We start from the raw sequence: 72,089 nt of genomic DNA on the forward strand, positions 1-72,089 counted from the left end.
GTACCGAATAGGGTGTCCCGTGAGCTTGTACCATCAATTGCTTTCTGACTTCCTCGTTGGATGGTACACAAACTCTTCCATTGCACCTTAGAACCTCGTTCTCATCCAACTTGAAGTCACCTTCTTTACCATTTTGAGCCTCAAACATCTTCCCAAGAAGATATTCGTCTGCGTACTGACCATCTTTGATCTGTTCCAGCAACATCGGACGTACGCTGAGAGCAGCTAATCTCCCAGTGATCAACTGAAGTTCTAGCTGCTGAACATCATCCTTTAGTTGAAGAGATGTTTCAACCAAACTTGCTAAGGACGCTACAGATTTCCGGCTAAGCGCATCTGCGACTTTATTTGCCTTACCAGGATGATAATGTAAATCAAAGTCATAATCATTCAGGAGTTCCATCCAACGTCCTTGGCGCATATTCAACTCCTTCTGAGTGAAGAGATACTTTAACGTTTTGTGGTCTGTATAGATGTCACAATGGACTCCGTACAGGTAGTGTCGCCATATCTTGAGTGCAAACACTACAGCAGCAAGCTCTAGATCATGGGTAGGATACCTGGTCTCGTAATCCTTCAGCTGTCGCGAGGCATAAGCGATGACCTTTCCATGTTGCATCAAAACAGCGCCCAAAGCTTGCTTAGACGCGTCGCAGTAAATAGCGAATCCATCGACTCCTTGTGGAATGGTGAGCACTGGAGCGGTTGTCAGCCTGTTCTTGAGCTCTTGGAAGCTCTTCTCACAGGTCTCGGTCCAAAGGAACTTCTGTCCTTTACGGGTTAGTTAGGTTAGGGGCATGGCCAACTTAGAGAATCCTTCCACAAACTTCCTATAGTAGCCAGCAAGACCCAAGAAACTTCTTATTTCAGTGACTGTCTTTGGCTGACTCCACTGCCTCACGGCTTCCACTTTAGCAGGATCTACCATGATACCAGCGCTACTGACAACATGACCAAGGAATACTACACGCTCCAGCCAAAATTCACACTTCGAGAACTTGGCGTATAGTTGCTTTTCCCTCAGCCTTCTTAGCGCTAGCTCCAGATGCTACTCATGCTCTTCGTTAGTTTTCGAGTAGATTAGAATGTCGTCGATGAACACGATCACGAACTTATCCAGAAAGTCCTCAAATACTCGGTTCATCAGGTTCATGAATGCTGCCGGCGCGTTAGTCAATCCAAACGACATAACTAAGAACTCGTAATGACCATATCGAGTACGGAAAGCAGTTTTCGGGATGTCTTCATCTCGAACCTTCAGCTGATGGTATCCCGAACGCAAGTCAATCTTCGAGAACACTGTCGCCCCTGACGGTTGATCAAAAAGATCGTCGATCCGCGGCAACGGATACTTGTTCTTGATCGTTACTTGGTTCAATCCACGGTAGTCAATACAGAGCCGTAGAGAACCATCTGCTTTCTTAACAAACAAGACTGGTGCTCCCCAAGGCGAATGGCTTGGTCGTATGAACCCTTTGTCAAGCAACTCTTGTAGCTGCGTCTTCAGTTCTTTCAATTCCGCTGGAGCCATACGATATGGAGCTTTCGATATCGGAGCTGTGCCTGGAATGAGTTCTATGTTGAACTCAACTTCTCGATCAGGAGGTGGCCCTGGAAGATCTTCGGGAAAAATATCAGGGAAATCTCTAGCAACTGGAATCTCCTGTAGCTGCGGCTTGACCGTCTTCGTGACGTCTACCACGCTTGCAAGGTAACCAGCGCATCCCTGATGCATCATCTTCATGGCCTTCAGCGCCGATACGATCGGAAAACTCGGTTTCCGAGAGGAACCTTGGAAGTGCAGCGGTCCAAGTCCTGGGTTCTGGAATAGAACCGACTTCTTTTCGCAATCTATGATTGCATGGTGGGTACTTAACCAATCCATTCCAAGGATTACGTCATAGTCCACCATTTCCAATTCTATCAAGTCTGCTTTCATTATCCGATCATGAACTTGGATTGACACATCTCTATACCAGTATAATGACTGGTACTTTTCCCCAGAAGGCGTAGCCGTGACGAACGGGTACGAGAATTCCTTCTGATACTCAGCTAACTGACCAGACTTCCTAGATGCGATGAATGAATGCGTGGCTCCTGAATCTATCAATGTATATGCAGAGAAGGAATCCACGAAAATCTGACCTGTGACAACGGTGGACGACCCTGCTCGCACATCATCTTCACGGATGGAGAAGACCCTGGCATTGGCTCTCGGCTGCTCTTTGGGTGCATGGGTCTTTACTTTTGGATTCTCACATACCCGAGACAGATGACCCTCTTTCCCGCATTTGAAACATACCAGCGCACGAGCATAACACTCTCCCTCGTGCGATCTGCCACACCTTCGGCACACGGGCGGCTGATTGCTTCCAGAGGTCCTAGGCTTTTAACTAGGCGGCCCTGACCGTCCGCTATCTTCACGGCCTCTGTACCGGTTCACCGACTGTGATCGGTTTCCAGAACTTCCCTGAGGTCGATAACTCGAGCCTTGCTAGGACCTCATTCCGTCTCCTCACTGCGGCCGACTCTCCCATCCTGACTGGGATCTGAATCTTTTCCTTGATTCACTCTGCTTTGGGCCAGCAGCTTCAGAAGGTGTTGCAACAATTGGTTTCGGTGCAGGAGTTCGATCACGCTCGCGCCAACCAGCAATCCGCAAAGCTCTTTGCACGGCGTTGGCATAAGAGCGAGGTCCATCATCGCCGCTATCCACTTGGCTCACGATATCCACGTTGAGCCCATGCATGTACTTCATCTTCCTAGCCTGATCAGTAGCTACTAGGGAAGGAGCGAACCTTGCTAACGTGTCGAACTTTGTCGTATATTCTGATACTGACATTGAACCTTGTTGTAGGCTCATAAACTCGCGCACCTTGTTCGACAGGTTAGCTTCACTCAGGTATTTCCCATGGAACAGATTGAGGAAATGGACCCACGTCATTGAGTGGACATCCTCAGACGACGCCACCACTTCCCACCAGCCCCTAGCCTCATCCTCCAGTTCATTCACAGTGCAAGCTACTCTCTCGTTATCAGACAGCTGCATGTAATTGAAGATCTGCTGCATCTTCTTTACCCAGTTCTCAGCTGCAGCTGGATCAACATGGCCATCAAACGTCGGAGGCTTCTGCTTACGAAACCTCTCGTATACCGGCTCGCTCACAGGAGGAACGACGTCAGGAATATGGAAGTTGAGCTCCTCAAGAGGATCCATAGGCACTGGCAGTGGATTATCTAGTCGTTCTCCTGGAACTGGAGGCACTGGGTGCTGTTGAGGCGGCGCATTCAGCCTCGTTAAGATTCCAGCGATCGTGCAGTTCTGTTCCTCTAGCTGCTGGGCGAACCTCTGATTCATCTCATCTCTCTGGGTCGCGTCGGCAGCTTGTCTCTCCAGCGCGCGTCTAATCTCCGTGAGATCCGCCGCTGTAACATTCTCGGCATTAGACGGGTTTCGTCTAGGGCCCATGCCTGCTCAATTCTATACATGGAAGAGGGCACGGTTTAAATCCAAGTCACAACATCGAGAATGCGAGAAAAGAAACCAGTTCAACACACGATCCAAACTCAAAACGACATTTCACAAACATTTCTCATATCTACATCAAGTCAAAAGATATATGCAACATGCATTCATGCATTTACTCTTTACACGTCACATGGCAACTAACGCTATCTATACAAATCTAGACTCCCAAAAAGAGACTAGCCTTCTCCGAGGCTTAGTCAAGACGGGTTTAAAAAAAAAAGTAATCTTGACGCTGCTACTAACTACATGCGTCCTATCAACAAACAAGGCAACATTAAGCTCACCATGATCCCACAATTCGTACCGGAAACGTGTATCTCAAGTCTACAGAAAAGGCTAAACCTGGGCTCTGATACCACAAAACCTGTCACGACCCGCGACCTCTCGTCGGCGGCTCACGGGCCGAGACGGTGGGGTTACGTCTCAGATTTTAACATCAATATATAACAATATATCTCATATCAGCGGAAACAGAATCAAATCAACATAATAACCATAATACTTATATTAAACATAACACGATCATATATAAGTACTATAAGTGGTTATACGAAAACCTGGGTAAATTTTTCGTTGTTTAACTTTAGGAATTAGAGCCTTATAGCGACTCTTATTTATACACAAGCTCCCTAATTTTAAGTATATATACAAGGGATAGTTTGGGGATCATAGTTTACGAAAGGGGTTTAGCAAAATATAGATATTATTATAGAAGGATTTGAACCCGGATGAGTTCCCATTAGCCCAAAGGTCAAGAGATACACGTCTGGTCTTCATCTACGACTTCCTTATTCACATCGGCGCCTTGCCCTTCTCTACATTACAAAGGGTCATAAAACTATGAGTCGATTGACTCAGTAAGTGGGAGTCTATCCTAGAAAAATAAAAGCGACTAATGCCATGTGATAACATATGACGTGCAAACAGGCACATAAGAATGCAATGATGCAAATCTAACAAGTTCTAGAGCATGACTGATGCGCGCATACTCTAACTAATACTTGTCGTCTTTAGGGTTACACACATCCCCCGCTATAACCTTCAGAACGACAAGAGACCAGCCTTAGACTTCGAGCAGTAGTAGTCCGGCGGCCTAAGAGTTTTAACATCTATCTGGGATCCACTAATGGTACCACTTCATTCGACGTCGACGCCACCCCCAGGCCCTCATAGCCCGTCAAGGTCTTCAGGCCTTCATAGCCTGGCAACAAAGTCGGGTACGACTCTTGGTCGACTCCCCGCTCTTCAGGCCTTCATAGCCTGGCAACAAAGTCGGGTACGACTCTTGGTCGACTCCCCGAGATATGAGTACTCAGCGTCATCCCCCAGGCCCTCATAGCCCGTCAGGGTTCATTTCCTTTTGGTACCATCGACACATCAATTCTTTAGGGTTCGGGTACTCTGTAGTACTCAGAGTACACACCTATGCTACTTACAGGAGAGCGACTCGGGTTAAATCCCGAAAGAATTATCATTTTACTTTTATGCTCGTTAGTGTTTTAAGTTGAAGACTCGGAATATGACTCCCGGTACTTCTACCCTCGGCTCGAATCCGAGAGTCCAACATGCTATCCTGTCACCTCAGATCTAGCTAAACTCTATGGTTAGCAGAGGGATCTAACTACATCAAAGTAGCAACGTGGCTGGTTCAAGTTAGCATTTGAACCTATGGGTATAAACCCAACTAAATTTTCCAAAAAGAGTGGCCGAAGCCTTAATCTTTGGTGTTTGTGTCTTTTAAGGCTTTTCCTACTCTTTTATTATTAACACGTAAATGCACGTAAACAGGATTATTCCCTTGGTAAGTAGTTGACTTATGTCTCCACACTTACCTGGAATACTGTGATAGAAGCTCGACGACCTCTGGCGATGTCTTGCTTTTCACGTTCTCTGAGATACTTGACGCTTGTCGAAACGTCTAAAGAACTAGCATCCGAGGTTGAAAGTCCGTTAGTTATTGGATTCAAAATTACTTGAAAAATATAGGGTCCAGTGTCGGGATTAGATTTGAGTCGGTTCGGAATTCGATAACGAGTTACTTCCTTAAATCTAAACTCTTATCAATTTCCAAAATTCCAAATCCGACATCTCGACTCAAAAACCCGAACCCAAACAAGTCACACGACCAAACACGAATCCAACTAACTAGTCACAAAATTCTTAGACTTGTCATTAAATCCACATTTCAAATTCAATTCTCACGTCTCAAAATCCCTAACAAACTAGAATATCTCAACATCACAAAACAACCAAAGCAAATTACATAGCCAAACAAGTCTCACGGCCAAACAAAAGAATGCTCACAGCCAAAGGCAACACATGGCCAAAAATATTTCAAACTCACGTTCATAATTCCAGCTTCAATACCCTGTTTTCAAAAATTCATAACTCACTCAATTCTCAACGGATTTACATGTTCTTGGTCATTTTAGAAACCTCATGACGTCTATTATCCAAGAAAAATATCAACAAATCCAAGTTAAATCGGTACCAAACTGCCCACGTCAATTTACAGAGGCTGTTCACAGCGAGCTCAAAATCCTCAAATCATTCAAAATCGACTCAATTACACAAATCCGAGCTAGGAACATCATTAACCAAGTCCAAAAACCAAATAAAACCCATCAATTCCACTGATTTTAGCTCGGATCAAAAAGCCCCAAATCAAACTTCTCAAAACCCTAATCTCCAAAATCTTCAAATCAGCCATGGAAGAATCCTTACCTCGCTGGAAGAAATGAGCTACCCAACCCGTCAACTTCCTCTTTTCCTCGTCGGAGACACTCACCGGAGCTCCCGGGACTCACGGCGCTTCTTCTTTCCTCAGCGAGGCGCGCGCGCACGGAGCTCGAGGCTCGAGTTGATGGCGCACGAGGATGGTGAGCGGGGAAGAAGAAGAACGAGGATGAAGGGGTGGTGATGTGGTTGGTCGGCAGGAGAGAGAGAGACTCGGTGGTTGTTGTTGTCAATTTTTTTTTCTTCTTTATTACTCTTGCAGGTACAACGCGTGAAGAAGGAGAAGAAGAGAAGATATAGCACGTGAAGAAGAAAGAAAGAGAAGAGAGAGAAGGTGAGGTGGCCGAATGTGAGTGGAGAAAAAGAAGGGGATAAGAACGCCACGTGGCATCTTCTCATTGAGCCACACGTCTCTTGAAACCACCCCTCAAAAATCTTTTTCTTTCACTCTCGTCCCTCAATTTGTTGCACTTTAATCCTTTCCAAATAAATCCTCTCAAACTCGTCCTTAATTTAAAAAAAATAATCATGAAAAATAACCGAGAATTTCTTATTAATTCCCGTTATTTTAAATATATTTAAGGGATTTCGGAATTTATTTTCACTCTTGAGATTTTAAGTCTCCGAGTACGTTCCGAATAAATTTATTCGGAAGTTAATATCGAGGTTACTCGAATATCCTTATTCCGAAATTCCATCGACCTTAAATACATTTATGATTATTATTGTTTTTTTTCTCCAAGATATTTAAAATTTAAGGACGTCTCATGTGCAACAAGAATTTGATTCAAAATAAAACTCGTTTATTTTATTCAAATTCACAAGTCGAGCGAAGCAAAAGTTTGTGTATTACAAAACTCTACAGAGTTCATCAGTTGTTGACATTAGATGTCAACAATGGACGTCAATTGTTGACATCAAATGTCAACAACTGATGAACTCTGTAGAGTTTTGAAGTCAATTTCTCTCATCAGTTGTTGACATCTAATGTCAACAACTGATGAACTCTGTAGATTCTTAACATACCCAAACAATATCCTAAAGTCTTAACCACAAAGTTCATCCAAACAATATCCCAAACAATATCCTAAACAACTGATGAACTCTGTATATTCTTAACATACCCAAACAATATCCTAAAATCTTAACCATAAAGTTCATCCAAACAATATCCCAAACAATATCCTAAACAACTGATGAACTCTGAAGATTCTTAACATACCCAAACAACTGATGAACTCTGAAGATTCTTAACATACCCACACAATATCCTAAAAAGCAAAACAAACCTTGTGCGCTACCTGATCTTGGACTAAATATGGAGTTTCGAGTTTGGCATTTGGATCTCGTCGGCGTTTGGGTCTCGTCGGCGTTTGGGTCTCGTCGGCGTTTGGGTCCTCGGGTTTTAGAGAGTTGGTCCTCGGGCTCCTGGGTTTCTTGGGTCTGGTGGCTTTGGGGTAAAGAAAGAGAAAGAGAAAGAGAAAGATAGAGAGATCGGGAAGAGAGAAGAGAGAGTGAGAGGAAGAGATAGATTGACGGGAACGAGAGAATAAGAAGGAGGAGAGATAAGACTGATGCGAGAGAGAGAGAGAGAGAGAGAGAGAGAGAGAGAGAGAGAGAGAGAGAGAGAGAAGAGAGAGAGAGAAAGAGAGAGAGAGAGAGAGAGAGATAGAGAGAGAGAGAGGGAGAGAAATAGTCATGGATTAATGTGAGATATGAGCGGGATATGGAGAGTTGGTGTGGGTTGTAAGAAAAAATTTAAGTGGAGAGTAAAATGGTAGTTGTACATTTGAGTTAGTGGCATTTTTGGCCAAATTATGGTTTTGGTGGGAAATTGAAAAAAATTATTGTTTTGGTAGTAGTTGTGGCAATTTCTCAATAAAAATTAAACAAATTGAATTCACTGTTTTTCTCTTACGCTAGAATTCTCAACAAAATTCTCAGTCCCGCCATGGACAGAGACTTCCCAATCCAGCCAGTAATCTTCCTCTACGGCGGAAACCCTACCAGACCCGCCGTCCCCCACCGCTGCGTCGCGACCACGCCCTTCTAGCCCCCACGCTTCTCCTCCTCCTCGATCCCCTTCATGTCCTTCGACATCGGCTCCGCCGCTGCCTCCTCCTCCGTCTCCACCGTCTCTGCCACACTGACGTGGCGCTCCTCTGACGGTAGCCTCGCCATCGCCGCCTCCACCCGTGCCTCCTCCTCCGCCGCCGCCACCCTCCCCCGCTCACGGATTATCCAATTGAGCACCTCCAGCACCTGTTGTTTCCTCTGGGCGGATTCAGACGGAGGTGGGGGGAAGGGGGGCTTTGTTGTCTTTTCCGGTGTTATGGTGGTGGTGATTCTTGTTGTCCACCAAACAAACAATCCTCTTCTTCTTCTTCTTCTTCTTCTTCACATTTTCAACTCTCTCTCTCTCTCTTGATGTCTTTTGTGCTTTCTCGCGAATCCAATTCCGCTAGACCCAGCGCTTATCGACACAACGAAAAATCGCTCAGAGTTCTGTGTACAAAGTGAGTTTCGATTTTTTGATTTCCTTGTTTTGATTCTGAATCGATATTCACTTTTTTGTTGTTCATGTTTCGCAAGTTTCTTGAAGCTGTACGACCGAGGAGATGCGAAGACGATCGGTCCGCGACTCAGCTAGGTCATTTTCCGATCTCTCTTTACCTTGATTTTCGCTTAATTTAGGTCACGAAATGAAATTTGTGGTTAGAAATGATATGATTTTGGTTTTCAGGGGTCGAGCGACGTCGAATGTATGAGGTTGTCAATATTCTAGAAATTGTTGGAGTAAATTCTCATAATATTGTAAATCACTTATTACCGTAATATTTTTTTTCACCAGCATAAAAACCGTGTTACCTTTGGAAACTCTCTGAATTAAAAAAAAAACCTTACTCTCTTATTTACACCTCATAAACCAAAATCAATATAACTCTAATCTCCGCATAAACCAAAAAACAAAAGGAAAATTGCCACAATCTAATAACTTTTTTCCTATTTTCCACCAAAAGCCTAAATTGGACACCAATACCGCTAACACCTATGCAAAACTACCCATTTACCCTTCACTTCTTACATTTTTACAATCGCACCAACACTATATATTATTGGCTCTCTCTCTCCCTTTGCGTCAGTCTGGTTGCTTACTCTCTCTTCCCGTCAATCTATCTCTCTCTCTTCTCTTTCACGTTCTCTCTTCCCGTCGATCTATCTCTTTTTCTCACTCTCTCTTCTCTCTTCCCGTTCTCTCTGTCCCCTCGTCGGACTGTTTTTTTCCCGATCTCTCTCTCTCTTTCTCTTTCTCTTTCTTTACCCCAAATCCACCAAAACCAAGAAACCCAAGAGCCCGAGGACCAGCTCTCTTTCTCGCACCAGCTCTCTAAAACCCGAGGACCTAAACGCCCACGAGACCCAAAAGCCGACGAGATCCAAACGCAAAACTCAAAACTCCAGATTTAGTCCAAGACCAAGTCGCGCACAAGGTTCGTTTCGCTTTTTCCTTAAATTTTGTGGTTAAAATTTTAGGATATTGTGTGGGTATGTTAAGAATCTTCAGAGTTCATTAGTTGTTGACATTAGATGTCAACAATGGACGTCAACTGTTGACATCTAATGTCAACAACTGATGAAAATCAGGAAATTTTACGAAGTAGAAATACGCCGAAAATCCCGAAATACGCTGATACTTGGCCAATGATGTCGGGTACCAAAGGTGGACAAGGTGTATGTTCAGGATAAAAAGGTACAATATCATGACAAACAACAACGCGAAGGCATTGAATGCATTAAATGTTAAATTCAGACAGTTTCCATTTTCAAAGTTGATGGATTGGATGAGTGAGAGAAGTATGAAATGGTTTTATGAACTTCGAGACGCGGCGGCAAAAACATAAATGCTTCTGACGAAAGAATACCAGGCTAGAGTTGAGAAGTACATTTCATACGCTGTTCGAATGGAGGTAAGTGTTTTCAATCTCTACTTTATTTAGAATTGTGATTTCAGACATGTATGTATGCATATCAGATGTCAACAGTTGACATTAGAAGTCAACAATAGATGTCGATTGTTGACTTCTAATGTCAACTGTTGACGTCAACAGTTGACATCAGAAGTCAACAATTGACGTCAACTGTTGATATTAGATGTCAACAATTGACGTCCATTGTTGACATCTAATGTCAACTGTTGACGTCAACAGTTGACTTCTAATGTCAACAATTTGTTATCGACTAGGTGAGGTCATCTTCAGTCGACGAGTTTGAAGTTGTAGATAGAGAAGGGATCATATATGCTGTAAATTTAGAAGAAAGGACATGCTCTTGTCGGCGATGGCAGGCTCATAATTTCATTTGTCCACATGCAATCGCAGCTTGTCGAGTTCGCAACCGTCAAGTTAAGAACTATATTTCCGAGTTCTATTCTATGAAGTATTTGCGGGCAACCTATGCAGCTGTACACCATCCTCATGGCGGCATTTCGAGTTGGAATATTCCCCTCGAGGTGGAGAATATCATAGTTCTTCCGTCTCAACACAAAGCACGTGCCGCCGGTAGGCCGAAAAAGAGAAGAAAACCCTCTCAAGGAGAGGATGTTATTAGGCACAAGTGTACACGTTGCGGGCCAATAGGCCACAATCGTCAAACATGCAATAGTGCTACTCCTTTGTCGACTCAATAATAGACTTCTTGATTTGATTTTAAACTTAATTTGTGATTTCACACTGTTTGTAATAACGACTGTTGATTTTTTACTTTATTGAACAATTGATGTCTATAATTGTTTGTAATTTCTTATTGTTCTCCATTAGTTGTGAGGGAACTAAACAATTGATGTCAATTGTTGACATTAGATGTCAACAATTGATGTCAATTGTTGACATTAGATGTCAACAATTGATGTCAACTGTTGACATCAATTGTCACTACTACAAATTAACATATTGGGTGCGGAAGGGTATTAGGTGCGACATGTCGCACCTAAGCACAAATTAGGTGCGACATGTCGCACCAGATAACGTTTTTTGTCCTAGTGTGTTGACATCTAATGGATGAATTTAAATGTAGTTCTTCACTTAGGCATTCAATTCACAACATTACATACAAAAATACATACACAAATATAAATATTACGAAGTTTAAACTCATGGCGTGAGGAATTCATCATCAGAGTCATTTTTTGTTAATCATCATCCTCCTATAGTAGAGGAGTTCATCTCTCTAGATTTTCAACATAAACAGTCGTGTCCCCTTGGGCATGACTTATATAAAATCTCCATTTCTCTTCAACTAAGTCTCCTAGTCGTCTCCGAGGATTTCTTTCATAACCCTTTCGAGACACATGATCGGACTTGATTCAGTCTCACTACAAAAAGTATCCAAGTACCATATGTACTCAGCCCGACTCATTTGGAACTCCATGAGTTGTGCATCACCGAGTTCCGATCCGCTTGGCTTATTAACATCTATTGACTACAATTTTATTAGTTGTCTACATTTATAGGTATGAATGTCTACAATAAAAAAAATAATAACCAAAAATCAACTTTGCTTAACATCAAAATGTACCTCATTTTTTAGAATATTTTCTCTTTCGGGGCTCGAAGTCGTCAGAGCTTGACGCCGAAGATTCAATGGAGTGTTTTTTTTTTACATTTCTGTATTTTTTTGACAATATTAGAGTCAACAATGTTCGTTATTTGTTGATTTCAGATGTCAACAGTTGACGTCCATTGTTGACATCTAATGTCAACAACTGATGAATTCTGTAGAGTTTAGACGTCAATTTCTCTCATCAATTGTTGACATTACATGTCAACAATTGACGTCCATTGTTGACATCTAATGTCAACAACTGTTGAACTCTGTAGAGTTTAGACGTCAATTTCTGTCATAAGCTGTTGACATTAAATGTCAACAGTTGACGTCCATTGTTGACATCTAATGTCAACAACTATAGAGTTTAGACGTCAATTTCTCTCATCAGTTGTTGACATTAGATGTCAACAGTTGACGTCCATTGTTGACATCTAATTTCAACAACTGATGATCTTTGAAGATTCTTAACCCAAACAATATCCTAAAATTTTAACCACAAAATTTAGGGAAAAAACGAAACAAACCTTGTGCGCGACTAGGTCTTGGACTAAATCTGGAGTTTTGAGTTTGGCGTTTGGATCTCGTCGGCGTTTGGGTCTTGTGGGTGTTTGGGTCCTCGGGTTTTAGAGAGCTGGTACGAGAAAGAGAAAGAGAGAGACGGAAGGAGAGAGTGAGTCATGGATTAAAAGGATATGGAGAGAGTTGGTGTGAGTTGTAAGAAAAATTGAAGTTGATGGTTAAATGGTAGTTGTACATTTGAGTTAGTGGCATTTGTGGTCAAATTATGATTTTAGTGGGAAATTGGAAAAATTAAGTGATTTGATAGTAGATGTGGCAATTTCCCAAAACAAAATGTTCATGCCCTACATATATATTTTACTTAAGGGAAATTGTCACAACTACTACCTATTTAATATTTTTTTCCTATTTTCCACCAAAATCCTGATTTAGACACCTATATCACTAACCCCTGCGTAAAACTACCAATTTACCCTTCACTTTAAATTTTCTTATTTGGCAATCTCTCTCTCTCTCTCTCTCTCTCTCTCTCTCTCTCTCTTCGCGTCAGTCCCCATTATGTCAGTCTGGTTTCTCTCTCTCTCTCTCTCTCTCTCTCTTCTATTTCTCGTTCTCTCTTCCCATCTCTCTCTCTCTCTCTCCTCTCTTTCTCTCACTCTCTCGTTCTCTCTATCCCCTCGTCGGACCGTTTTTTCCCGATCTCTCTCTCGGTCTTTCTCTTTCTCTTTATTTATCCCAAAGCCAACAGACCCAAGAAACCCAGGAGCCCAAGAATCAACTCTCTTTCTCGTACCAGCTCTCTAAAACCCGAGGACCCAAACGCCCACCAGACCCAAGGTTGCGCACAAGGTTCGTTTCGCTTTTTTCCTAAATTTTGTGGTTAAAATTTTAGAATATTGTTTGAGTTGTTAAGAATCTTTAGAGTTCATAAGTTGTTGACATTAGATGTCAACAATGGACGTCAACTTTTGACATCTAATATCAAGAACTGATGAGAGAAATTGACGTCTAAACTCTACAGAGTTTATCAGTTGTTGACATTAGATATCAACAATTGACGTCAACTGTTGACATCTGAAATCAACAAATAATAAACGTTGTTGACTCTAATATTGTAAAAAAAAACGCAGAAATGTAAAAAAAAAACACTCCCTTGAATCTCCAGCAATAAGCTCTGACGACTTCGAGCCCCGAAAGAGAAAATGTTTTAAAAATGAGGTACATTTTTTATGCCAATCAAAGTTGATTTTTTGTTAATTTTTTTGTGATATTAGTTGTGATTTTTAAGTTTTGGTTAGTAAAATTGTAGTCAATGGATGCACAACTCACGGAGTTCTAAATGAACCAGGCTGAGTACAAATGGTATTTGGATACTTTTTCTAGTGAGCCTGGATTGCATTTGATCATCAGTGTCGAAAGTGTTATGAAAGAAGTCTTCGGAGACGACTGGGAAACTAAATTGAACAAAATGGGAGATTTTATGGAAGTCGTGCCCATGGGGACACGACTGTTTATGCTGAAAAGCTAAAGAGAGAAACTTCTCTTCTATAGGAGGATGAGGATTAACAAGAAATGACCATTAACTTGAATGCCTGAAACTTCTTAATATTTATATTTGTGTATGGGGTTTTGTATGACTTGAATGCCTGAAACTTCTTAATATTTATATGTGTGTATGGGTTTTTGTATGACTTGAAAGCCTGGAACTGCTTAATATGTCTATTTACACTATGTTTTATATATCTGTAATGTTGTGAATTGAATGCCTAAGTGAAGAACTAAATTTAAATTCATCCATTCGATGTCAATAATTGATGTCAACTGTTGACATTTGATGTCAATTGTTGACATTAGATGTCAACTGTTGACATCTAATGTCAGCAGTTGACGATAATTGTTGACATCTAATGTCAAAAGTTGATGCAACTGTTGACATCGACAGTTGTTGACATATAATGTCAACAGTTGACGTCAATTGTTGACATCTAATATCACATCTCGTGGGCGTTTGAGTATTCGAGTTTTAAAGAGACCGACGACGAGAAAGAGATAGTAGGGTTCTCAGGAGGTCGTTTGGGTCCTCTGGTTTTAGACCCCGACGGTGAGAAAGAGAGCTGGTGCGAGAAAGAGAGCTGGGGTCCAGAAGGAGAAAGAGAAAGAGAGAGGAATATTGGCGGGAACGAGAGAACGAGAGAGAGAAACCACTGACGCGATTAGAGAGAGAGAGAGAGATGAGAGAGTCATACTTTATGGGGATTGATGCGAAGAGAGAGAGAGCCAAATAAGAAAATTTAAAGTGAAGGGTAAATAAGAAAATTTCATGAATATCATCAGCTAGTCGGGATTTACAATATTACCATTTTACCCTTCTAGCTGTTATTTCCTCAACTCCTTTGTCGCTTGTGAATAAGTCAGAAACAATGTATTGACGAGGAGCTAACAAGTCACATTGTTTCATCCAAAAGAGTCAGGACTCAATTTGGACACTGGCCAGTTCATTTATTCACATTCCAAGGAACAAAGCATGAGGTGATATACATTGCATTTCAGCAATCTTGTACATGAATTCCATATCTATGAGAACTTCACAAAGTTACTCATGACATTCTCAAAACTTAGTACTTCACCAATAGGCCTTGTTCGGAATCACATAGTGAGTCCGAACTCTGACTTTCTCAAATGAGAATACGTAAGGTGTGAAATGGCATGTCTCATTTCAAGATTAAGGTAAGCACGATGCAATTCATATGTAGTGACTTCGAGACATAAAAGGTTAAATGGTTTGTTCTTCTTTTGTCTCTAGAAGTGCACTGGTCAATTCAGTACCTTCGGAAGATACCTAGAAGAACTATAGAGTCTCCAACTCTCAATGCCCCATAACCAGACATCATAGATTCTCCTAACAATCATATTGAGGTCAATAGTCCTTTGATCCTTAGATTGCGAATATATTGTTTTAAGCAAACTAAGAAGAGTTTGTTCATGCAAATCTACATTTGTCTCTTCGTAAGTTGTTTAGTTTGTTTATGGACTAAAGACTAATGTTTTATCATAAAGCTTCAAACAGACACGGAAGAATGAATGAACGTTTCAACTTTTATTATTGAATAAGCAATTACAAGCAAGAGTCTTCATGAGACTTTATTACATCAAATGTACAATATAAGGATTACAACTCTTCTTGTGGGCACCATTGACAACAAAGACTACGACTCTTCTTGTAGGCACCATTGACAACACACTCCCTCTTTCCTTTTGGGGATATGCCCTCGAAACAGCAGCTTACATTCTTAACCAAGTCTTGTCTAAAATGGTTCTTGGTACTCCTTATGAATGATGGACTGCTCGTAAAGTAAATCTAGGGCACATCAGAATTTTGGGGTCCCCATGCACATCTGCTAAGGCAAAAGACTAGCAAGTTAGCTATCAGGTAAGAATTATGTCTGTTTGTTGGATATCCGAAGGAAATCAAAGGTTTTACGTTCTAGTCTCGAAGACAACAAAATGTTTGTTAGCACAAATGCTCGTTTCCTTGAGGAGGACTTTATGAAAGATGTAAAACCTAGAAGCAAAATTGTGCTTGAAGAAAAGTTAGGTGAGGAAACTTCTACCACATCTATAAGAACTGTTCTTACCTTAACTTAAACATAACCAAACTCATCAGAATCTCATCAGGTAGTACTTCGACGTAGTGGGAGGGCTTCTCAAAAGCCTGACAGGTACATGTCTTACGGAGATACTCTCGTAGCAATCTCTGACATGGATGATCCTGTTTCCTACAGCCAAACAATGGCTGGTTCTAAATCAAACCTTTGGCTCGACGCCATGAAAGTTGAAATATACTCGATGAACATCAACTAAGTTTGGAAACTTGTAGACCTTCCGGAAGGGATTAAACCTGTAGGGTGTAAGTTGATATACAAGAAGAAAAGGGGTTCGGATGGGAGCGTTGAGACGTTCAAAGCACGACTAGTGGCTAAGTGTTATACCCAAAAGGAAGGTATTGACTATGAAGATACCTTCTCGCCAGCCGCGATGATTAAATCCATCTGTATACTTCTATCCATAGCTGCAGCTCTCGATTATGAGATCTAGCAAATGGATGTTAAGACTGCCTTTATGAATGACAATCTTGACTCAACCAAACGGTTTCTTGAAAGAATGTCAAGAGATCAAGGTTTGTGAGTTACTTAAGTCCATTTATGGATTAAAGCAAGTATCTAGATCATGGAATATTAGATTCGATGAAACTGTGAAGAGCTTCGGTTTTGAGTAGTCGATAGATGAGCCTTGTGTTTACAAGTTAATACACGAGGGCAAACTTGTGTTTCTGGTATTGTATGTCGATGATATATTACTCATAGGTAATGACGTGGGTATGTTATCTGAGGTTACAATCTGGCTATCAAAACAATCCGATATGAAGGATCTAGGAGAAGCCGCGTACATCCCGGGGATTCAGATCTTTCGAGATCGGAAGAACCGGACTCTATCGCTCTCTCAAGCATCTTATATTGCTAAGGTGATGGATCGCTTCTCGATGAAAGACTCCAAGAAGGGTCAAACACCCTTTAGGCATGGAGTCTTACTCTCTAAGGACCAGTCTCCCAAGATGCACAAGAGATAGAAGACATTAGAAAGATTCCTTACGCCTCAGCCGTAGGAAGTCTCATGTATGCTATGTTGGAATCGATCTAGGGTTTAAGAAAAAGTTTAACGCTTCGTTAAGCGGCGGAATTTTAAAAATTTTCTTTTTAAGTAAAACTAGTTTTTACTAACCTAGACAAGTGCAAGTACATGTAATTAAAAACCAATATGAGTTATGAAGTTCACTAACCTTTCTTGAAGCTTGAACCTTGTAGAAGCTTTTGGAAAGTTGCAACGCTCGTCTCCCCTCGCAGCACGTCTCTCTTTCTTTCCTCTGCACCTCGAGCAACCACGAAAGTTTCTATCACTAAATCACTCGAAAAGAAGGAATCAGTGAGTGGGCACTTTTAAACACTACGACTTAAGAACGAGTCTCGAAGTCGCAGAGCTAAACACTAGGTCGAGTGAGGACCTAGGTGCCAAGACAAGAAAAAATCGAAAATAAACTAGAGAGAGAGAGAGAGGATTTTCGGCCAACAATGTCTAGAGAGATAGTCTCTCAATCTCTAACTTATGTTGAATGAATAGAATGAGAGGAATGAGGGTCCTATTTATAGGAGAAGGGTTGGCCTTGGAAAGAAGTAGTTTCCTCTTATTTTCCAAGCCTTTATGAGGAAATCTTATTTCCTCTTTTTCCCTTGCTTTGCACGTCCAACATGTGCTTCAATAAGCCTTGGATTTGTTTCCTCATTTAGTTTGTCTCTCTCTTTCCCTTGTGTTGGCCGAACTTATGCTTTCCTCATAGAGGAAATTTGTTTCCTCTTTTTCTTTTGGCAAGTATCTTGATACATTTATGCACAAAATAATTTCTCTTTCCCTTGGGTATTTGGGCGCCCATTTCACATCTAGAAAGAGCTTCTAGAAGCTTCTTCATTTGTTCATGACAACATGTGAAAGGCCCATTAAGAATTTTCAATAAAATTCTTATGAAATGAAATTAATTCACAAGGCCCAATGATCAAGTCATGGCCGAGTATTATTAAGTCATCAAATGAACTTGTCAAAATTTATTGACATCCATTTCATCTTTATGTCTCAAAAGACAAAAATACCCTTTCGACAATTTTCGTTCTTGTTTTGACTTAGCTTCCAGTTTAACTATTCCTATCGATGTGATTCGTGACAGTGACCTCATGGACCCAAATGAACAAAGCTTGAGCTAAACACTTGGACGCAAAAGTTCACAAACCTTTTCCAAGTTTAGCTTAATGTCAACTGACTCCACTAAAGAGCTGACACTGAAAATCTCTCGGTTCAAATGAATTTATTTTCTACTCAAGAATTCGACCTAATTATGATGAGCGGATCCACTGAATATTATCTATGTTTACCCTTCATGAATGTCATCAGCTAGTCGGGATTTACTAAATTACCATTTTACCCTTCTAGCTGTTATTTCCTCAACTCCTTTGTCGCTTGTGAATAAGTTAGAAACAATGTATTGACGAGGAGCTAACAAGTCACATTGTTTCATCCAAAAGAGTCAGGACTCAATTTGGACACTGGCCAGTTCATTTATTCACACTCCAAGGAACAAAGCATGAGGTGACATACATTGCATTTCAGCAATCTTGTACATGAATTCCATATCTATGAGAACTTCACAAAGTTACTCATGACATACTCACAACTTAGTATTTCACCAATAGGCCCTGTTCGGAATGACATAGTGAGTCCGAACTCTGACTTTCTCAAATGAGAATACCAAGGTGTGAAATGGCATGTCTCATTTCAGGATTAAGGTAAGCATGATGCAATTCATACATAGTGACTTCGAGACATAAAAGGTTAAATGGTTTGTTCTTATATTGTCTCTAGAAGTGCACTGGTCAATTCAGTACCTTCGGAAGATACCTAGAAGAACTATAGAGTCTCCAACTCTCAATGCCTCATAACCAGACATCATAGATTCTTCTAACAATCATACTGAGGTCAATAGTCCTTTGACCCTAAGATTGCGAATATATCGTTTTAAGCAAACTACGAAGAGTTTGTTCATGCAAATCTACATTTGTCTCTTCGTAAGTTGTTAGGTTTGTTTATGGACTAAAAGACCAGGGTTTTATCATAAAGCTTCAAACAAGGAAGATTGAATGAACGTTTCAACTTTTTATTAATGAATAAGCAATTACAAGCAAGAGTCTTCGTAAGACTATATGACATCAAATGTACATAAATAGACACTACTACTCTTCTTGTGGGCACCATTGACAACATGCTATGCTTTGTACTAGACCAGATATTTGTTTCGCAGTTGACGTAGTAAGCCGCTTTCAGTCCAATCCTAGACCCGAGCACTGGATTGCTATTAAGCATGTTCTTAAGTATCTTAGGAGAACTAGGAACTTGATGTTTTCATATTCAGGTACTGATCTGACAATGACGGGATATACCGACTCCGATTTTCAGGCGGATAAGGATTCCAAGAAATCCACTTCAGGATCTGTGTTCATCCTAAATGGCGGATCTGTTGTTTGGAGGAGTATCAACCAATCTTGCATTGCTAACTCTACCATGGAAGCAAAATATGTGTTTGCTTGTGAAGCGTAAAAAGAGGCTGTGTGGCTTAAAAAATTCCTTACGTATTTGGAAGTCGTTACAAAAGTCGACGAGCCCATGACACTTATTGTGATAATTGTGGGGCTGTCGCTAACTCAAAGGAACCTCGAAGCCGTAAGCGCTCTAAGCACATTGAGAGGAAATACCATTTGATTTGAGAGACCGTGCAGCGCGGAGATGTGGAAGTGAAGAAGATCTCGATGGTGGATAACCTAGCAGATCTATTCACCAAGGTTTAGCCAGCAAGGTCTTCGACCAACATCGGGAGGGACTGGGCATGAAGGACTACTCACATCTTCTTTGAGTCAAGTGGGAGTTTTTTGCCGTGATGTCCACAACAAGAGTAGATTACTTATATGCATTTGATATAATAAGTCTCACGAAGACTATTGCTTGTAACTGCTGAATAATGAATAAAGAGTTGAAACTTTCATTCATTCTTCCTTGTCTGTTTGAAGCTTTATGATAAACTTTAGTCTTTAAACAAACCTAACAAAAAATGAAGAGTCAAATATAGATTTGCATGAAAGAACTCTTCATTGTTTGCTTACAACAATATATTCACAATCTAAGGATAAAATGACTATTGATCTCAGTATGTTTGTTAGGAGAACCTATGATGTCTGATTATGGGACATAGAGAGTTGAAGACTATATAGTTCTTCTTAGGTATCTTCTAAAGATACTGAAATGACCAGTGCACTTCTAGAGATAGTAGAAGAACAAACCATTTAACATCTTATGTCTCGAAGTCACTATGTATGAATTGCATCATGCTTACCTTAATCATGAAATGAGAAATGTCATTTCATAGCTTACATATTCTCATTTGAGAAAGTTAGAGTTCTAGATGTTGGAATTGATCTAGGGTTTAAGAAAAAGTTTAACGCTTTGTTAAGCGGCGGAATTTTAAAAATTTTCTTTTCAAGTAAAAATTGTTTTTACTAACCTAGACAAAGAGCAAGTACATATAAATAAAAACTATAATGAGCATAGAAGTTTACTAACCTTTCTTGAAGCTTGAACTTTGAGAAGCTTTTGGAAAGTTTGCAACGCTCGTCTCCCTCGCAGCACGTCTCTCTTTCTTTCCTCGGCGACTCGAGCAACCACGAAAGTTTCTATCACTAAATCACTCGAAATAAAAGGAATCAGTGAGTAGGCACTTTTAAACACTACGACTTAAGAACGAGTCTTGAAGTCGCAGAGCTAAACTCTAGGTCAAATGAGGACCTAGGTGCGAAAACAATAAAACAAAATTGACTAGAGAGAGAGAGAGGAGAGGGGCGGCCACAAGTTCTAGAGAGAGAGGCTCTCAATCTCTAACTTATGTGGAATAAGAAAAATGAGAAGAATGAGGCTCCTATTTATAGGAGAGGTCTCACCTTCAATAAGGTAGTTTCCTCTTCTATAGAATATCACATATTCATGAGCCAATTTCCTTTTCTTCTCCTTCATTTGGGTGGCAAAGACTTGCCAAGAAAGTCCTAGGATTTGTTTCCTCTTTTATTTGGCTTCCCTTTTTCTCTACTTGGCCGAAATTTCCCATGCCTTGTATAGGAAATTTGTTTCCTCTTTTTCTTTTGGCAAGTATCTTCATACATTAATGCACAAAATAATCTCTCTTTCACACTAAGGGCTGCACGAAATTTGGTCTCCCATTCACTTTGGTTGGACGGCCAAAAGCCTTCTAAAAAGGCTTTCTAGGTTTTTCTTTAATTGTTCATGACAACATAAGAAAAGCCCATTAAGAATTTTCAAGTAAAATTCTATGAAATGAAATTAATTCACAAGGCCCAATAAACATGTTATGGCCGTGTGATATAATATGTCATCATATGACAATGTCAAAAAATTTATTGACATTCATTTCATGCCATGTCAAAAAAGACAAAATTACCCTTTCGACAATTTTCGTTCTTGTTTTGACTTAGCTTCCAGTTTAACTATTCCTATTCGATGTGATTCGTGACAGTGACCTCATGGGTCCAAATGAACAAAGCTTGAGCTAAATACTTGGACTCAAAAGTTCACAAACCTTTTCCAAGTTTAGCTTAATGTCAACTGACTCCACTAAAGAGTTGACACTGAAAATCTCTCGGTTCAAATGAATTTATTTTCTTCTCAAGAATTCAACCTAATTGTAATGAGTGGATCCACAGAATATTATCAGTGTTTACCCTTCATGAATATCATCAGCTAGTCGGGATTTACAAAATTACCAGTTTACCCTTCTAGCTGTTATTTCCTCAACTTCTTTGTCGCTTGTGAATAAGTTAGAAACAATGTATTGACGAGGAGCTAACAAGTCACATTGTTTCATACAAAAGAGTCAAGACTCAATTTGGACACTGGCCAGTTCATTCATTCACACTCTAAGGAACAAAGCATGAGGTGATATACATTGCATTTCAGCAATCTTGTACATGAATTCCATATCTATGAGAACTTCACAAAGTTACTCATGACATTCTCACAACTTAGTACTTCACCAATAGGCCTTGTTCGGAATCACATAGTGAGTCCGAACTCTAACTTTCTCAAATGAGAATACTAAGGTGTGAAATGACATGTCTCATTTCAGGATTAAGGTAAGCACGATGCAATTCATACGTAGTGACTTCGAGACATAAGAGGTTAAATGGTTTGTTCTTATCTTGTCGCTAGAAGTGCACTGGTCAATTCAGTACCTTCGGAAGATACCTAGAAAAACTATAGAGTCTCCAACTCTCAATGCCTCATAACCAGACATCATAGATTCTCCTAACAATCATACTGAGGTCAATAGTCCATTGACCCTTAGATTGCGAATGTATCGTTTAAAGCAAACTACGAAGAGTTTGTTCATGCAAATCTACATTTGTCTCTTCGTAAGTTGTTAAGTTTGTTTATGGACTAAAAGACTAAGGTTTTATCATAAAGCTTCAGACAAGGAAGATTGAATGAACGTTTCAACTTTTATTAAAAAATAAGCAGTTACAGGCAAGAGTCTTCGTAAGACTATATGACATCAAATGCACATAAATACACACTACAACTCTTCTTGTGGGCACCATTGACAACAAACTCCCACTTGACTCAAATAAGATGTGTGTAGTCGTTCATGCCTAATCCCTCTCGATGTTGGTCGAAGACCTTGTTCGCTAGGGCCTTGGTGAATGGATCTGCCAGAGATCTACTTCACCTCCACGTCTCCGCGCTGCGCGATCTCTCGAATCAAATGGTATTTCCTCTTAATATGCTTAGAGCGCTTATGGCTTCGAGGTTCCTTTGAGTTAGCAACAGCCCCACTATTATCACAAGAAAGGGTGATGGGCTCGTCGACTTTTGGAACAACTTCCAAATACTTAAGGAATTTTCTAAGCCATATAGCCTCTTTGGATGCTTCACAAGCAGCCACATATTCTGCTTCCATTGTGGAGTCAGTAATGCAAGATTGCTTAATACTCCTCCACACAACAGCTCCACCATTAAGGATGAACACAGATCCCGAAGTAGATTTCATGGAATCCTTATCCGCTTTAAAATCGGAGTCGGTATATCCCGTCATAGTCAGGTCAGTACCTGAGTATGTAAGCATCAAGTTCCTAGTTCTTCGAAGATACTTAAGAACATGCTTAACAGCAATCCAGTGCTCGGGTCCATTGTTGGATTGGAAACGGCTAACTACGCCAACGGCGAAACAGATGTCAGGTCTAGTGCAAAGCATAGCATACATGAGGCTTCCTACGGCAGAGGCGTAAGGAATTTTCCTCATGTCTTCAATCTCTTGTGCAGTCTTGGGAGACTGGTCCTTAGAGAGTGAGACTCCATGCCTAAAGGGTGTTTGGCCCTTCTTGGAGTCTTGCATCGAGAAGCGATCCATCACCTTATCAATATAAGATGCTTGAGAGAGCGACAGGGTCCGGTTTTTCCTATCTCGAAAGATTTGGATCCCCAGAATGTACGCGGCTTCTCCTAAATCCTTCATTTCGAATTGGTTTGCCAGCCAGACCTTAACCTCAGATAACTTACCCACGTCATTACCAATGGGTAGTATATCATCGACATATAGCACCAGAAACACAACTTTGCCTTTGTGTATTAACTTATAAACACAAGGCTCATCTATTGACTGTTCAAAGCCGAAGCTTTTCACAGTTTCATCGAATCTAATATTCCATGACCTAGATGCTTGCTTTAGTCCATAAATGGACTTAAGTAACTCACAAACCTTGGTCTCTTGACCTTCTTCCACGAAACCGTCTGGTTGAGCCATGTAAATGGGCTCGTTAAGACAGCCTTTCTGAATGGAAATCTTGACGAGCCCATTTACATGGCTCAACCAGACGGCATCGCGACTGGATAGGAGTATGCGGATGGATTTAAGCATCGCGACTGGCGAGAAGGTTCGTTCATAGTCAATCCCTTCTTATTGGGTATAACCCTTTGCCACAAGTCGTGCTTTGAACGTCTCAACGTTCCCATCAGGACCCTTTTTTCTTCTTGTATATCCACTTACACCCTACGGGTTTAATCCCTTCAGGAAGGTCTACAAGTTTACATACTTTGTTGATATACATCGAGTGCATTTCAACTTTCATGGTGTCAAGCCAAAGGTTTGATTCAGAACAAGCCATCGCTTGGCTATAGGAAACAGGATCATCCATGTCGGAGACGGCTACGAGAGAGTCTCCATAAGACATGTACCTGTCAGGCTTTTTAGTAGCCCTCCCACTACGTCGAAGTACTACTTGACGAGATTCTGATGAGTTAGGTTGTGTTTCAGTTGGGGTAAGAATAGTTCTTACAGATGAGGTAGAAGCTTCCTCACCCAACTTTTCTTCAAGCACAATTTTGCTTCTAGGTTTTGCATCCTTCATAAAGTCCTCCTCAAGGAAATGAGCATTCGTGCTTACGAAAGTCTTATCGTCCTCGGGACTATAGAAGATGAAACCCTTGGTTCCCTTTGGATGTCCCACAAACAAGCACAATTCTGACCTACTAGCCAACTTGCTAGTCTTTTGCCTTAGCACATGTGCAGGGCAACCCCAAATTCGGATGTGGCCCAAACTTACTTTACGGCCAGTCCATCTTTCATAAGGAGTACCAGGAACCGTTTTAGACGGAACTTGGTTCATAATGTAAGCGGCTGTTTCGAGGGCATATCCCCAAAAGGAAAGAGGGAGTACCAGGAACTGTTTTAGACGGAACTTGGTTCAGAATGTAACTCATCATTGATCTAACCATCTCCATAAGAGTTCGGTTCCTTCTCTCTGACACTCCGTTTTGTTGAGGTGTGCCAGGTGCGGTAAGTTGAGAAGCGATACATTCTTCTTTAAGAAAGTCATCGAACTCTCCAGACATATACTCACCACCTCGATCAGATCGAAGAGTTTTGATCACTTTGCCAGTTTGCTTTTCCACTAAAGTCCTAAACACCTTAAATACGTTAAAGGTCTCGGATTTGTGTTTTAGCAAATAAAAAAAACCATATCGCGAGTAATCATCAGTGAATGTAACGAAGTATTCGTATCCACCACGTGCCTGTTGACTAAGCGGACTACATACATCAGAATGTACTAGTTCCAGCAGCTCAGTGGCTCTTCGACCCTTATCAGAGAAAGGTCGCTTAGTCATTTTTCCTTCTATGCAGGATTCACAAGTAGGTAGTGAACCTATTGCAGAGGCTTGGAGTGGACCATCTGTCACGACCCGCGAGCCGCGGCAGAGATCTTCGTATCTTACTTGACATAAATAAAATTCATAAAAACTTTGGCGGAAGCGCTTCCGGAAAACATTTTCTAGAAAAACTTTTAAAAGATTTATATAAACGTCTCAAAAATATGGGCGAATTTTTTCGTTTTTCTTAAAACATACTATTCAAAACTTTATAAACAAAAGACTCGTCTTTTAAAAACAAAACAGACTCATTCGCCCTTGACTTAGCCACAGGTCGGCAGCCGTACATACACACGCCTACTTACTTACCGGCTTTTGCTGATGCTCTGCTTAATCTTCTTTAGCTTTGCCTTTATCTACAATATCAAGATAATAACTGTGAGTCGAAAGACTCAGTAAGCGGATATCTATATAACTAATGCATCGTGCCCATAACACATAAGCAATACATATCATACAATTCATATCTTATCATAACTTGCGGAAGTATCGGCTTAGGTCCCGATAAATCCACCTTACTTAAGAATCAATCGGCTTAGGTCCCGATAGATTCACCTTTCTTAAGAATCAATCGGCTTAGGTCCCGATAGATTCATCTTACTTAGGAATAACTCAGCTTAGGTCCCGAGATATTCCCCTTACTTAAGAATTCACCAGCTTAGGTCCCGGTGATTCACATCATAACATACTTTCATCATAATCTATGGAATTACCAGCTTAGGTCCCGGTAACTCCTCTTACTTGAGAATATGCCAGCTTAGGTCCCGGCAATTCCCATCATACAATACATTTTCTGCTCGGGATCCCTTAATGATATCCGCACGACACATGTCTTATTGGCGCCAGACAGGAGGGTGCACAATCTCCTGCCTAATCCCCGTCTATGGGGTATATGTCGGAGGCGGTACCATTATATGTTTTCTCTTTAATTAACCTAACATGAGAGACTGATTAATTCGGGTTTAATCCCGATCTTAACATATATTCTTTTCGCTTATTAACTCGTGACTTATAAGATCTTGAGATGCGACTCCCAAAGATCCTATCATAATATTCTCGCTTTTGATTACGAGCTTTAACTTCAGTCTCTCATAATCTAGTTCACTAAGACTGGATCTCTGGAGGGTGGCTAACTAAACACATAGCAAAGGCTCGGGTTCCTAGTTACCTCTAGCCATTCTTGTTAGCCGGACTAATTCCGTTTTCCAATTCGTTAGTGGCTTAAAGCCCTTAATCTTGATAGTGACTTATCTTTTGGCTTATCTTAATCTTGCTTACTAGAAGCACATAAAAATAAATAATGCACGTACAATATATGTATATATATAGATATATATAATATTTCTTGATATTGTAGGTGCCTAAAATCCACTTACCTGGATAACGATTCTCACGAATCCTGAAATCTTCTCTTCCAAACAAAAGGGTTCTTCTTAACTTCACGTAACCCAGTCCACGTAAGCTTTCTGCTCGTTGCTAATCCTTATAGCTATCTGGACTTATCTATGGAAGAGAAAGATCGAACGTCGAGCGTACTTAGTATCTCATCCCTCGATACACTAACGTACATACTTCTACTGGAAAGAAAGCTCACAAGGAACGTATTCAAAACGTCCTCCTATTCACGCTACTCAGAGTGTCTCACACACGAGAAACAGAGAATACACGAAGACAAAACAGAGATACAGAAAAGAATCGACGCCTAAAAATAAGGCCTTGACATCGCTTTTCTAATCTAAGCTAAGGAACGTTCTACACTATTCGACCACCTATTCTTCTGACTGGGTAAAGCCCACTGCTTAGAATAGGTTCCCGAGGGTCGAAACTAAGAGAAAAGAACGTATATAGAAGTTATTACTAACAATCTATAGCATATGTAAGTTATATGAAAATAACTCAAAACGATACTTTTCAAATATGTTCTAGAAAATATCTTTGACTTGTCTCTTTTATTGACAAGTTATAACCATTTGAGAAATGAAATACATAACGTAAAAACCTTTCATTTAAAATAAACCAAGTCGTTTATTTTAAATGTCTAACCATATTGCAAATAATTTTGGGTTCGATTTAATAAAATGTTTATGAAATAACCGAACCCTCGGTTCGTAGTCGAACCTTTCTTTTATTTCTATTTTCTTACGTAAATAAAATATTTCTCGTTGATATTCTTTTTCAAAATTAAAAGAGTCGAGCTTATAGTCGAACTCGATTTTTAGTACATATCTTAAATAAGGATATTAAGTAGTTACTTAAATAATCAACGAGTTTATAACGATAACATAATAATTTATTTTTCTTTACTAATTATATTGAAACGAACTTTACCATAAACATAATAACATATTAATTAAAGATTCGTAACTAGCACGAGTCGAGACTCGGGACAAACCCCGACTCGCCTTAACTAATCGGAGACGTCTCAAGTCCCCGGGCCGAGGCCCGAACCTTCCAAGTCCGCGCTGCCTCGCCATCTAGTGCCGCTGCCCCGAGCCCTGTTCCGTCCACTTAAAACCGAGCCTAACTCTCGACAATAACTCGCACACAAAATAAAGCTTACCGGCCAAATTAACGAATCCAAACAACAATATCAAAACAGCCTTACACGCACACGGCCAACCACAAAATTCAAACCCAACCTTCTCAGATTCTTGATTTCAATATCACGGCCATATCAACCAAGGAATCATGTCACAAAAATCAATAACAACCCACACCAATCTCAAACACACGGCTGAAACAATTTCAAATCCAACCTCATCCAAAAAAATCCAAGACAAACAATCTCATAAATCCCGAAATCAAGCAATTATCCTTCAATCCAACACTCAACCAAGAATAATCGGGCATAACACAAGAGATTCAAGCTAATTTCAACAAAAGCCCCAAATCTCCAAACCCTAACTCTATGATTTTCCTCAAATCCGAACCATAGAGGAAGATAAGTTCAAAATCGAGCTTACCTTCTCCGTCGCCGTCCCTCTCTCCTTCTTCTCCGGCGAGTTTCTCTGCTCCGGCGTCCTCGGCTTGCTCGCGGCGGCGCTGGTTCCTTCTCAGCCGCGCGTGGGTGGCGCTCGAGCTTGGTGTCTGTCGGCCGAGCGTCCCCTTCGCGAGCTCACCCTCGTCTCGCTCTCTCGCTCTCTTCCTCTTTCTCACTCTCACGGCTCTCTCTCTCTCCTGTGCTCTCTTCTTCTTCTTCTTTTTTTTTCGCGTGGGCTGGTACATTTTGGCCGTCCAAGTGATATAAATAACTTGTAAAAAGATTCCAAATCCTTAGTGACGTGGCACTCAAACTTATCCTCTTATTCTCAAACCAATATGTTATCCTTGTTTCCTTTCTCTCGTGTTGGTGAAAACAAAGAGGCCAAATGGGTTTTGCTTTACACGTCCAAGTGATATACATCACTTAAGATAAAATCCCATTTCTTTGATGACGTGGTAAGGCAAAACTTATCCTCTTATTCACCATCTAACCCCTCTTCTTTAATTTTCTTTCAAATGGGTCCCATAAATTGTTACAACTATATCTTTTTCATATAATTATTTAATTATTTAATTAAGGTTTTCTCGGAATTAATTCTCGTCCTTGAGAATTTATTTCTTAAATTAATTTCCGGAATGTTTCATCGGAAATAATTTATTAATCGAGATAAATTCGATAATTCCTTTATTTATTCCGAGATTCCTCATAACCTTAACATATTTAAAATTAATTCGATAAATCCATTGAAGTATAATTCACTCGGGAATTTAGTTGTAACAACGGAAACTCGTTAATAAATTCCAAATCTCCAAATACGAGTGACGCAAAAGCTCGTCCTTACACCATCCCTCACAAATCTCGTAATCCTATGTAGACTGATATGACCAAGTCTTAAGTGCCATAGGTATGTTGATTTTGTTAGATCGGAGGATTCAGAAAGTTTGATCCTCTTTGGCTCCCTAATTAGATCATTATCTATTTCGGTGTCTAAAATGGAAGGTTGAGTGGGATAAATGTAAAAATGAGCATTCTTCATACATGCGTCAGTGACAAAAGAATTATCAGGAAACGAAATACGAATTCCATTCTTAATGAACTTTAAACAATAATCTTGCTCAAGAAGACGAGCAACGGATATTAAGTTCTTCCCAAAGGTAGGAACAAAATAAACATTATTCAAGTTTAAAGTGCGGTCTTCAAAAGACAGCGTCACGGGTCCCATAGCCTTCGCGGACACCAGGCTCCCATCACCCCATTTGAAACAGAACTCGCCTTCCTCTAAGCTTTTGGTTTTCTTGAAACCATTCAAGGAACAACAAATATGGTTAGTAGCAGCGGAGTCAAGAATCCACGTTGATACATTATCAGCTACTAAGCATGCTTCGGTAACTAGTACAATACAATACATTATTCAGGATTAAGGTAAGCACGATGCAATTCATACGTAGTGACTTCGAGACATAAGAGGTGAAATGGTTTGTTCTTATTTTGTCTCTAGAAGTGCACTGGTCAATTCAGTACCTTCGGAAGATACCTAGAAGAACTATAGAGTCTCCAACTATCAATGCCTCATAACCAGACATCATAGATTCTCCTAACAATCATACTGAGGTCAATAGTCCTTTGACCCTTAGATTGCGAATGTATCGTTTAAAGCAAACTACGAAGAGTTTGTTCATGCAAATCTACATTTGTCTCTTCGTAAGTTGTTAAGTTTGTTTATGGACTAAAAGACTAAGGTTTTATCATAAAGCTTCAGACAAGGAAGATTGAATGAACGTTTCAACTTTTATTAATAAATAAGCAGTTACAAGCAAGAGTCTTCGTAAGACTATATGACATCAAATGCACATAAATACACACTACAACTCTTCTTGTGGGCACTATTGACAACACTAGATTCTTTATGTGATATAGACAAGACTTATTGGTGAAGTACTAAGTATGAAGATATCACGAACAACTTTGTGAAGATCTCATAGATATGGAATTCATGTACAAGATTGCTCAAATGCAATGTATATCACCTCATGCTTTGTTCCTTGGAATGTGAATAAATGAACTAGCCAGTGTCAAAATTAAGTCATGACTTTTTTGGATGAATCAATGTGACTTGTTAGCTCCTCGTCAATACTTTCTAACTTATTCACAAGCGACAAAGGAGTTGAGGAAATAACAACTAGAAGGGTAAAATGGTAATTTTATAAATCCCATCTAGTTGATGATATTACTTGATGATATTCATGAAGGGTAAACATTGATAATATTCAATGGATCCACTCATCAAAATTAAGTAGAATTTTGAGTAGAAAATATATTCATTCACTACTACAAATATGGGCATCAGGTGCGACAAAAGTCGCACCTGATGCCCACAAAGTCGCACCCGATAGTATTGTTGGGTGCGACTTTAGGTGCGACTAAGTCGCACCTAAAAGTCCGCAGCTAATACTATTGGGTGCGACACTATTAGGTGCGACTTATCGCACCTGAAGTCGGACCTATTTTTTTCCGTGGGAACTTAAGAATAAGGAGGGAATTTGACTTTTGGGTGCGACTAGTCGCACCCAATACTCTTCCCGCCATCTTATTGGGTGCGACTAGTCGCACCCAATACTCTTTCCGCCATAGTATTGGGTGCGGCTAGTCGCACCCAATACCATTCCCGCCCAATACCATTCCCGCCAAAGTATTGGGTGCGGCTAGTCGCACCTGATACCCAATTTATTTTGGAAAAAAAATTTACAAATAAATAGAAGGAATGAGAGAGAGAATGTGGAAGGTATCTTATTTTTTTAAAAATGGATTGTAGAAATTGTGGGAAAGATGCGCCTCAAAATCCTGGAAACAATCCTGGAAAATGGATTGTTTTTTAAAATGGACTGTTTCTAGTGGATTTCGATTCTAATTGGTTCAAAACTCTACCGAAATTTTGGCAGAGTTTCACCTATAATATTGCTAAACCAAAAACCTGCAAAGTACTTTAAAAACATTTAAAATCCATCCAGAAACTATCATATTAATTAACTAAGTCCTAAACCGAGCCTCCGTGGCTCGGTCACAATATTTTATCAATGAAAACTATAAAATAATCACTCAGTAATTAATTAATTACATTATCATAAACAACTAATCTAATAAAATAGTTTAAACAATTAACCAATAATCTTAATTAAACTATTTCTTAAAAAAAAAATCTTAATTAAACTAACATTTAAAATTTAAAATTAGTTACATAACCAATTTCATTATTAAGTACAAAGTGTTACCAATTAAACTATAAATTAATTAGTTAACTAAACTAACAACTTATTAACCAATTTGATTTCCATTACAATTTCAATTTCAAAATAATATTTAATCTAAACTTTTACAATTACAATTAATTTCAACTAAACATTAACCTAAGCATATTACTAAACTAATTATAAACACTATATATATATATTAACAATTATAATTACATTAATTAATACATGTTACTAAACTAATTATAAATACTATATATATTAACAACTATAATTACATTAATTAATACATGTTAACAATCAAAATCAAACTAAACATACTAACAATTTATTTGATTTGAAACGTAAATACTAAACTACTAAACATACTAAACACATATATAGAATTTGAAACTAAACATACTAAATTACTAATTAAAACTAATTAATAATTAATAACACTAATTATATATGCTAATTAAAACATACTAAATTACTAATTAAAACATACTACACCATTTAAATTTTTTTTTCTTCATATATATATATATAATACTAATTATTAATATATATATATATATATACACAAAAAAATATTATACCTTAGGCGGAGGAGATCGGACCGGCGCGGAGGAGCGAAGGCGGAGGAGAGGACAGATGCGGAGGAGAGGAGCGGCGCGGAGGATCGGCGCAAAGGAGAGGACCGGTCTGAGAAGAGCGGCGCGTGGACTTGGACGTCGGAGAAGGCTCGGAGAAGAGAGAGGGAGAGAGAGAAAGAGAGTCGCAGAGGGAGGGCGAGAGAGAGGGAGAGTCGCAGAGGGAGGGAGAGATGGAGGGAGAGTCGCAGAGGGAAGGAGAGAGGGATGGAGAGTCGGAGTTTGAGAGAGAGAGGCTGTGAAGAAGTGAAGAAGATGAAGAAGACGAAGCTGAGTTTATTAACTAACCCTAGTAATCATGCACCTGAAAGTAAATAAAAAAAGAATCTAAAAATTAATTCCACGTCAGACAAATGGAAAAAATGAGGGGGAGAAGTTGAGCGCCAAATTTTTTTTAGACTTTCAGGTGCGACTAGTCGCACCTGAAATTTTTTAAAACTATTGGGTGCGACTAGTCGCACCCAATACCACTTAAAATCAGCGAAATGTTTTTCATTTTTGGAGCCCTTTGGGGTGCGACTAGTCGCACCTGATGCCTAATTAGGTGCTTTTAGGTGCGACAAGTCGCTCCTAATGCCCTTCCGCACCAGAAAGGTTTATTTGTACTAGTGATTTGAACCGACATATTTTCAATGTCAAACTCTTTAGTAGAGTCAGTTGACATTAAGGTAGAACTTGAAAAAGGTGTATGAACTTTTGTGTCCAAGTATGTTAGCTCAAGCTTTGTTCATTTGGATCCATGAGGTCACTGTCACAAGTCATTAGAGTAAGATTAGTTAAACTAGAAGCTAAGTCAAAACAAGTTCAAATGTTGAACTAGACAAGTTTTACAAAAATTGTCTAAAGGGTAATTTTGTCCATTAGGACATAAGATGGTATGAATAGAACAAATGGCGAATAGGAAACAAGGGATTTGCTCATGAATATGTGATATTCAATAAAAAAGAGGAAACTCTTTTTCAAGGCATACCCTTCTCCTCTAAATACCACACCTCATTCACAGTGAAAGAGTGCAATTTTTGGACCCTCTTTCTCTAGCCTTGGTCGACCCCTCCCCCTCTCCCACCTCTCTCTCTCTCTCTCTCTCTCTCTCTCTCTCTCTCTCTCTCTCTCTCTTCTTGCTTGTTTGTTTTGGCACCTAGGTCCTCATTAGACCTAGCGTTTTGTTTTAGCTCTTTGGCTCAAAGACAAGTTCTTGAGTCATAGTGTTTAAAAGTGCCCACAAAATAAATCCTAACCAAACTCGAAAGACTCTAGTGATAGAAACGTTCGTGGTTGCTCAGATTTAAGAAGACTTGAAGGAGACATGCTTAGTGGGGAGACGAGCGATTCAACCTTTTAGAAAGCTTCTCAATGCTCAAGCTTCAATCAAGGTTGGTACCGAGTGAAAACTCTTAATAGTTTTTATTTTAGAAATTACATGTTCATGCACTTTGTCTATGTAGTAAAATCGTTTTACTTGTTCTAAAGAAATTTTTATATTCTACCGCTTGCTAGAAGCGATAATCTTTTCGTAATCCTAGATCTATTCCAACATGATTAATCTATGATAATTCCATTATCCAAACGAGTAATCTTAATCCCCGAGATTACATCATCGGCAAGTCCTAAATCTTTCATATCGAACCTTGAGTTCAAGATATCTTTCGTGGAATGAACCATGCGATTATTGCTACCCACAATAAGCATGTCATCAACATATAAACATAAAATCACATAACCGTGATCAGTGAATTTAATATACATACATTTATCACACTAGTTGATTTTAAATCCATTTGACATCATCATATTGTCAAATTTCCCATGCCATTGCTTTGGGGCTTGTTTAAGACCATAAAGTGGCTTTAGCAATTTACACGCTTTCCTTTCTTGTCCACGAGCAATACAATCCTCGGGTTGAGTCATATAAATCTTTTCTTCGAGATCTCCATTAAGGAAATCAGTTTTTACATCAATTTGATGAATTTATAAATTTCGTAATGCAGCAAATGCAATAATCAATCTTATGGATGTTATTCTCGTCATGGGAGAATATGTATCAAAGTAGTCCAACCCTTCTTGTTGTCTATATCCTTTGATTACAAGTCTTGACTTGTACTTATCAATAGTACCATCGACTTTCATCTTCCTCGTGAAGATCCATCTTGAACCAAGTGTTTTCCTTCCAGGAGGAAGATCAACCAACTCTTAAGTATGATTTTGCAAGATAGACTCTATCTCACTTCTTATGGCATCTTTCCATAAGTGACTATCAACGGAGTTTACAGCCTCCTTGTAAGTTTGAGATGGAGCCTCTAGCATATAGGTCATAAAATCATAACCGAATGATTTTTCTACCCTTGCTCGTTTGCTTCATCTAAGTCCCTCGGACTCTATCTCGTCCTCCGACTCGTCATCATTTTCTTGAGTTATTTCCTCAATATCGTCAAGAAATTGGTTTGATGAACTAGGTTCATCTTGCTTAGACTTATAAGGAAACATGTGTTCAAAGAACGTAGCATTTTAAGATTTCATAATTGAATGTTTGTGGATATCGGGGTTTTTCGATTCATACACAAGGAATCGATATGCATTACTATGTTGTGCATATCCAATAAAGACACAATCTACAGTTTTTGGTCATATCTTCATTTTCTTTGGAGGAGGACCCATTACTTTGGCCAAACACCTCCACATTCGCAAATATTTATAGGAAGGTCTCCTTCCTTTAAATAACTCAGACGGAGACTTATCCTCCTTTTTTCGGGGTATCTTATTCAAAAGGTAATTTGCAGACAAGATTGCTTCCTCCAACATTTCTTGGGGTAACCCAGAACCTATCAACATTGCGTTTATCATCTCCTTGAGAGTGCGATTCTTACGTTCGGCAACACCGTTCGATTGAGGAGAATAAGGTGGAGTGACTTCGTGAATAATTCCATGTTGAGCACAAAAGGCACCAAACGGGTCAACATATTCACCTCCTCGATCACTTTGCACTTTCTTAATCTTCTTATTAAGTTGATTCTCAACTTCCAATTTGTACATGGCATATTTCTCAATAGCCTCATCTTTGCTTTTAATGAAAGTCACAAAATATTTATTACCACCTCTTGTTGGCATGAACTTTAAATCACATAAATAGGTATGGATTAAGTCGAGAGATTCATTACTTCTTTCAACACTATGAAAGGATGTTCTCGTTAGCTTTGCTTCAACACAAATTTCACATTTATTATTTGAGTCAATATTAAACTTTGGAATACACTCCGAATTAATCAATTTTCTCAACGTGTCATAATTCACATGACCTAGTCTACCATGCCATAAATTAGACGACTCAATCATATGATCAGAAGAATTATTTTCATTCATTTCTTTGGCCTTGATGGCCATTACATTCATTTTGACCATGCCATTCTTGACATAGCCCTTGCCCACATACATTCCATTTGTAGAAATTACAAGTTTTTGAGACTCTGAAACCATTCTAAATCCATGGTTATCCAGCAAGTTTTTTGGAGGAGCATTTGGATCTATACACATTATACAGCGAGTCGTTGAGACTATTCATCACGGAATTCCGACACAAGTAGTCGGAATCCCTCCATGCGCTAAATGCCATTAGCACATCACGATCGGTTTCTTTCTTGCAAGAACCACGCAAGACCGAACGTTGTCAAGTAGAACAACATCTTTTGTTGCGAACGCTTGAAGTTCAACCCCGTGAACTTCTCGGGCTTCACGGCCGATATGATGGCACATGTGCCGCGGAACCGCTTGAACCATTCATGACCATTGAAGCCATTGGTTGGATAAGACCCGCAGGTCCGCTCCCAGCCATAGCTGCCATCGAGTCTTGACCCAAGGTCAATGAAATTTGACCAACCATCAAGTGGGTCGGGGTGTTCACCGCGGAGGAATTTTCGGTGAGGCTCCCCTTAGCATTCAAGTTACTCGTGTCGTTCACGGTCATTTTCTACAAAAAGAAATCAAGAAAATTAGTAACCTTTAAAAACCAAAACCGGAAAAGAAACAACATTAAAAAATATTCTTCTCTTCCTCATAGGCTGTCTTTAGATAAAAAAAAAAAGCTTCAAGATTGTTAGCAATATTATAAAATATTGATACAAAAATAAAGACAGAAGCAAGAAAATGTAAAATATATAAACCGGAAGAGGAAATGAAAAAGGAAGTCGGAAGGAAATTTTCTAGGCCCGTTTGACGGTTTCCTTGAAGCTTTTTATCGCTCTCTCACGGGTGCTGCATTTCTTGAGCGAAAGCCTCCCAGGATACAATGACTACTTAGACGAGCAATGCACCACAAGACTCATCGACCGTCGTTTTCGGGGACAATGGCCTTCCATTGACTGCAATCGTAGCTAGAGAAGACGTTAAGAGCACTCTCTTTATCGATGGATTTTTCTGTTGGAATTGATCTAGGGTTTAAGAAAAAGTTTAACGCTTCGGTAAGCGGCGGAATTTTAAAAATTTTGTTTTACAAGTAAAACAGTTTTTACTAACCTAGACAAAGAGCAAACACATGTAAATAAAAACTAATATGAGCATAAAAGATTACTAACCTTTTTCGAAGCTTGAACGTTGAGAAGCTTTTGGAAAAGGTTGCAACGTTCGTCTCCCCTCGCAGCACGTCTCTCTTCTTTCCTTGGCAACTCGAGCAACCACGAAAGTTTCTATTACTAAATCACTCGAGAGAAAAGGAATTAGTGTGTGGGCACTTTTTAAACACTACGACTTAAGAACGAGAATTGAAGTTGCAGAGCTAAACACTAGGTCAAATGAGGACCTAGGTGCCAAAACAATAAAAACAAAATTGAATAGAGAGAGAGAAGAGAGGGGCGGCCAAGTCTAGAGAGAGAAGCTCTCAATCTCTAAAACTTTGGATGAATGGAATGTGTGGAATGAGGCTCCTATTTATAGGAGAGGTTTCACCTACAATAAGGTAGTTTCCTCTTCTATAGAATATGACATATTCATGAGCCAATTTCCCCTTTTCTTTCATGAGGCACACGCCCAAGAGGATCCAAGCAAGTCCTTGGATTTGTTTCCTCTTTTATTTGCTTCTCCATTGACCCATGTGGCCGAATTCCCTCTTGCCTCTTTGAGGAAATTTGTTTCCTCTTTTTCTTTTGGCAAGTATCTTCATACATTCATGCACAAAATATTCTCTCTTTCTTTGGGTATGTTGGGCGCATATTTCACTCTAGAAGGAGCTTCTAGAAGCTTCTTCATTTGTTCATGACAACATGAGAAAGGCCCATTAATAATTTTCAATAAAATTCTTATGAAATGAAATTAATCCACAAGGTCCAATTAATCTAATTTGGCCGAGTGACATTAAGGCATCAAATGACCTTGTCAAAAAAATTTATTGACATTCATTTAATCATATGTCCAAAAGGACAAAAATACCCTTTTGACAATTTTCTTAAAACTTGTCTCGTTTTTGTTTTGACTTAGCTTCTAGTTTAACTATTCCTACTCGATGTGATTCGTGACAGTGACCTCATGGATCCAAATGAACAAAGCTTGAGCTAAACACTTGGACTCAAAAGTTCACAAACCTTTTCCAAGTTTAGCTTAATGCCAACTGACTCAACTAAAGAGTTGACATTCAAAATCTCTCGGTTCAAATGAATTTATTTTCTACTAAAAAATTCAACCAAATTATGATGAGCGGATCCACTGAATATTATCTATGTTCACCCTTCATGAATATCATCAGCTAGTCGGGATTTACAAAATTACCATTTTACCCTTCTAGCTGTTATTTCCTCAACTGCTTTGTAGCTTGTGAATAAGTTAGAAACAATGTATTGACGAGGAGCTAACAAGTCACATTGTTTCATCCAAAGGAGTCAAGACTCAATTTGGACACTGGCCAGTTCATTTATAAACATTCCAAGGAACAAAGCATGAGGTGATATACATTGCATTTCAGCAATCTTGTACACGAATTCCATATCTATGAGAACTTCACAAAGTTACTCATGACATTCTCACAACTTAGTATTTCACCAATAGGCCTTGTTCGGAATCACATAGTGAGTCCGAACTCTGACTTTCTCAAATGAGAATACGTAAGGTGTGAAATGACATGTCTCATTTCAGGATTAAGGTAAGCACGATGCAATTCAGACGTAGTGACTTCGAGACATAAGAGGTTAAATGGTTTGTTCTTATCTTGTCTCTAGAAGTGCACTGGTCAATTCAGTACCTTCGGAAGATACCTAAAAGAACTATAGAGTCTCCAACTCTCAATGCCTCATAACCAGACATCTTAGATTCTTCTAACAATCATACTGAGGTCAATAGTCCTTTGACCCTTAGATTGCGAATATATCGTTTTAAGCAAACTACTAAGAGTTTATTCATGCAAATCTACATTTGTCTCTTTGTAAGTTGTTTAGTTTGTTTATGGACTAAGGACTAATGTTTTATCATAAAGCTTCAAACAGACAAGGAGGAATGAATGAACGTTTCAACTTTTTATTAATGAATAAGAAATTACAAGCAAGAGTCTTCATGAGACTTTATTACATCAAATGTACAATATAAAGGCTACAACTCTTCTTGTGGGCACCATTGACAATATTTTCGCGACCGATTTGAGAATGTTAAGCGTTCCTTTCAGAGTCGGGCCTATTAGCTCTCCTTGAAATATTATCAGTAATGATTTCAACCACACAAATAGAAGACAAAATAGAAATGGACATTGTGCAAATTAATGATAATAATCCTCTACCGAGCCAAACCTGTGGGTTTGCGACTGAGAAAATAATCGGAGAGGCGGTGTGAAAAATGCACTGACAGCCATGAATGAGAGAGTCAAAAGAGCCTTCTTCCAATAAGTCAGTTTTGAACAGTTGAAGCCTCTCTTTAGCTCCTTCAAGTGACATCAAGTGATGGGTTTTCTTCGGATCATCTGTTTTAGATTATTGTCCACAATTTCTTTTAGATTAGACTACGATTCCAAGCAAAATGTTGGGTCTTGATTTAGATTCATGGGTTTTTTAATTAGTGCCAAATCTAAAGGGTTTAGTGTGGTGTATGATATACTCATGAGCAGCACACAAATGACAAAACAACCAAATAAAATAGAACCCAGAATCTAAAAAGCAATATACACATTTCACAGCCACATATTAATTTTCTTGAATAATCACAAAAAAGAAAAAAGGAAAAGCAATTACTTGGGTCGCGAACAGAGGCTTTGACTGTATAGCCACGTTGAAGCAAGAGCTTGACGATCCGTGCCGGGCCGTGGGCGCGTCGGGGCGTTCGGGCCTGGTGGGCCGGGGCCCGTTGGGCTTCCGGCCGGCAAAGCCCGGCCGGCATCGAATTGTTTTGAATTTCTGGTGTTCCGAAAAGGACCGGTAACATTAGCCCCCCAAGTTTACGGCTTACGGGACGTAAGTCGTGAACTTTTAGAAAAGAGAAGGGCGTTGAGGTATTTTTACCTTCGATCACATGTGATCGTCCGCACGCATATCTCTTGTGGTCGGACCCCTGGGGGCCGGACCGGGCCGGTCGGGTCGCAAGACCCGTGCGCGGCCTGGCGCTGGGGGACTGGCACGCGCGCGAGGCCGGCCCGCGGGCCGGGCCTTGTGTCGCGCGCGCAGGGGGGATGAGTAGGGTTTGCTCCTTCCTCTATATAAATAGGAGAGCTCCCGCTCTCTTTTGTTCATACTGGCGGCCTGCGGGTGATCGGAAAAGTTCTTTTGACTTTGAAATTTCCCCCGGGCAGTTGACCTTCTCTTTTTTTTCTTTTCTTTTTCTTGATGGGGAGTGAGCTTGTTCCCCGTGTTGATGATCCCGAGGTCGACCCTACCTGCCCTCTCCCAAATCTCGGGAGGGCGGCCAAGGGTCCCTTTGAGGAGCTCGACGGGATTCCCATCTTCGTCGAGGAAGACTCTGGCGCGGCCGACCAATGGCTCGCGGAGTTGGAGACCGATGCCGCGGCGATCGCCGAGCTGGCGGGGCCCAGGAGCGGCCCACCTACCAGGTGCGGCCCCGAAGGGGAGGACGAGGGGCCCGAGGGCCCGCGTTTGTCAAGGTTGGTGATCAACCTAGTCTCCCACGAGGCGTCCTTTGACGCCCCCCTGCTCAAGCAGCGGGGTGAAGCGGTGGTGAGTGCCGAGCTCCCCTGGGCGTCTAACTTGGACGCCTCGGGTGTCGAGCTTGCGATTGTGCCGTCCGAGTCTTTCTTGGACGAGATTTACTCCGATGATCCCCAAGGGTCGGGCTCGGAGGCTCCTGAGGAGGACTCGGAGGTTCCTCCCCCGAGGGGTGAGGAGAAACATGATGGCGAGGTGTTGGCGACGGTATGGCCGGCCCTGGAGTCCGTGGAGGCTTCGGGTTACACCTACGCCCGATCGCTGGAGAGGACTCGTATGTACGGAGTAGGCGACTCTGTTGCCCCCGTCGGCTTAGACTGCAAGGGAATCGACGCTGCGAGCACGCTCACTTCCCGAGTCTTCGGCACGCTTCGGGAGGGGTATAACATCCCTCCCTTGGTGGGGTTGCTTAGACCTGCCCCCGAGGACAGGCCCTCCCGCCCCAGGGACGGGTATGCGGCCGTGACGATCGGGAGTCTTGTCTGCGGGTTGCGTCTCCCGTTCCCCGCGATCGTCCAGCAGATCTTGACCCGGCTCGGGGTCCATGCATGTCAGATGAGCCCGGCGTTCTATCGCCTGTTGGCCACATGCTTCATAGAGTGGCACTGCCAGACGCAGCATGCCATGACCGTGGATGACTTCCGTAACCTGGTCGCCGTCTTCCCGGCGCCGGGGCAGCCGGGATTCCATATGGCCCGTGCCCGGGGCAACGTGAGGCTGGTCGAAGATTGTGACCCGCCTAGCCACCGAGCGTGGGTATGGGTCACCTCGGACGCTTTTGGCGAGGCGCCCCTTCACTTCGGCCGCATGACCGACTTTCCAGCGGACGAGGGGGCAGCGGAGCTCCCCTTTGTGAGAGAAATATCGGGGATGTCGGAAGCCCGCAAGGCTGGCGAGCGGTTCCGTTCTCCCGAGCTGATGGCGCTCACCGGGTGGTTCCCGCCCTTTGCTCCGGGCACCGAGGAGGCGCTCCGGGCGAGCAGGCCCCCGAGTCCCGTGGCTCAATCAGCCGCTCCTGCTTCCCGAGGTATCTTTATGGTTTTGCAAAACTTGTTGTTTTGACAGGAACCTGACCTTTGTCACTTTGTTTTGTGTAGCTGCGATGAGGCGAGCTAGGAGGCAGACCCTTGCTACTCGGGACCCCGAGTCAATGGCGGAGATTCGCTCTAGGGTTGCTGACCGCAAGGCAAAGGGCGAGCTCGTCGAGCCCGCCGGTCTAGTCGAACCGGAGTCTCGGGCTTCTTTGAAGAGGGCTTCGACATCGGTACCTCCCGATGAGCGTTCCGAACCCAAGAAGGCGAACTCGGTGGTGGAGCTGGAGGTGATAGAGGCCCAAGGGGACTGTTTTCGCCACCTCGAGGGATCCCCACTATCCTGGTGGAAGGGCGTGGTGTCGAAGGGTGACATCGCCTTCTTCCAGGCGGGTGTTACCGACGCTCAGAGGGTCAGTACTTCTGCTTTTATTGTAAGCGTAGGTTTTTAGTTTTAACCTTTGCTTCTTTGTCGTCGCAGGCGTATGCAAGGGCCGTGCGAAGCGACAGGATTTTGCATGACTTCATCCGGCGCTTAGGGGCATCCCAGGAGGAGCTCGCCCGGACGAAGGCTAGGTTGGCTCAGGTCGAGCGAGGTTCGCACCCAGGGGCGGAGACCGAGACGCTTCGAGACCAGCTCCATGAGGCCAGGGTGGAACTCCAGATCGCACAAGGCCAGCGCGACGGAGCCCAACTGTCAGTGGCCAAGATGGCGGGCGGCTCACCGAAGAGCGGCGAGCTTGCGAGGTGGCAACCCGATCAGTGGAGATTTTTCGCACTGAGGTTACCGACCTTCGGAGGCAGTTGGACTCTCGATCCGACGCCTTAGAGACGTCGCACCACCAGCTTACTTCGAGCGAGGCGGCGCGAGTTAGGGCGGAGCGCGAGCGCGACTCTCTAGCGAAGGAAAACGCTCGACTCTCGTCCCGGATTGCTGAAGCGGAGCGGAGAGCGTCCGACTTGCAGGATGACTACGACATAGGGACCGAGGAAGCCCGTCGTGTCGGAGCGGTGGAATGTCGAGACGCGACCGCGGCCGAGAACGAGGCTCGGGGGGTCAATTTCGACTTCTTCGACACCTTGTTCCCTTTGTTGGACGAGGGTGCTCCTTGAGCCGAGTGGCTTTTTTTTTTCTTTTTTTTTTTACAGCGCATGTTTAGCGCTTTGCTTTTTCTTCCTATTTCTAGGATTTTATTTATTTTTTTACGCACTTTTCGTTCAGCACGTGTTTATAAGAGCCTTGGCTCTTTTTATTTATGAGACACTTTTGTTGCTTTCATGTTGAATGCATATCTCATTTTTCGAGCGCTTTTTTACTCGCATGTGCCTTCTTTGTGGGCTTATCGTGGCCCAGTGACTTTGCTTCGCGCCTTTCGGCGATCGAAGAGGTCGTGCCGGGTAGTCCCCGGGGGCTTTGCATCTGTGCCATTGGCGACTGGACGAGTAAGTCGCGCCAGGTTGGGCCGGCGTCTTTTGGAGCCCGTGCTTTTAAGCGACCGAGCTCGCCGGGTTAGGCCGGCGTTTTCGAGCTCGCGCTGTTTGAGCAACCGAGCTCGCCGGGTTAGGCCGGTGTTTTCGAGTTTGCGCTGCTTGAGCGACCGAGCTCGCCGGGTTAGGCTGGCGTCTTTGAGCTCGCGCTGTTTGAGCGACCGAGCTCGCCGGTTTAAGCCGGGGCCTTTGGGTTCGTGCCCTGAAGCAAGCGAACGCGCTTTGCGTCGGGTTTAGGCCGACGTCTTTTTAGTGTTCGCGCCCTGGAGCGTCGGAACATAGGTGCGCCGGGTTAGGCCGGCGTCTTTTTCGGTGTTCGCGCCCTTGAGCGTCGGGACATAGGTGCGCCGGGTTAGGCCGGCGTCTTTTTAGGTGTTCGCGCCCTTAAGCGTCGGAACATAGGTGCGCCGGGTTAGGCCGGCGTCTTTTTAGGTGTTCGCACCCTTGAGTGTCGGAACATAGGTGCGCCGAGTTAGGCCGGCGTCTTTTTTTTGGGGCCCGCTCACCCTAGAGTGAGCGAACGCGGGTGCATCGGGTTAGGCCGACGTCTTTTTGGGCTCGCTCACCCTGGAGTGAGCAAACGCGGATGCGTCGGGTTAGGCCGACGTCTTTTGGGCTCGCTCACCCTGGAGTGAGCGAACGCGGTTGCGCCGGGTTAGGCCGGCATCTTTTACTCAAACCACATGCGCCGGGTTAGGCCGGCGTCTTTCGGTGTTCGTGCCCTAAGGCTAGCGAACCTTAGTTTGGCTCAAATTTGGCCTTTTCGGATTTGAGGCAGCGCCTTTACGCAACTTACATGCGTCTCGGAAGACGTCTTTCACCTGCGCCTTTACGCGTCTTACGGCACGTCGGGAAGGCCGACGTTTTACTCGAACCCGTATGCATGAAGGGCCGTCGGGGTCCGACCTTCCTAAGTTTGTGCCCCCGTGGAGGACTTAGGCCTTGTGCGTCGAGTTAGCCGGACGTCTTTTGGGCCCGTTCACCCTGGGGTGAGCGAAAGCGGTCGCGCCGGGTTAGGCCGGCGTCTTTTTTTTTTGAAGAGTCGACACGAGGAGTATCAATCGACTCGTAGACTCGGGGCTTGACTCAAGGGCGAGCTCAATTCGAGGAGCGAGCTAGACTTAAGAAGCGAGCTCGATTTGAGGGGCGAGCTCGACTCGACGGGCGAACTTGAGCTCGAGGAGCGAGCTCGACTGGAGGAGCGAGCTCGACTCGAAGAGAGAACTTGAGCTCGACTCAAGGAGCGAACTCGACTCGAAGAGCGAACTTGAGCTCGACTCAAGGAGCGAACTCGACTTGAGGAGCGAACTTGAGCTAGATTCAAGGAGCGAACTCGACTTGAGGAGCGAACTTAAGCTCTAGGAGCGAGCTCGACTGGAGGAGCGAGCTCAACTCGAAGAGCGAACTTGAGCTCGACTCAAGGAGCGAACTCGACTTGAGGAGCGAACTTGAGCTCGAGGAGCGAGCTCGACTGGAGGAGCGAGCTCGACACGAAGAGCGGACTTGAGCTCGACTCAAGGAGCGAACTCGACTTGAGGAGCGAACTTGAGCTCGAGGAGCGAGCTCGACTGGAGGAGCGAGCTCGACACGAAGAGCGGACTTGAGCTCGACTCAAGGAGCGAACTTAACTTGAGGAGCGAACTTGAGCTCGAGGAGCGAGCTCGACTGGAGGAGCGAGCTCGACTCGAAGAGCGAACTTGAGCTCGACTCAAGGAGCAAACTCGACTTGAGGAGCAAACTGAGCTCGAGGAGCGAGCTCGACTGGAGGAGCGAGCTCGACTTGAAGAGCGAACTTGAGCTCGACTCAAGGAGCGAACATGACTTGAGGAGCGAACTTGAGCTCGAGGAGCGAGCTTGACTGGAGGAACGAGCTCGACTCGAAGAGCGAACTTGAGCTCGACTCAAGGAGCGAACTCGACTTGAGGAGCGAACTTGAGCTCGAGGAGCGAGCTCGACTGGAGGAGCGAGCTCGACTCGAAGAGCGAACTTGAGCTCGACTCAAGGAGCGAACTCGACTTGAGGAACGAACTTGCGCTCGAGGAGCAAGCTCGACTGGAGGAGCGAGCTCGACTCAAAGAGCGAACTTGAGCTCGACTCAAGGAGCGAACTCGACTTGAGGAGCGAACTTAAGCTGGAGGAGCGAGCTTGACTCGAAGAGCGAACTTGAGCTCGACTGAAGGAGCGAACTCGACTTGAGGAGTGAACTTGAGCTCGAGGAGCGACCTCGACTGGAGGAGCGAGCTCGACTCGAAGAGCGAACTTGAGCTCGACTCAAGGAGCGAACTTGACTTGAGGAGCGAACTTGAGCTCGAGGAGCGAGCTCGACTGGAGGAGCGAGCTCGACTCAAAGAGCGAACTTGAGCTCGACTCAAGGAGCGAACTCGACTTGAGGAGCGAACTTAAGCTAGAGGAGCGAGCTCGACTCGAAGAGCGAACTTGAGCTCGACTCAAGGAGCGAACTCGACTTGAGGAGCGAACTTGAGCTCGAGGAGCGAGCTCGACTGGAGGAGCGAGCTCGACTTGAAGAGCGAACTTGAGCTCGACTCAAGGAGCAAACTCGACTTGAGGAGCGAACTGAGCTCGAGGAGCGAGCTCGACTGGAGGAGCGAGCTCGACTTGAAGAGCGAACTTGAGCTCGACTCAAGGAGCGAACTCGACTTGAGGAGCGAACTTGCGCTCGAGGAGCGAGCTCGGCTGGAGGAGCGAGCTCGACTCGAAGAGCGAACTTGAGCTTGACTCAAGGAGCGAACTCGACTTGAGGAGCGAACTTGCACTCGAGGAGCGAGCTCGACTGGAGGAGCGAGTTCGACTCAAAGAGTGAACTTGAGCTCGACCCAAGGAGCGAACTCGACTTAAGGAGCGGACTGGGCTCGAGGAGCGAGCTCGACTAGAGGAGCGAGCTCGACTCAAAGAGCGAACTTGAGCTCGACTCAAGGAGCGAATCTCGACTTGAGGAGTGAACTTGTGCTCGAAGAGCGAGCTCGATTGGAGGAGCGAGCTCGACTCAAAGAGCGAACTTGAGCTTTACTCAAGGAGCGAACTCGACTTGAGGAGCGAACTTTAGCTCGAGGAGCGAGCTCGACTGGAGGAGCGAGCTCGACTCGAAGAGCGAACTTGAGCTCTACTCAAGGAGCGAACTCGACTTGAGGAGCGGACTTGAGCTCCAGGAGCGAGCTCCACTGGAGGAGCGAGCTCGACTCGAAGAGCGAACTTAAGCTCGACTCAAGGAGCGGACTCGACTTGAGGAGCGAACTTGAGCTCGTGGAGCGAGCTCGACTGGAGGAGCGAGCTCGACTCGAAGAGCGAACTTGAGCTCGACTCAAGGAGCGAACTCGACTTGATGAGCGAGCTCGACTGGAGGAGCGAGCTCGACTCAAAGAGCGAATTTGAGCTCGACCCAAGGAGCGAACTCGACTTGAGGAACGGACTGGGCTCGAGGAGCGAGCTCGACTGCAGGAGCGAGCTCGACTCAAAGAGCGAACTTGAGCTCGACCCAAGGAGCGAACTCGACTTGAGGAGCGGACTGGGCTTGAGGAGCGAGCTCGACTCGATGCTGGCCTCGTTGAGCTTGCTCTGGTAAGCGACCAAGCTCGCCGAGTTACCCTTTTTTTTTTGAATTCTTGTACGCCGTAGGACCCCTTAGCCCCCCAAGTTTTTAGTTTACAGGCCGTGCCATGATGACTAAAAACTTTTTTTTTGTTTTTTAAAGTGGGTAATAGAGACCGCAAACTTGATTTTTTATTTATTTTTGCTAACATGTAACATCCTTGGACAGTGGCACATAGGCCTTTATTGAATAAGGGAAAACAGAGCAATAATGGGGGGGACTTGATCACTGGTGGTACTGCCTCAAGTGTTCGGCGTTCCACGGGTGCCGGATTGGAGTTCCGTCCATGTGCTCGATGTAGTAGGTCCCGTCGTGTATGACTTGTCGGACTCTATACGGTCCTTCCCAATTTGGGCCTAGGACTCCGGCGCCTTGCACTTGGATGTTCTGGAACACGCGTCTGAGTACAAGGCTACTGACGGCGAAGATCCGCCTTTTGACTTTGGCGTTGTAGTATCTCTCGACCTTTCGTTTTTGTGCAGCTGAGTCTGGTGAGAGCCTCGGATCTTTTCTCGTCGATTAGATTCAGTTCGAGGCGCATGGCTTCCTCATTTTCTTTTTCGTCGAAAGTGTCAACCCGATAGGTGGGGACTTCTAATTCCACGGGGACCACCGCTTCAACCCCAAAAGCTAGGGAGAAGGGGGTCTCTCTGGTGGCGTTTCGAACAGTCGTTCGATAGGTCCATAGGATGAAAGGCAGTTCTTCAGCCCAGGCTCCTTTTTTGGCTTCGAGCTTTTTCTTGAGGTTGCTCTTAATCGTCTTGTTGACGGCTTCCACTTGGCCATTAGCTTGTGGATGTCGCGGGGATAAGAATGTCTTGCTTATCCCTAGTTGGGCGCAGATCTCTCTAACCCTCGCGTTGTCGAACTGCGCGCCGTTATCGGTCACGATTGACGCGGGGATGCCGTGGCGACATATTATGGACTTCCAGATGAAGTTCGTAGTGTTGGCCTCAGTGATCCTGGCCAGAGGCTCGGCTTCGACCCACTTGGTGAAGTAGTCGATAGCGACGATGGCGTATTCGTATTGTCTCAGAGCTTTGGGAAGCTTGCCGATAATATCTACGCCCCATTTTGCGAAGGGGCATGGAACAACGATGCTACTTAGGGGAGATGGCGGCTGTCGTGGAACGTTGGAAAAACGTTGACACTTGTCGCACTTTCTCGCCCAGTCGTAAGCGTCTTTTTTCATCGTTGGCCAGAAATAGCCTTGTCGAAGCGCTTTGAGCGCGAGGTACCTTCCAGCGGCGTGGTTTCCGCAGAGGCCTTCGTGGATCTCGCGGAGGACCTTGGTCGACTCGACGCTGTTGAGACATCGGAGCAGCGGGGTTGAATACCCGTGCTTGTATAAGGTTTCGCCTCTCAACACGTATTTGGATGAGAGGGCTTTTAGCCTTTCGGCTTCTTTGCGGTCTTCGGGAAGTACCCCTATTCGCAAGAAGTCTGTAAGCGGGGTCATCCAAGTTGGATGAGCGGCGCTCTCAATCGTTCCTACCTCGTCACGTGAGACGGATGGTCGCGAGAGAGACTCGATTGGGATGGTTCCCAACCCGTCTTCGGCGATACCGGATCCGAGGCGAGCTAAGGCGTCAGCCTCGGAGTTCTCTTCTCGTGGGATCTGGACGATCTCGAACCAGGAGAAGGCATCTAGCTTGGCATTTGCCTTTGCCAAGTAGGCGATCATGTTAGGTTCTTTGGCAACGTAGTCGCCATTAACCTGATTTACGATTAACTGCGAGTCACAGTGTATTCGTAAATTCTATACGTCGAGCTTCTGAGCGAGCTCTAGACCTACGATGAGGGCTTCGTACTCGGCCTCATTGTTGGAGGCCTGGAATCCGTAGTGGAGGGCGTAGCGTAACTTTTCCCGGTCGGGGTTTGTCAGAATCACGCCGGCACCTGCTCCTTGGGCATTAGATGCTCCGTCCACGTGTAGTTCCCAGATGGGACCCGTAGGGTCGACCTTTCTCTTTCGAGCCGACAAGTTGTCGGTCGAGCTGTCTTCTGCTCTTCCCATGTCGGGAGTGTAGGAGAATTCTGCCATGAAATCAGCTAAGGCTTGAGCCTTTATTGCCGGGCGCGGATGAAACTCAATCCCGTACTCGCTCAATTCTTGGGAACAAATCGCCATGCGAGTCGATGTTCCCTTTTGAAGAGCCTTACCGATTGGGTGCCCGGTCCGGACAACGATTGGGTGAGCCTGGAAGTATGGGCGTAGCTTTTTGGCGGCTACGAGGAGAGCAAGAGAGAGCTTCTCTATCTCTGTATAACGCGTTTCGGCGTCAAGTAGGGCTTTGCTTATGTAGAAGATGGGCCATTGAGCCCTATTTTCTTCACGGATCAGCACAGCGCTCACAGCCCGTTCGGTGACGGCGAGGTAGATGTAAAGCGTCTCGCCTTCTTTTGGCTTGGAGAGGAACGGAGGTTTCCCGAAGTAGGCCTTCATTTCTTGGAAGGCCTTTTCGCACTCGTCCGTCCATTCAAAGCCGTCCGTCTTCTTAATTGCTTTGAAGAACGGTTGACATTTGTCTGTTGCTCTGGCCACAAAACGCGCTAGGGCGGCAATCCGACCGGTCAGACTTTGGACTTCCTTGACACGTCGCGGGGATTTCATGTCAAGGAGGGCCTTGATTTTCTCGGGGTTCGCTTCGATACCTCGACGGCTAACTATGTAGCCTAGGAACTTCCCGGACTCGACCCCGAACACACATTTGTTGGGGTTGAGCTTCATTTTGTACCGGCGGAGGATTAAGAACATCTCCCTCAGGTTGTCTACGTGGTTGGTAGCCAACAGGCTTTTAACGAGCATGTCGTCCACGTATACTTCCATGGTCTTGTCGATTAGGTCAGCAAAGATCCGGTTTACCAAACGTTGGTAAGTAGCTCTTGCATTCTTAAGGCCGAAAGGCATGACCTTGTAGCAGTAGAGGCCGCGATCAGTGACAAAGGTTGTCTTGATCTGATCGGGCTCGTGCATTCGTATCTGGTTATAGCCCGAGTAGGCGTCCATGAAACTTAGGAGTTCATGTCCTGCCGTGGCGTCGACCAGTTGTTCGATGCGTGGGAGTGGAAAGCAATCCTTCGTGCAGGCTTTGTTGAGATCTTTGTAATCTATGCAAATGCGCCACTTCCCGTTGGGCTTTTTGACCATGACCACATTGGCCACCCACTTTGGGTACTTGGCTTCTCGGATGAAACCAGCGGAGAGAAGTTTTTCGACTTCCTCGTTTATTGCTAGGTACCGTTCGGGGTTGAACGTACGTCTAGCTTGTACCTTTTCAGCGATGGTTTTCTCGTCATTCAATCGGTGCACAATCACATCGGGGTGTATGCCGGGCATGTCTGCATGTGTCCATGCAAAGACATCCTTTAACTCCCGAAGGAAGGACGCGAGTTGAGTTTTGATGGCGAGAGGGAGTTGTGCACCGATCTTTACTACCTGGTCAGGTTTAGCTTCGTCGAGAATGATCGAAGTGAGATCATCGGGGGTGTCAACTTTCAACCTCTCGATATCGTCGCGGGGGTCTAATTCTCCGAGTTGCCGTGCGTCTTTTTGATCACACGGGTAGTCGTCTTCCAGTTGGTAGATCGTGTTAACCCTTTTTTCAGCGGGCTTGCCGTCCACGCCTTGGACGTAGCATATCCTCGCTTGGGTTTGATCACCGGCCATGATGCCAATTCCCTCTTCGGTGGGGAATTTCACTAGCAGGTGATACGTGGACGTGATAGCCCTTAGTCTGTTCAACGTGTGTCGCCCAATTATAACATTGTAGGGCGACTCCTGGTCGACCACAAGAAAGGGGACCATGTGAACGACTTCGATGCCTCCGGCAGTTCCGAAGGTGACTGATAAATCAATGATTCCTTCAGTCATGACCTTTTCTCCTGTGAACCCAAACAGGGGTGTCTGAGTTGGGACAGGGCGGAGCCCCCCGAGCTTCATGCGCTCGAGGGTGGTCTTATAAATTATAGCGGTCGCGCTGCCGTTATCAATAAGAACTCTTTTTACCAAGTTGTTGGCCACCTGGGCCTTAAGGACTATAGCGTCATTGTGCGAGTGCACAACTCTCTTGGCCTCTTCGTTGGTGAATTGTATCGTCTCGTAAGGTACGGACGGAGGTTCCTCGTAGGTGAGGTTAACCTGCCCGGCAAGGCCTTCATGGGAGGCAGCTCTGAGGAGCTTTTTCCTTTGCCGGGCCGAGTCCCCGTCTTGCAAGTCACCTAGTATGGTGGTGACGACGTGGAGTTGCGCATCAGCCGTAGCTGCGACCGCCGTGCGGTCGGTGTTTGGGTTGGTCCCTCCACCTTTTTCAGGATGTGGCCTGTTGTCGGTGGGGGCTGCCGCTCCTACCAAGCGAAGGACAAACTCTTTGAGTTCTCCCTTCTGGATTAACGTCTCAATTTGTTTCCTAAGATGGAAGCACTGAGCGGTCGTGTGACCGTAATCCCGGTGGAACTCGCAATAGCGGGACCGGTCGCGAGACGCGGGGTTGCCCCTTATTGGAGCCGGAGCGACGAACTTATCACGCGCCACAGCGTAGATTTGCTCTACCGGGGCGTTCAAGGGAGTGTAACCCGAGTAGTCTCTGAAATTGCTCGCGAGACGCGGCTTTTGAGATGTAGGGGGTCGGCTATCGGAAGCTTGACCTCCCTTGTTTATCCTCTTACGGGGATTGTCAGGCTCGTTGCCGGACTCGTCCCGACGGCGGGAGATTTGGTTGCTGCTCCTGCGGCCGTCGAGGTAATCTTCTACCCCCATAAAGGTTTTGGCTCGGTTCATTAACTCGGCCATCGTAGAAGGGACTCTGCCGACGACGGACTTTAGGAAGTCTCCAGTGCGCAAGCCCTCGATGATGGTTGTAATCGCGTCACTATCGTCAAAGCGGTCGACCTTGTTTGATTCTGTGGTGAATCGAGTGAGATACTCTCAAGGACTCGTTATTCTCTTGCCTGATCAACCATAAGTACATCTTGGTCTTCTTTTGGACCATGGACGTAGCAAATCGTGCCAGGAACATGTCCTTCAGGTCTTTGAACGATTGGACGCTCCCCGGTCTTAGATTCTTAAACCACTCGAAACCGGGTCCGGTGAGGGTAAGACTAAAAGCTTGGCATAGAGCCACAGGTGAGACGCCCTGCATCGTCATCCAAGTCTCGTAATGTTGGATGTGATACGTGGGATCAGATTTCCCATTGTATGGAGGGAGATTCGGGAGTTTGAAGTTTCCCGTGCACACCTTTGCAAAGATTTGGGCGGTGAAGGGAGAGGAATGTTCTTCCACGACCCCGTATGTATCACCGGCCAAGCCGCCTTCACGCAGGTCACGCACCTCGTTACGAAGATTGTGAATCATGGTGACGACGTCGAGGCCAGTGTTGGGGGTCGCTCCTTGTTCAGGAGGAGTCACCTGTCGCCTTTCGTTCGACCCTTGAGCCGTGCGAGGGTCCCCATTGATTGGGGCCGTAGGGTTGTGACCCTTACGAGCGCTCAACCTCTCTCGGAGGTCCTCGCCACGGTTGTTCCGTTGGGCGGTCAGTCGATCTCTAAGATCCGGCCCGGTGGTATAGGGGTGTGAGCTTCGAGCCACGCGTCGTACCCGTCGAGTTGTTGTACCTTCCCTGACATTGCCTCTTTGACCGAGTCGGTCATGGGCTGAACGTCGGGAGGTCTCTTCTTGAGAGGAGACCGGTATTGCTTTTGTTTTCGACGGACTGGCTTCGATCTCAACAGGGCGTTCCCCGTCCATGGTGAGAGAAGTCTCAACGTCCGCCGAAATTTCCAAGCCTTCATAGTCGGGGTCATAATCATGTCCCTCGTCCATGAGGTCCTCAGATTCCCCATGGGGGGAGCCGTATGCAGGAGCCTTACCCGCCAGTTGGCGGTTGTACCTTGCATTGGCTATCTTCAGCTGGCGGATTTTCTCCTCCATCTCAAGGATGCGGTCGTCCCGACTGTCCTGAAGAGGAGGGGGCGAGGGAGTGGGGCTTTCGTCGTTGAGAGACTCCTCATCGCCTTGCGCTCGAGAGCGCAGGAAGTATTTCTTCACCGCGGTTGCGTTTTCAGGGTTGTTCACACCCTCAGAACGAACGGGTGGTTGACCGCTCATGTCTTTCTCTAGTCGAGGAGAAAGGGGTCGAACTGTAGAAGGGATTTCGGGCTGTGTAAGTCGGGAAGTCCCCTCCTTCTAGCGCCAAAATGTTATCGCACGAAAATGAACAATGATTAAATACCTCGGGCGGTTCGATCCAAGGCCGGACCAAGTGATCGCACCTGGGCCAAAAACGGGAGCCCGTAGACCGAGCTGCACCCTCTAAACCCTGAGGTGTGTTTTGGGGGGGATGTGACCGTGCCAAAGGTTGGCTGCCTACGTACCCTTTAGTAGGGATCAGGTCAGAACGTAGTTCAATTTGTGTGGGGAGGCTATCTTGGGCTCGGAGGCTTTGTGAATCCAAGGCTTTAGAGTAGGACCCAGCTCGTAGCTTCTAGTGAAGGCTTTAGAGGGGTCGCGTGCTCGTAGTTCGGAGTTCTAGCTCAAGGGCCAAGAAGCAGGAGGGCAGTATGTACTGCAGAGGCTCGGGTCGCAGAAGAGAAGCGCGCTCCCTCTCGTGGAGGGGGGTCCTTGACTTTCTGAGCCGAGGGAGGAGGAGTGCGCGCTCTTGGAAATGTCACAAGAGGGCGAGAGAGAGTTCTCGAGAGAGGAGAAGTGTTGTTGGCATCAACCAGGATGTAAGTTGTGTAAAAAACGGGGTGTTTTTTCCTTCCCCAAGGGGGGGGGTATTTATAGTTGTGGAGAGAGGCCTACCGGGTGGCCGGGAGCGAGGTGCGCGAGGCCTCACGCCTAAGAGGGCGCAGGGCGCGTGGGACATATCGCCTGGACGGGCGCGAGCCGCGCCAGGCGCGGCACTTGGCCGGGCGCGGCGTGCCCGGCAGTGGGCGTGCCCGGCCGAGGTGGCAAGAACGCTCGGCCGAGGTGGAAAGAACGCTCGACTGGGGTGGCCGAGCTGACGAAGATTCTCGGACGAGGTGGCCGAGCTGGCGAAGGCGCTCGACCGAGGTGGCCGAGCTGACGAAGACGCTCGGCCGAAGCGGCTGAGCTGGCGAAGGTGCTCGACCGAGGTGGCCGAGCTGGCGAAGGCGCTCGACCGAGGTGGCCAAGCTGGCGAAGGCGCTCGACCGAGGTGGCCGAGGTGGCAGGGACACCCGACTGAGGCAGCAGGGGCGCTCGGCCGGGGTGTCGAGGTGCGCGCGGGCCGGGAGGCCGGGGCGCGGAGTGCGCGTGAGCCAGGCGCGATAGGGCGCGCCGAGGCCCATTGGGCCGGGGGCCTCAGGGCCGGGGGCGCAGGTGCGCGCGCACCGGCTGTGCCGGGCCGTGGGCGCGTCGGGGTCTTCGGGCCTGGTGGGCCGGGGCCCGTTGGGCTTCCGGCCGGCAAAGCCCGGCCGACATCGAATTGTTTTTGAATTTCCGGTGTTCCGAAAACGACCGGTAACAGGGAGCATACTCTAATTGTATCTGATAGGCACCAAGGAATAGTTAATGCAGTCAAGGAGGTGTTTCCAACCCGTGAACATGGTTTTTGCATACATCATCTCCTTGATAACTTGAAGACCACATTCAAAGGGAGCATAACAAAGCAAATAAAGTGGAAATTTTACGCCACATCAAAAGCGTACACTCAACCGGAATTTGAGAAGTACATGTGTATGTTGAACTCTAGAAATCCGCAATACGCCCATAACTGGAGAAGGAGCTTAGGTATCAAAGGTGGGCACGATCTTGTTTTTGTGAAAACAGGTAGGAGATCATGACGAACAACAATGTGGAGTCATTGAATGCATTCAACGTTAAGCCTAGAGAGTTTCCTATTTCGAAGTTGTTCGACTGGTTGCGGGAAAGAAGTCTAGGATGGTATCACAAATGTAGAGAGATAGTAGGAAAAACAACAACTCAACTGACCACTGAGGTCCATAAGAAACTAGAGACTAACTATGTTATAGCTTGTGGAATGCCGGTATGTTGATCTTTTTTTTTTTTTATTTCGTACTGTGTTCGAACTATAGACATTGACGTCTACAATCACCACATCTGTAGACGTCAATGTCTACAATTTGTGCGAGTCAACGAGCAAGTAAACCCGTAGGCGGAAGGAAGCTGATTGGCGAATTTGTGTACAATTGTAGACATTGATCTCTACAATTGTGGTGATTGTAGACATTGATGTCTACAATTGTGGTGATTGTAGACATCAATGCCTACAATTGTATACAAATTATAGACATTGACGTCTACAATTGATGTCTACAATTGGTAGCGATTGTAGACATTGATTTCCACAATTAGTAGTTATTATAGACATTGGTGTCTACAATTAGTAGTGATTGTAGTGTTGTCAATGGTTCCCACAAGAAGAGTTGTAGTGTGTATTTATGTACATTTGATGTCATATAGTCTTACGAAGACTCTTGCTTGTAATTGCTTATTTATTGATAAAAGTTGAAACGTTCATTCAATCTTCCTTGTCTGAAGCTTTATGATAAAATCTTAGTCTTTTAGTCCATAAACAAACTTAACAACTTACGAAGAGACAAATGTAGATTTGCATGAACAATCTCTTCGTAGTTTGCTTAAAACGATATATTCGCAAACTAAGGGTCAAAGGACTATTGACCTCAGTATGATTGTTAGAAGAATCTATGATGTCTGGTTATGAGGCATTGAGAGTTGGAGACTCTATAGTTCTTCTAGGTATCTTCCGAAGGTACTGAATTGACCAGTGCACTTCTAGAGACAAGATAAGAACAAACCATTTAACCTCTTATGTCTCGAAGTCACTACGTATGAATTGCATCGTGCTTACCTTAATCCTGAAATGAGACATGCCATTTCACAGCTTACGTATTCTCATTTGAGAAAGTCAGAGTTCGGACTCACAATGTGATTCCGAAAAGGGCCTATTGGTGAAGTACTAAGTTGTCAGAATGTCATGAGTAACTATGTGAAGTTCTCATAGATATGGAATTCATGTACAAGATTGCTGAAATGCAATGTATATCACCTCATGCTTTGTTCCTTGGAGTGTGAATAAATGAACTGGCCAGTGTCCAAATTGAGTCCTGACTCTTTTGAATGAAACAATGTGACTTGTTAGCTCCTCGTCAATGCATTGTTTCTAACTTATTCACAAGCGACAAAAGAGTTGAGGAAATAACAGCTAGAAGGGTAAAAGGGTAATTTTGTAAATCCCGACTAGCTGATGATAGTCATGATGGGTAAACACTGATAATATTCTGTGGATCCACTCATTACAATTAGGTTGAATTCTTGAGTAGAAAATAAATTCATTTGAACCGAGAGATTTTCAGTGTCAACTCTTTAGTGGAGTCAGTTTACATTAAGCTAAACTTGGAAAAGGTTTGTGAACTTTTTGAGTCCAAGTATTTAGCTCAAGCTTTGTTCATTTGGATCCATGAGGTCACTGTCGCGAATCACATCGAGTAGGAATAGTTAAACTGGAAGCTAAGTCAAAACAAGAACGAAAATTGTCAAAAGGATATTTTTATCTTTTGAGACATAGCATGAAATGAATGTCAATAAATTTTTTGACAAGGTCATTTGATGACTTAATGTCACTCGGCCAAATTAGTTTCATCGGGCCTTGTGGATTAATTTCATTTCATAAGAATTTTATTGAAAATTCTTAATGGGCCTTTCTCATGTTGTCATGAACAAATGAAGAAGTCTAGAAGCTCCTTCTAGAGACATGTTGGGCGCCTACTACCCAAGAGAAAGAGAGAATATTTTGTGCATAAATGTATCAAGATACTTGCCAAAAGAAAAAGAGGAAACAAATTTCCTATGCATGGCAATAGGAATTTCGGCCAAGTGAGAAAATGGCAAGGCAAGGAACAAAAAAAAGGAAACAAATCCAAGCCTTCTAGAAGGCTGCCTTGGCCGTGTGGAATAAGAGGGAAGTAGGCAATATTTGCTCATGAATATGTGATATTCTATAGAAGAGGAAACTACCTTATTGAAGGTGAGACCTCTCCTACAAATAGGAGCCTCATTCCACACATTTTATTCATCCCAAGTTTTAGAGATTGAGAGCTTCTCTCTCTAGACTTGGCCGCCCCTCTCCTCTCTCTCTCTCTATTCAATTTCGTTTTTATTGTTTTGGCACCTATGTCCTCATTTGACCTAGTGTTTAGCTCTGCGACTTCAAGACTCGTTCTTAAGTCATAGTGTTTAAAAGTGCCCACACACTAATTCCTTTTATTTCGAGTGATTTAGTGATAGAAACTTTCGTAGTTGCTCGAGTTGCCGTGGAAAGAAAGAGAGACTTGCTGCGAGGGAGACGAATGTTTTCAACCTTCCGAAGGCTCATCAACGTTCAAGCTTCTAAAGAGATTAGTAAATTTATCATGTTCATATTAGTTTTATTTACATGTGCTTGCTCTTTGTCTAGGTTAGTAAAAACTGTTTTACTTGAAAAAGAAAATTTTTAAAATTCCGCCACTTAACGAAGCGTTAAACTTTTTCTTAAACCCTAGATCAATTCCAACAAATGGTATCAGAGCTATGGTCAAAGATATGCATGTACATGTATTTAAAAAATGTGAGCTTGAAAATTGTTTTCGAAAGTTTACTAATTTTGTGACAAGTTAGAATTGTTTTCTTAGATTTTTTTAATTTATCGCTCATGCCTTTAAATTAAAATCATGTTGATTTTCTATGAGTTTGGGATGTTATTAAAACACATTCGAATCAGTTCTAAAAGTTTTTAATTTTTTATATTGAAAAACGTGTTTTAAAGGTTTGAGAAATTTCGAGTAAATTTTGTGACTAGTTTTCTTGTCTTACTAGTTTCTTTTATTTACTTGAATCGTTTTATGCATGTTGTTATTTCTTTTAGACCATGTTATTACCCTGCTAATAAAACACAAATAAAAGCTTTAACAACGTCCTCAAACGTTCCGTTACACTCGATTCTTTTTCGCACCTAAAAGGACCAAGCTTTAATTATTTCTTTTTCTTCGAGCTGGAATAAAACCCGCAGTAAAAGTGGTATAACTCTCTCCTCAGAAATCGAAATCTAATGATTCTCAAATCAAATTAAAGCTCTGTCTGTCCTCTGTCTAATGCCATCAGTTTCAGGTCAAAAGGACATCGGAGCCGCCAGTTATGGCGAGTTTACTACGAGGTGCGCGGCTGTTCCGAAAGTCCAGTTTTTTAGAATTCCGGATTTTCAGCCCCACTACCATGAGTTATAGAACTCTAATGAGAAAAATTTCTTGAGCAAAAATGTTTTTCATAAGATTATAAACATGATGTGTAATATTAAAATATTTTGATTTTTGAAAGTTTAATTGAAATTGAATTTTTACAAAACTAGTTTGAATCTTGAAAAACCGTTTTCATTTTCAAACTTGAAAATATTTTTTCATCCAAATCAGTTTTCAAAATGTTTTCAAAACTATATCTATATCACATATGTTCAAAATCTATATGCTCTTGAAAATATGAGTGGGAGGTCTCCTTGTAGACAAGCCGAAAAATAAAAAGATGTGTAATCTCAAACTTTCAAGTGTTTGAGTGAGTTGAAGTTCACACTTCCCTCATGCACATTCCCGAAATAGAAAATAGGAAAATATCCGAGTATGTCCCTTTGTACCTTTATGCACTAACACTACTCTGAACATGAAAATCTAGGATTCTTTTCTATTTGTCCGGTCTATCGCTCTATAACTAGGAAAACCGTTTCCGAACTTATAAGAGTCGATGTACCAACTTCCAAAACTAAGTGGGAGAATTATATTTGTTGTTTGTAACACAGATCCCCAACACTAATGAAAGAAGCAATTAACGTGGGACTAAGAGTCGCTCTTGCGACCCTTTCTTAAATGGGAGTACTCCAAGGCGTTTTTGCTTCGATCATTGCTCAATGAGCTACGTCCGAGAATGAGACGATGATGAGAAGGCCTCCCCTTGGGGGATTGTTTTTCAAAGTTGATCTTTTAGACTAAGTGCTTGGTTGCACACTTAGGCTCAATCCCTAGTAATCCTCCCTTGACGCTCTGCGAAAGGATATGAGTGATCAAACCAATTTAAAAGGTGGCTAGTCAAAATTGATGTGTTGACATCTTGGCTAAGCATTAATGATGTGTCATTTACTTATAAATGGAGATTTTTTGCGGCCTTCTCTTGAGGGAGTAAATTATCGTTTGCTTTATAACACCTTTGGATTTTATCAAGTCATAAACAAACTTAAATCCTAAACCAAAGACTAATCATAAACTTATTTCAACTTATATAGGCAATATGTGTCTCAACTTTCTCTCGTTCATGTTGACAATGGTGCCCACAAGAAGAGTAGTAGTGTCTATTTATGTACATTTGATGTCATATAATCTTACGAAGACTCTTGCTTGTAATTGCTTATTCATTAATATAAAGTTGAAACGTTCATTCATTCTTTCTTTGTTTGAAGCTTTATGATAAAACCTTAGTCTTTTAGTCCATAAACAAACTTAACAACTTACGAAGAGACAAATGTAGATTTGCATGAACAAACTCTTCGTAGTTTGCTTAAAACGATATATTCGCAATCTTAGGGTCAAAGGACTATTGACCTCAGTATGATTGTTAGAAGAATCTATGATGTCTGGTTATGAGGCATTGAGAGTTGGGGACTCTATAGTTCTTCTACGTATCTTTCGAAGGTACTGAATTGACCAGTGCACTTCTAGAGACAAGATAAGAACAAACCATTTAACCTCTTATGTCTCGAAGTCACTATGTATGAATTGCATCATGCTTACGTTAATCCTGAAATGAGACATGCCATTTCACAGCTTAGTATTCTCATTTGAGAAAGTCAGAGTTCGGACTCACTATGTGATTCCGAACAGGGCCTATTGGTGAAGTACTAAGTTGTGAGAATGTCATGAGTAACTTTGTGAAGTTCTCATAGATATGGAATTCATGTACAAGATTGCTGAAATGCAATGTATGTCACCTCATGCTTTGTTCCTTGGAGTGTGAATAAATGAACTGGCCAGTGTCCAAATTGAGTCCTGACTCTTTTGGACGAAACAATGTGACTTGTTAGCTCCTCGTCAATACATTGTTTCTAACTTATTCACAAGCGACAAAGGAGTTGAGGAAAGAACAGCTAGAAGGGTAAAATGGTAATTTAGTAAATCCCGACTAGCTGATGACATTCATGAAGGGTAAACATAGATAATATTCAGTGGATCCGCTCATCATAATTAGGTGAATTCTTGAGTAGAAAATAAATTCATTTGAACCGAGAGATTTTCAGTGTCAACTCTTTAGTGGAGTCAGTTGGCATTAAGCTAAACTTGGAAAAGGTTTGTGAAATTTTGAGTCCAAGTGTTGAGCTCAAGCCTTGTTCATTTGGGTCCATGAGGTCACTGTCACGAATCACATCGATAGGAATAGTTAAACTGGAAGCTAAGTCAAAACAAGAACGAAAATTGTCAAAAGGGTATTTTTGTCTTTTGAGACATATGATGAAATGAATGTCAATAAATTTTTTTGACATGGTCATTTGATGACAAGTAACATTCAGCCATAATAAGATTAATTGGGCCTTGTGGATTAATTTCATTTCATAAGAATTTTATTGAAAATTCTAAATGGGTCTTTTCTTATGTTGTCATGAACAAGTGAAGAAAATTCTAGAAGCCTTTCTAGAAGATTTGGGCGCCTACTACCCAAGATGAAAGAGAGTTTATTTTGTGCATAAATGTATTTAGATACTTGCCAAAAGTAAAAGAGGAAACAAATTTCCTATGCATGGCATAAGGGAATTTCGGCCATAAGGGTCAAGAGAGAAGCAAATAAAAGAGGAAACAAATCCAAGGACTTGCTTGGCAAGTCTTGGCCGTGTGCGTCATTAAAGAAAAAGGGAAATTGGCTCATGAATATGTGATATTCTATAGAAGAGGAAACTACCTTATTGAAGGTAAGACCTCTCCTATAAATAGGAGCCTCATTCTTCTCATTTTTCTCATTCCACATAAGTTAGAGATTGAGAGCTTCTCTCTCTAGAACTTGTGGTTGCCGCCCCTCTTCTCTCTCTCTCTAGTTTATTTTCGATTTTTCTTGTTTTGGCACCTAGGTCCTCACTCGACCTAGTGTTTAGCTCTGCGACTTCAAGACTCGTTCTTAAGTCGTAGTGTTTAAAAGTGCCCACTCACTAATTCCTTTATTTCGAGTGATTTAGTGATGAAAACTTTCGTGGTTGCTCGAGGTGCCGAGGAAAGAAAGAGAGACGTGCTGCGAAGGGAGACGAGCGTTGCAAACTTTCCAAAATCTTCTTCAAAGTTCAAGCTTCAAGAAAGGATAGTAAATTTCTTAGCTCATGTTAGTTTTTAATTACGTGTACTTGCTCTCTTGTCTAGGTTAGTAAAAACCGTTTTTACTTGTAAAAGAAAATTTTTAAAATTCCGCCGCTTACCGAAGTGTTAATTATTTTCTTAAACCCTAGATCGATTCCAACAGTTCATCCTTTCCTCGAACAAACTCGAAAACAAAAATTACGTATATTCGAAACATATGTTGTCAATGGTGCCCACAAGAAGAGTTGTAGTCTTTATTTTGAACATTTGATGTAATAAAGTCTCATGAAGACTATTGCTTGTAATTGCCAATTCATTCATTAATAAAGTTGAAACGTTCATTCAAACTTCCTTGTCTGAAGCTTTATGATAAAACCATAGTCTTTTAGTCCATAAACAAACTAAACAACTTACGAAGAGACAAATGTAGATTTGCATGAACAAACTCTTCGTAGTTTGCTTAAAACGATATATTCGCAATCTTAGGGTTAAAGGACTATTGACCTCAGTATGATTGTTAGAAGAATCTATGATGTCTGGTTATGAGGCATTGAGAGTTGGAGACTCTATAGTTCTTCTAGGTATCTTCCGAAGGTACTGAATTGACCGGTGCACTTCTAGAGACAATATAAGAACAAACCATTTAACCTCTTATGTCTCGAAGTCACTATGTATGAATTGCATCATGCTTACCTTAATCCTGAAATGAGACATGGCATTTCACACCTTAGTATTCTCATTTGAGAAAGTCAAAGTTCGGACTCACTATGTGATTCCGAACAAGGCCTATTGGTGAAGTACTAAGTTGTGAGTTTGTCATGAGTAACTTTGTGAAGTTCTCATAGATATGGAATTCATGTACAAGATTGCTGAAATGCAATGTATGTCACCTCATGCTTTGTTCCTTGGAGTGTGAATAAATGAACTGGCCAGTGTCCAAATTGAGTCCTGACTCTTTTGGATGAAACAATGTGACTTGTTAGCTCCTCGTCAATACATTGTTTCTAACTTATTCACAAGCGACAAAGGAGTTGAGGAAATAACAGCTAGAAGGGTAAAATGGTAATTTAGTAAATCCCGACTAACTGATGACATTCATGAAGGGTAAACATAGATAATATTCAGTGGATCCGCTCATTACAATTAGGTGAATTCTTGAGTAGAAAATAAATTCATTTGAACCGAGAGATTTTCAGTGTCAGCTCTTTAGTGGAGTCAGTTGGCATTAAGCTAAACTTGGAAAAGGTTTGTGAACTTTTGAGTCCAAGTGTTTAGCTAAAGCTTTGTTCATTTGGGTCCATGAGGTCACTGTCACGAATCACATCGATAGGAATAGTTAAACTGGAAGCTAAGTCAAAACAAGAACGAAAATAGTGAAAAAGGTATTTTTGTCTTTTGAGACAAACGATGAAATGAATGTCAATAAATTTTTGACAAGGTCATTTTATGACATGTTTCACTCGGCCATGACTTGATCATTGGGCCTTGTGAATTAATTTCATTTCATAAGAATTTTATTGAAAATTCTTATTGGGCCTTTTTCATGTTGTCATGAACAAATGGAAAAGCTTCTAGAAGCCCATTCTAGAAGGACATAGGCGCCCAACATACCCAACCAAGAGAGAATATTTTGTGCATAAATGTATCAAGATACTTGCCAAAAGAAAAAGAGGAAACAAATTTGCATGAGGATGCTATATGGAATTCGGCCAAGAGAGAGACAAGGCAAGGCATGGAACAAAATAGGAAACTATTCCAAGACTTAATGAAGTCTATTTTGGCCGAGCTCCTCAAGGAAAAGAAAGAGGAAATTGGCTCATTTTATAGAAGAGGAAACTACCTTATTGAAGGTGAGACCTCTCCTATAAATAGGAGCCTCATTCTTCTCATTTTCATTCATCCAAGTTTAAGAGATTTGAGAGACTCTCTCTCTAGAACTTTGGCCGAAAATCCTCTCTCTCTCTCTCTAGTTTATTTTCGATTATTTCTTGTCTTGGCACCTAGGTCCTCACTCGACCTAGTGTTTAGCTCTGCGACTTCGAGACTCGTTCTCAAGTCGTAGTGTTTAAAAGTGCCCACTCACTGATTCCTTCTTTTCGAGTGATTTAGTGATAGAAACTTTCGTGGTTGCACGAGGTGCCGAGGAAAGAAAGAGAGACGTTCTGCGAGGGGAGACGAGCGTTGCAACTTTCCAAAAGCTTCTACAAGGTTCAAGCTTCAAGAAAGGTTAGTAACTTTAATAGCTCATATTAGTTTTTATTTACATGTACATGCTCTTGTCTAGGTTAGTAAAAACTAGTTTTACTTAAAAATAAAATTTTTAAAATTCCGCCGCTAACGAAGCGTTAAACTTTTTCTTAAACCCTAGATCGATTCCAACAAATGGTATCAGAGCTATGGTCAAAGGAATGCATGTGCATGTTTTTAAATTATGAGCTTGAAAATCGTTTTCGAAAGTTTACTAATTTTGTGACAAGTTAGAATTGTAATCTTAGATTTTTTTTAATTTATTGCTCATACCTTTAAATTAAAAACCATGTTGATTTTCTATGAGTTTGGGATGATGTTAAAACACATTAGAATCAGTTCTAAAAGTTTTTAATTTTTTATATTGAAAAACGTGTTTTAAAGGTTTGAGAATTTTCGAGTAAAATTTTGTGACTAGTTTTGTTATCTTGCTAGTTTCTTATTTTTACTTGAATCGTTTTATGCTTGTTGTTATTTCTTTTATGCCTTGTTATTACCTTGCTACTAAAACACAAATAAAAGCTTTAAACAACATCTTAAAACGTTCCGTTACACTTGATTCTTTTTCGCACCTAAGTAGGACCAAGCTTTAATTTATTTCTTTTTCTTCGAGCTGGAGTAAACCCGCATTAAAAGTGGCATACCTCTCTGCTCAGAAATCGAAATTTAATGATTCTTGAATCAAATTAAAGCTCTGTCTGGCCTCTGTCCAATGCCACCGGTTTCGGCTCAAAAGGACATCGGAGCCGCCAGATATGGCGATTTTACTCCGAGGTGCGCGGCTGTCTGAAACTCCAGTTTTTTAGAAATCCGGATTTTCAAACCCCACTACCATGAGTTATAGAACTCTAATGAGAAAACTTTCTTGAGAAAAAATGTTTTTTATATGATTATAAACATGATGTGTAAAGATTAAAAGTTTTGATTTTTGAAAGATTAATTGAAATTGAATTTTTACAAAACTAGTTTGAATTTTGAAAAACCGTTTTCACTTTCAAACTTGAAAATATTTTGTCATCCAAATCAAATAAGTTTTCAAAATGTTTTCAAAACTATATCTATATCACATATGTTCAAAATCTATATGCTCTTGAAAATTTGAGTGGGAGGTCTCCTTGTAGACAAGCTGAAAAATAAAAAGATGTGTAATCTCAAACTTTCAAGTGTTCGAGTGAGTTGAAGTTCACACTTCCCTCACGCACTTTCCCGAAATAGAAAATAGGAAAAGATCGAGTATGTACCTTGTGCCTTTATGCACTAATACTGCTCTGAACATGTCGATCTAGGATTCTCTTCTAGTTGTTCGCTCTGTCGCTCTCTAACTAGGAAATTTGTTTCCGAAATTATAAGAGTCGATGAACCAACTCCAAAAACTAAGTGGGAGGGTTATATTCGTTGTTTGTAACCCGCGATCCCCAACACTAGTGAAAGATGCAATAACGTGGGACTAAGAGCCGCTCTTGCGACCCTCACTTAAATGTGAGTACTCCAAGGCGTCATTGCTTCGATCATTGCTCAATGAGCTACGTCCGAGAGTGATGCAATGATGGCAAGGCCTCCCCTTGGGGGATTGTTTTTCAAAGCTGATCTTTTGGACTAAGTGGTTGGTTGCACGCTTAGGCTCAATCCCTAGTATCCTCCCTTGAGGCTCTGCGAAAGGATGTGAGTGATCAAACCAATTTACAAGGTGGCTAGTCAAAATGATGTACTGACATCTTGGCTTAGCATTAATGATGTGTCATTTACTTATAAATGGAGATTTTTTGCGGCCTTCTCTTGAGGGAGTAAATTATCGTTTAGTTTATAACACCTTTGGATTTTACAAAAGTCTTAATGAAACTTAAATCCTAAACCAAAGACTAATCATAAACTTGTTTCAACTTTTATAGGCAATATGTCTCTCAACCCTCTCTCTACAATTCTTTCCTCGAATAAACTCGAAGGCGACAATTACGTCGACTGGAAACGTAACCTCGACATAGTCCTTACTGTCGACAAGCACAAATGGGTTCTCACCACCCCATGTCCTCAAACGAATGATGATTCGACGCAAGAGGAGAAAGACGTCCTGGCGGCCTGGCTTCGATCCGATGAGATTGCGAGATGCTATATTTTGGCATCGATGAACAATGTGTTGCAACAACAACATCGTGATTACGAAACTGCCACCGATATGCTCTACAATCTCCATGAGATGTTTGGAGGGCAAGGACGTCAAGCTAGGCAACAAGCGGTCCGACAATTCATGAACTGTCGTATGAAGGCTGGAACTCCCGTTAGAGATCATATGATGCTGATCATTAGCTATCTCAACGAGATGGAGATTCTTGGATCTGAGATTGATGGGGAGACTAAAATAGATATGATCTTGGAAACTCTCCCCGAAACCTTTGATACCTTCAAGTTGAATTATTCCATGAACAAGCTAGAGTACACTGTTACCGAGCTCATGAAGGAACTTCAAACCGCTGAGGCACTCACTAAGAAAAAGAGGGCTCAAGGAGAAGTACATGCTACTGCCTCGACCTCTGGATCTAAGAAGAGACCTCGCAATGCCGAGAAGAAGAACCAACCTAAGGTTCAAACGAAGAAGAAGGCGCCAAAGGCTCCAAAGGTGGACAAGTCTAACGACAAGTGCCACCACTGCAACGAGCCTGGTCACTGGCGTAGGAACTGTCCCGCCTACCTCAAAACCAAAGCAAAAGGTATTGTACTTGTTACTGAAGCCTGTTTAGTAGCTGATAATGTATCATCGTGGATTATTGACTCCGCTGCTACTAACCATATTTGCTGCTCCTTGACTGGTTTTAGGAAAAGCAAAAGCTTAGAGGATGGCGACTTCTGCTTCAAGTGGGGTGATGAGAGCGTGGTGTCTGCGAAGGCTGTGGGATCCGTGACGCTATCTTTTGAAGATCGAACTTTAAATTTGAATAATGTTTATTATGTTCCTTCCTTTGGGAAAAACCTAGTATCTGTTGCTCAACTTTTCGAGCAAGATTATTATTTAAAGTTTATAAAGAATGGAATTCGCATTTCTTTTTCTAATTCTTTCGTCACTGATGCATGTATGAAGAATGGTATTTTTTACATCTATCCCACTCAACCTTCTCTTTTACACACCGAAATAGATAACGATCTAATTAGGGAGCCAAAGAGGATCAAACTTTCTGAATCCTCTGATCTAACAAAATCAACATACCTCTGGCACTTAAGACTTGGTCATATCAGTCTAGATAGGATTAAGAGACTTGTGAGGGATGGTCCACTCCAAGCCTCTGCAATAGGTTCACTTACTTGTGAATCCTGCATAGAAGGAAAAATGACTAAGCGCCCTTTCTCCGATAAGGGTCGAAGAGCCACTGAGTTGCTGGAACTAATACATTCTGATGTATGTGGTCCGCTCAACCAACAGGCACGTGGAGGATACGAATACTTCGTTACCTTCACTGATGATTACTCAAGATATGGGTTTGTCTATTTGCTTAAACACAAATCCGAGACCTTTAACGTATTTAAGGTCTTTAGGGCTTTAGTGGAAAAGCAAACTGGCAAAGTGATCAAAACCCTTCGATCTGATCGAGGTGGTGAGTATATGTCTGGAGAGTTCGATGACTTTCTTAAAGAAGAAGGTATCGCTTCTCAGCTTACCGCACCTGGCACACCTCAACAAAACGGAGTGTCAGAGAGAAGAAACCGAACTCTTATGGAGATGGTTAGATCGATGATGAGTTACTCATCACTCCCGCTTTCCTTTTGGGGATATGCCCTCGAAACAGCCGCCTACATTCTGAACCAAGTTCCGTCCAAAACAGTTCCTAGTACTCCTTATGAACGATGGACTGGCCGTAAAGTGAATCTTGGCCGCATCCGAATTTGGGGTTGCCCTGCACACGTGCTGAGGCAAAAGACTAGCAAGTTGGCTAGTAGGTCAGAATTGTGCCTGTTTGTAGGATATCCGAAGGAAACCAAAGGTTTTACTTTCTATAGTCCCGAGGACGATAAGACTTTCGTTAGCACGAATGCTCGTTTCCTTGAGGAGGACTTTATGAAGGATGCGAAACCTAGAAGCAAAATTGTGCTTGAAGAAAAGTTGGGTGAGGAAGCTTCTACCTCGTCTGTAAGAACTGTTCTTACCCCAACTGAAACACAACATAACTCATCAGAATCTCGTCAAGTAGTACTTCGACGTAGTGGGAGGGCTACTCAAAAGCCAGACAGCTACATGTCTTATGGAGACTCTCTTGTAGCCGTCTCCGACATGGATGACCCTGTTTCCTATAGCCAAGCGATGGCTTGTTCTGAATCAAACCTTTGGCTTGACGCCATGAAAGTTGAAATGCACTCGATGTATGTCAACAAAGTCTGGAAACTTGTAGACCTTCCTGAAGGGATTAAACCCGTAGGGTGTAAGTGGATATACAAGAAGAAAAGGGGTCCTGATGGGAACGTCGAGACGTTCAAAGCACGACTTGTGGCAAAGGGTTATACCCAACAAGAAGGGATTGACTATGAAGAAAACTTCTCGCCAGTCGCGATGCTTAAATCCATCCGCATACTCCTATCCATAGCTGCAGCTCTCGACTATGAGATCTGGCAAATGGATGTCAAGACAGCCTTTCTGAATGGCAATCTTGACGAGCACATTTACATGGCTCAACCAGACGGTTTCGTGGATAAAGGTCAAGAGACCAAGGTTTGTGAGTTGCTTAAATCCATTTATGGACTAAAGCAAGCATCTAGGTCATGGAATATTAGATTCGATGAAACTGTAAAGAGCTTCGGCTTTGAACATTCAATAGATGAGCCTTGTGTTTACAAGTTAATACACGAAGGCAAAGTTGTGTTTCTGGTACTATATGTCGATGATATACTACTCATTGGTAATGACGTGGGTAAGTTATCTGAGGTTAAGGTCTGGCTAGCAAAGCAATTCGATATGAAGGATCTAGGAGAAGCCGCGTACATTCTGGGGATCCAAATCTTTCGAGATAGGAAAAACCGGACCCTGTCGCTCTCTCAAGCATCTTATATTGATAAGGTGATGGATCGCTTCTCGATGCAAGACTGCAAGAGGGGTCAAACACCCTTTAGGCATGGAGTTTCACTCTCTAAGGACCAGTCTCCCAAGACTGCACAAGAGATTGAAGACATGAGGAAAATTCCTTACGCCTCTGCCGTAGGAAGCCTTATGTATGCTATGCTTTGCACTAGACCTGACATCTGTTTCGCCGTTGGCGTAGTTAGCCGTTTCCAATCCAACCTTGGACCCGAGCACTGGATTGCTGTTAAGCATGTTCTTAAGTATCTTCGAAGAACTAGGAACTTGATGCTTACATACTCAGGTACTGACCTGACTATGACGGGATATACCGACTCCGATTTTCAAGCGGATAAGGATTCCAGGAAATCTACATCAGGATATGTGTTCATCCTTAATGGTGGAGCTGTTGTGTGGAGAAGTATTAAGCAATCTTGCATTGCTGACTCCACAATGGAAGCAGAATATGTGGCTGCTTGTGAAGCATCCAAAGTGGCTGTATGGCTTAGAAAATTCCTTAAGTATTTGGAAGTTGTTCCAAACGTCGACGAGCCCATGACCCTTTATTGTGATAATAGTGGGGTTGTCGCGAACTCAAAGGAACCTAGAAGCCATAAGCGCTCTAAGCATATTGAGAGGAAATACCATTTGATTCGAGAGATCGTGCAGCGCGGAGACGTGGAAGTGAAGAAGATCTCAACGGTGGACAACCTCGCAGATCCATTCACCAAGGCCCTAGCGAACAAGGTCTTCGACCAACATCGTGAGGGATTAGGCATGAAGGACTACACACACCTTCTTTGAGTCAAGTGGGAGTTTGTTGTCAATGGTGCCCACAAGAAGAGTTGTAGTCTTTATTTTGAACATTTGATGTAATAAAGTCTCATGAAGACTCTTGCTTGTAATTGCCTATTCATTCATTAATAAAGTTGAAACGTTCATTCAAACTTCCTTGTCTGAAGCTTTATGATAAAACCATAGTCTTTTAGTCCATAAACATACTAAACAACTTACGAAGAGACAAATGTAGATTTGCATGAACAAACTCTTCGTAGTTTGCTTAAAACGATATATTCGCAATCTTAGGGTTAAAGGACTATTGACCTCAGTATGATTGTTAGAAGAATCTATGATGTCTGGTTATGAGGCATTGAGAGTTGGAGACTCTATAGTTCTTCTAGGTATCTTCCGAAGGTACTGAATTGACCGGTGCACTTCTAGAGACAATATAAGAACAAACCATTTAACCTCTTATGTCTCGAAGTCACTATGTATGAATTGCATCATGCTTACCTTAATCCTGAAATGAGACATGGCATTTCACACCTTAGTATTCTCATTTGAGAAAGTCAAAGTTCGGACTCACTATGTGATTCCGAACAAGGCCTATTGGTGAAGTACTAAGTTGTGAGTCTGTCATGAGTAACTATGTGAAGTTCTCATAGATATGGAATTCATGTACAAGATTGCTGAAATGCAATGTATGTCACCTCATGCTTTGTTCCTTGGAGTGTGAATAAATGAACTGGCCAGTGTCCAAATTGAGTCCTGACTCTTTTGGATGAAACAATGTGACTTGTTAGCTCCTCGTCAATACATTGTTTCTAACTTATTCACAAGCGACAAAGGAGTTGAGGAAATAACAGCTAGAAGGGTAAAATGGTAATTTAGTAAATCCCGACTAACTGATGACATTCATGAAGGGTAAACATAGATAATATTCAGTGGATCCGCTCATTACAATTAGGTGAATTCTTGAGTAGAAAATAAATTCATTTGAACCGAGAGATTTTCAGTGTCAGCTCTTTAGTGGAGTCAGTTGGCATTAAGCTAAACTTGGAAAAGGTTTGTGAACTTTTGAGTCCAAGTGTTTAACTAAAGCTTTGTTCATTTGGGTCCATGAGGTCACTGTCACGAATCACATCGATAGGAATAGTTAAACTAGAAGCTAAGTCAAAACAAGAACGAAAATAGTGAAAAGGGTATTTTTGTCTTTTGAGACAAACGATGAAATGAATGTCAATAAATTTTTGACAAGGTCATTTTATGACATGTTTCACTCGGCCATGACTTGATCATTGGGCCTTGTGAATTAATTTCATTTCATAAGAATTTTATTGAAAATTCTTATTGGGCCTTTTTCATGTTGTCATGAACAAATGGAAAAGCTTCTAGAAGCCCATTCTAGAAGGACATAGGCGCCCAACATACCCAACCAAGAGAGAATATTTTGTGCATAAATGTAAGATACTTGCCAAAAGAAAAAGAGGAAACAAATTTGCATGAGGATGCTATATGGAATTCGGCCAAGAGAGAGACAAGGCAAGGCATGGAACAAAATAGGAAACTATTCCAAGACTTAATGAAGTCTATTTTGGCCGAGCTCCTCAAGGAAAAGAAAGAGGAAATTGGCTCATTTTATAGAAGAGGAAACTACCTTATTGAAGGTGAGACCTCTCCTATAAATAGGAGCCTCATTCTTCTCATTTTCATTCATCCAAGTTTAAGAGATTTGAGAGACTCTCTCTCTAGAACTTTGGCCGAAAATCCTCTCTCTCTCTCTCTAGTTTATTTTCGATTATTTTCTTGTCTTGGCACCTAGGTCCTCACTCGACCTAGTGTTTAGCTCTGCGACTTCGAGACTCGTTCTCAAGTCGTAGTGTTTAAAAGTGCCCACTCACTGATTCCTTCTTTTCGAGTGATTTAGTGATAGAAACTTTCGTGGTTGCTCGAGGTGCCGAGGAAAGAAAGAGAGACGTGCTGCGAGGGGAGACGGGCGTTGCAACTTTCCAAAAGCTTCTACAAGGTTCAAGCTTCAAGAAAGGTTAGTAACTTTAATAGCTCATATTAGTTTTTATTTACATGTACATGCTCTTTGTCTAGGTTAGTAAAAACTGTTTTTACTTGAAAAGAAATTTTTTAAAATTCCGCCGCTTCCCGAAGCGTTTAATCTTTTTCTTAAACCCTAGATCGATTCCAACAACATAACCTCGATATCATCCTTACCATTAACAAGCACAAAAGGATACTCACCACCATGTGTCCTCCTCTGACGAATAATGATTCGACTCAAGAGGACAAAGACGCCTTGGCGGCCTGACTCTGCTCCGATGAGATTGTGAGGTGCTATTTCTTAGCATCAATGAACAATGTGTTACAACAACAACATCGTGAAATCGAGACTGCCGCCGACATGCTCAACAATCTCCATGAGATGTTTGGAGGGCAAAGGCGTAAAGCAAGGCAACAAGCAGTCCGACAGTTTATGAACTGTCACATGAAGGCTAGGACTCCTGTTGAAGACTTTATGATACTAATCATTAGTTTTCTAAATAAAATGGAAATCCTAGGATCTGAGATTAATGGGAAGAATGTCATAGATATGATCTTAGAAACTCTCCCCGCATCTCTTGATACCTCCAAGATGAACTACTCCATAAACAAGCTAGAGTACACTGTTACCAAGCTTATAAAGGAGCTTCATACTACTATAGGTCTCACTAAGAGAAAGAGGAATCAAGGAGAGGCACATGCTACTGAGCAAAAAGCCTCCGCCTCTAGAACTAAGAAGAGACCTTACAAGGCCGATAAAAAGAACTGTCTCAAAGCAAAGGAACATAGTATTGTACTAGTTACCGAAGCGGATTCTTGACTCTGCTGCTACTAACCATATTTGTTGTTCTTTGAATGGTTTCAAGATACCAAAAGCTTAGAGGAAGGCGAGTTCTGTTTCAAACGGGGTGATGGGAGCCTGGTGTCTGCGAAGGCTGTGGGATCCGTGACGCTGTCTTTTGAAGACCGCACTTTAAACTTGAATAATGTTTATTTTGTTCCTAGCTTTGGGAAGAACTTAATATCCGTTGCTCGTCTTCTTGAGCAAGATTATTGTTTAAAGTTCATTAAGAATGGAATTCGTATTTCGTTTCATGATAATTCTTTTGTCACTAATGCATGTATGAAGAATGCTCTTTTCTACATCTATCCCACTCAACCTTCTCTTTTAGACACCGAAATAGATAATGATCTAATTAGGGAGCCAAAGAGGATCAAACTTTCTGAATCCTCTGATCTAACAAAATAA

The 72,089-nt window shown here is 42.7% G+C and overlaps 1 protein-coding gene and 2 long non-coding RNA genes across 3 annotated transcripts in view; all 3 read right to left on the minus strand.

Moving 5' to 3' along the window:
- The window catches only part of LOC149395055 (uncharacterized), a 2,028-nt gene extending 1,100 nt beyond the window's left edge, over positions 1-928 (minus strand). Inside the window, exons 1-2 of the mRNA XM_089614196.1 lie at positions 859-928; positions 32-771 (exon numbers count right to left, since the gene is read on the minus strand). Coding sequence (XP_089470322.1) covers positions 32-771; positions 859-928 — 810 coding nt within the window. The remainder of the gene's footprint in view (positions 1-31; positions 772-858) is intronic.
- A 24,739-nt stretch (positions 929-25,667) lies between these two features.
- On the minus strand, positions 25,668-26,155 carry LOC149395056 (uncharacterized). Its single transcript, XR_016297063.1, has 2 exons — positions 25,808-26,155; positions 25,668-25,766 (listed from the first exon to the last, which is right to left on the minus strand). It is a non-coding gene; the product is annotated as an uncharacterized LOC149395056 (long non-coding RNA).
- Positions 26,156-26,566: 411 nt separating this feature from the next.
- Positions 26,567-28,757, minus strand: LOC149395057 (uncharacterized). The gene is made up of 2 exons (XR_016297062.1): positions 28,216-28,757; positions 26,567-26,755 (listed from the first exon to the last, which is right to left on the minus strand). It is a non-coding gene; the product is annotated as an uncharacterized LOC149395057 (long non-coding RNA).
- Between the last annotated feature and the right edge of the window lie 43,332 nt (positions 28,758-72,089).

This window comes from Urtica dioica, chromosome 5 (genome assembly GCF_054948205.1).
Source record: "Urtica dioica subsp. dioica isolate 48M chromosome 5, U.dioica_male_clone48M_v1_H2, whole genome shotgun sequence".
NCBI lineage: Eukaryota > Viridiplantae > Streptophyta > Magnoliopsida > Rosales > Urticaceae > Urtica > Urtica dioica.